This window comes from Equus caballus, chromosome 19 (genome assembly GCF_041296265.1).
Source record: "Equus caballus isolate H_3958 breed thoroughbred chromosome 19, TB-T2T, whole genome shotgun sequence".
Lineage (NCBI taxonomy): Eukaryota > Metazoa > Chordata > Mammalia > Perissodactyla > Equidae > Equus > Equus caballus.
Window position 1 is genome coordinate 18,024,606 of NC_091702.1, and position 50,787 is coordinate 18,075,392.

Below are 50,787 nucleotides of genomic sequence, written 5' to 3' on the forward strand. Positions count from 1 at the left end.
GTCCGCCGTCCTCATCGCCATAGGCAAGGACACAACCGTATCTAGAAGACACAGGAGGACGTCGCATGGACTGGACTGTGGATCAGGCCTGCGTGAGAAGCCTAGCGGCGCTGTCTCACTCCCAAGGAGAATGGAGCCCTGGAGGGCATGGCTGTCGCCTGCTCTGCGCACGGGATTCTGGTCAGTGCCTAGAAAACTTTCTGCACCTAGTGGGGACCTCTGTGTGTGCGTAATGAAGGAAGGAGCTCCAACCGGCCCCTCACTCCTGCTTGAGTGGGTCGGGGGCCTCGGCTCAGCCCAGGGATCGCTGCTCTGGCTTCACCCAGGTCAGAGACCTAGAAGAGCTCTGCCATCTCCTTTTCCAAAGGGAAGACAACAACTCAGTGAAGGCCACGGGCACGCTGAGGGACGAGGCGGAGGCTTCGCCTTAGGCAAGAGGAATATCCTCAATGAGCACAACCACAGCCCCTCCGCTCCAGTCGACCCTCCCAGAGGGTTAGGCTTCTCGAGAAGCCTTTGCAGGCAGCACCTGCCTGAGTCCCTACAATCTCCCCTGGAGGCTGATCCTCTCTTCAGCCCGCCTTGCAAGGAGCAAACCGAGGCTCGGGGAGGTGCCGTGACATCCCCAGCCTCACAGCTAGTAGGTGGCTGAATGCCCACAGTGCTGCGGAGGGGCACGGCACGCACCTTTGAAACAGAAGCTCCAGCACCTGTCGTGTGGTGGCAAAACCTCTATACGTGCACAGGAAGCTGTGGACGTAGGCGGTGTCGCCCTCCAGGAAGGCGGGCACCAGGTGCTCCACTCGCTTCTGCCGCCTTCCAGCCTGGACGGTCCACACCAGGCGGGACGCTTTGCTCTTCGCTGGGGATGGATTTTCAGCCTGGGGTCAGACAGAGGGGCCGCTTGCCATCAGAGGCCGCACCGCGGGCCCCAGGAGTGCCGGGGACTGGAGGTCGCACCGAATGCCCAAGCCCGCGGTGACTTGTGGCCGGAAGTGGGCATCATTGCCCAGGGCAGGGAAGAATTCTCGGGATTCCAAGTAGGATGTGAGGTGGAGAAGGATTAAACCTCTTGGTCTCCTAGGTCTTTGTGCTGGCAGAGGAGTGACAGCCCCTCCCTGGATGAAGAGCATCAACCCTGGGGTGGCTGACCAACTGCCCATTCGAGACAGGAGAACACAGAGGCTTTTCGTGGGCTGGGAGGGATGAGGACGGGAGGACAGGCAGGGTGATCAGGGCGGTGCTGTGGAAATGGCAACAGAAGGTGCGGGTTCAGTGAAGGGCTGAGTCACTGGGCTAATGGGTCTCCCTTCTGGAAAGTTGGGCAGCCTGCTGAGGCCCGACGCCCTGACCTCGAGAGGCCACGTGGACGTGTTCCTCTGGACAGCAAAGGCAGAGGACCAGAAAGAACCCTGTGAGCCCCATGTCCTGTTGGGCAAAAAGCATGCCTATCCATCAGGATGCTGCGTCCGACTGGGAGAAGGTGGGGAAGGATTGCCAGGCCACATGGACACGTGAGGATGGGAGTTCAAACAGGAAAATCTCTACAGAACGCAAAAGGACTCTTGAACGCCCGTGAGCTGATGGGCTAGAAATGTCTCTGCTCTGCTACACCTCTGTGGACAGGGCCGTCTCCTCTGGCCAAGACGGGGGCTGGGCCCGCAGGGCAAGGTCGGGGGAAGAGATGGGGATTCAGATTCCTTTGGGAGCAGGGCTCCAGGCAGGAGCCCCGGGGCTGTCTCAGGGCCTTCGAAGACCTGGGGTCCTCAGTGCTGTCTTGGGGCCCTGGGGCTTGGGTCTCCCCAGCACCTGCACTCACCCTGAGCCGGCCCTGGCCTCGCTTGGCAGCGTGGGGCACCTTCCCTTCCTGCAGGGTGGTGGAGTCGAGGGCGTCGTGGCTCAGCTGCTGGCCCGTCTCCTGAGTGACGCTCTGGAAAGACAGTGCCCGGCAGCCAGGCGGCAAGCCTCAGAGACCCGACTGGCTGTCTTTGCTGGCTCTCACACCTCTGTGACTCTCTCCACTCTGGACACACATGCCCCGCCCCACGGTCCACACAGACCTCCACCGAGGAGGGAAACACACGGCAGCCTGAGGGCCTGGAATGAGGAGGCAGCTTAGGGGTCCCCTTTCAGTCCTGCCAGCCCTGTCCTGGCTTGGGAACGTGACGGGAAAAGCAGGTTATTGCCAGCCCACCAACCTTCTGCGGCCAAGGGCAGATCCTGCCCACACGTCCCTCTGGCCCCCACACTCACGAGGACGGGATGAGGGCTGCCCTGGGAGGGCTCGGGGAGCTGGTCTGGCCTCGATTGGGCTCCTCTAGGCTTCCTCATGTTACCTGAGAGGACCTCCTGCCAAAGGTCCAGCGGTGGGGGGCGTGGGAGCTGAGCCAGCGTCCACAACGTCTCCAAAGGTTCTCCCTGCGGGCTTTCTGGGAACCAGAGCCCTGGTCAGGCGGGAGAAAGCAGGAGAACATGTTTCTCTATCAAGAGTCTCCAGCCAAGTGAGCTGGCTTTGCGCACGTGGCTGCCTAGTTGCGGGGGTTCCAAGTCTGTTGGGGTCTGTTGTCAAGGAAGTGACCTCATTTCCTGCAGTGCCCTTACCTGAGTGCCCCCCTCAGATACCACCCATGCAAACAGTCCTCTGGCCATGGCCTTGCTCACCCCCCTTCTCCATGCGACGTCGTAGGCGTACCCAGGAACACCAACACACCCGTCTCACAGGCTCCCTAGAGGGTCTGGGTGCGGCCGAGGTCCCAGCTTTGAGACTGACGCAGAAACAAGTCCTCTTCCTTACCTCTTCTGGATCCTGCATAAGCCGTTGTGTCTCTCAGGGCCTGTCGGCCTCCTGTCTGCACACTGGGGAGGACCGGAGCGTGGACTTGCTAGACATGTCCTCTGGCGTGTGTCCTACCTTAGAGGACGATACCTCTCAAACTGCAGGCGGGTGTCACTTGCAGGCAATGCCTCCCACCTCGTGTTTCTTCCTCTTGCCACTTGCCCTGTGTCTGCTTCTCTTCGGATCCCAGCCTAGAGTCCATCCTTGCATCCAAGGTCAATGTGTGTGTGTGTGTGTGTGTGTTTGTGTGTGTGTGCATGCGCGTGTGTGTGTGTGTTTGTGTGCGTCCGCGTGTTGTGTGCTCAGGTTGTGGAGGCCAAGAAGAAAACAGCTCCCACAAAAGGGAGGGATTGGCAAGAGCTTCTCAAGGTCTCATGGTTCCTAATTTCAGAAGCCAAGCCTCCGCGTGGGGTCCCAGTCTTGCCCTAGAAGGTCAGAACACACACTTACCCATTGGACTCACCCTGTCGAGGGCCATTCCCTACCCCTCTAGGGGCCTCAGTTTCCCAATGTTCCAGTGAGAGATTCAATTCAGGACTGCATAGGCCTGAGCTCAGCAGAAAAGTGGCCGCCACTGCCTCCACCGTGGGTGTGATGTGGGCAGGGCTACAATCCAGGGTGCCCCGGACCTGGGCTCCTCCTCAAACAAGAACTGACCAAATGCCCGTGTACACTGCCGAATACTCCCCCTCACCCCCATGCCATCTCCAGATCTGTATGCACTTCCACCAACACAGCCTTCTCCAGAGGCCCCTGGGAATGCCTGTGTGCAGCCAGAGCCCCAGCCTTGAGGACGCAGAGCTGGCTTCCTCCCTGGCTCCGCCTTCTTCCTCATCTGGGATTCTGGGCAAGGCATTGAAGTTCTGGGGTCTTCTCCTTCTCCCGTCACTGGCCACCTGGGATCAGGACTTCCTGGTCTAGACCTCCTGCTGTAATCCCCTCCTCTTGAGTGTGGACTGACTGGAGCGATTCCACAGAGGACGGCAAAGCGATGCCGTGTCACTACTGAGATTTGGATGTGGTCAGTGGTCCCTGAGAACGCGCAAGGGGATAGGTGTGACTACTCACAGCCCACTGTGGGGCATCAGGTACCAGGAAGGAACAGCCCCAGGCTCCTTCCCGCACCACACCCTCACACACCCACACACCCACACCGCCCTCACACACAAACACACACACACACACGCCCCCGCACCAGAGCTCAATGAAGAGCTCTGAAAAGCTGGCCACCCCTTGCTCTGGGCAGTTGTTTCTTGGTAGAACGAGGGCATCGTTTCTTATGACTCATCTTTAAGTCATTCTTTTACCAAATTAACATTAATTATCTATCTCAAACGTTAAAACTTTGGGGAATATATTTTACTCCACGATACGCTTCTTATAAACGCCAGTGTTTCATATGCGATGAGAATATTTTTGAAATTTGCACATTTTGAAAACGTTACCAGGGCCCATCCAGGAAAGCGAAAGATTTGAAAGGGGTCTCCCTGGCCCCGACATTTCCCTCGCTGTTTCCAGCTCTGGTGTCACACCTCCAATGGGTCCCCATCCCCAGGAAGTGAAAAGAGGGAATAGCGGGGCATCCTCTTTGAGACAGAATCTTTGATCTCCGGGGGATTTTTCTTCTTAATGAAAACCGCTATCTCAATTTCAAACATCCGGAGTCACTCACCTCAGACCAGACCCAGCCAGGCACAGGAGGCCACCTCTGGAAGGCTGGCACTTCCATGCAAACTCCGGAGGAGGGAAACGCACGGAGTCCGACAGAAGGAAACTCAGTGGCTACCAAGGACTTGCGGTGGGAGGAAGGGAGACTGACTGCTTCCCAGGGACAGGGTTTCTCTTGGACAAAAATGGGCGGGTACTAGATGCGGATGCCGTTGGTGTGACGTTGTGAGTCTGCTTCACGCCACTTCAGCAAACAATTGAAAAGAACCCAAGAACTAAACTTTATTGAACTGACGAGATAAAATACAGGGAAAGGTTAAGTAAAGAAAAACCAAAAACAAAACTTTAAAACCCACGCCATGGCTAGGGGAAGGCGAGGATTCTCTGGGGCTGCAGCTCAGGAGCTGAGGGTAGTGGCTGGGATGCTGCCAGTGCTTGCTGAAGGTCTTGAGCCGGCTGTGGCTCGCAAGATGCCTGTGCGGCTCTGAGCTGGGCTGGGCCCGAGAGGGAGAGACGGTGCCGGATCTTCAGGGTCTTCCGCGTCTTTCGGTGGAGCTGCAGCTGGAGATGGAAGAAGAGAAAACGCCACCAACATGACTGCCCGCCCAAGTCATTCCAAAGAAAGGGACCCTCTGCCGCCAATCCAGCAGTCTCAGTCCAAGCACCACGCCCCCGAAAGTCTTCCCAGACTCGAGTCCCTGGCAAGAGTGATCTGAGCCCGCCCCTTGCTCCCAGCCGAACCCCAGCCTCTGGACACTCTGCTCCGGGGGGCGCAGCGCCATCCCCTCTGCACACGCCCACGTCACACACCCGAGTCCTCCTCACCCTCAGTCTTGGCATCAGTGTGCTCAGGCTGCTCCAGCCGGGAAAGAAGAACGCGGGCGCGGTGCTCCAGCTCCGAGCCGGGCATATTGAGACCGATGTAGGCCAAGAGCAGTTCCAGGCTGGGAACATCTGGGGGCTGGATAAAATCCTCAGGGTACCATCGGAGCCAGGCGCCCAGAATGAAGGAGATGGCCCTGAGGACGGACAGGTGGGCAGCAGAGTCAGAGAAGGGTCCTTTCCTTGCACGCTGGCCTCCCGGGCATCCCTGTGCGGGCCTGGGCTCCTGGGCCTCCCGCTCCTGGCTGTCCAGGGGCCAGTCCTACTTGGCGGCCACCTCCAATCTGGCAGTCTTGGCAGAGCTAGGCCAGGGCACCAAGGAGGGGCTAGGAAAACGCCTTTGGAAGGGGGAGCCCTGTGCCGTGGTGGCGTCACCTCTCCTAGGCCTCAGGGAAGCCTGACACACTGCTTGGAGCATCTCTCCGCCCACTGCCCACTGGAACGTCAGCTGCGTGAGGGCAGCGAGCGGTGCAGTCTCCTCTTTTCATTGCCCTCCCTGGCACACAGGAGGTGCTCCCAGAACATCTGACCAGTGAGGGAACAACGGACATTGTCTCCCGCCCATGCTTCCCAGGGCCCTCCTCTTGCCTCCAACTTTCCCTCCTGGGCCAAGTGCTGCCTGATTCACCAGGTGTCCCATGAGGGTCATGCTCCCCTGCCCCGTATCTCGACCAGGGAGGGGCTTATGTGGCCCCGGAGCACTCCCTGAGCCCCCTGAGCAGGAGCTGAGCACCCGCTGGGGAGCTTCTAGCAGATGAGTGAGCGGGACGCTGCAGGCAACTGCCCTCCAAGTGTGGACGCTGGGCGCCCTCCTAGGGATTCCAAAGCCCACTCACTTTTTGAGTTGGTCTAGGGGTCCGCCGTCCTCATCGCCATAGGCAAGGACACAACCGTATCTAGAAGACACAGGAGGACGTCGCATGGACTGGACTGTGGATCAGGCCTGCGTGAGAAGCCTAGCGGCGCTGTCTCACTCCCAAGGAGAATGGAGCCCTGGAGGGCATGGCTGTCGCCTGCTCTGCGCACGGGATTCTGGTCAGTGCCTAGAAAACTTTCTGCACCTAGTGGGGACCTCTGTGTGTGCGTGATGAAGGAAGGAGCTCCAACCGGCCCCTCACTCCTGCTTGAGTGGGTCGGGGGCCTCGGCTCAGCCCAGGGATCGCTGCTCTGGCTTCACCCAGGTCAGAGACCTAGAAGAGCTCTGCCATCTCCTTTTCCAAAGGGAAGACAACAACTCAGTGAAGGCCACGGGCACGCTGAGGGACGAGGCGGAGGCTTCGCCTTAGGCAAGAGGAATATCCTCAATGAGCACAACCACAGCCCCTCCGCTCCAGTCGACCCTCCCAGAGGGTTAGGCTTCTCGAGAAGCCTTTGCAGGCAGCACCTGCCTGAGTCCCTACAATCTCCCCTGGAGGCTGATCCTCTCTTCAGCCCGCCTTGCAAGGAGCAAACCGAGGCTCGGGGAGGTGCCGTGACATCCCCAGCCTCACAGCTAGTAGGTGGCTGAATGCCCACAGTGCTGCGGAGGGGCACGGCACGCACCTTTGAAACAGAAGCTCCAGCACCTGTCGTGTGGTGGCAAAACCTCTATACGTGCACAGGAAGCTGTGGACGTAGGCGGTGTCGCCCTCCAGGAAGGCGGGCACCAGGTGCTCCACTCGCTTCTGCCGCGTTCCAGCCTGGACGGTCCACACCAGGCGGGACGCTTTGCTCTTCGCTGGGGATGGATTTTCAGCCTGGGGTCAGACAGAGGGGCCGCTTGCCATCAGAGGCCGCACCGCGGGCCCCAGGAGTGCCGGGGACTGGAGGTCGCACCGAATGCCCAAGCCCGCGGTGACTTGTGGCCGGAAGTGGGCATCATTGCCCAGGGCAGGGAAGAATTCTCGGGATTCCAAGTAGGATGTGAGGTGGAGAAGGATTAAACCTCTTGGTCTCCTAGGTCTTTGTGCTGGCAGAGGAGTGACAGCCCCTCCCTGGATGAAGAGCATCAACCCTGGGGTGGCTGACCAACTGCCCATTCGAGACAGGAGAACACAGAGGCTTTTCGTGGGCTGGGAGGGATGAGGACGGGAGGACAGGCAGGGTGATCAGGGCGGTGCTGTGGAAATGGCAACAGAAGGTGCGGGTTCAGTGAAGGGCTGAGTCACTGGGCTAATGGGTCTCCCTTCTGGAAAGTTGGGCAGCCTGCTGAGGCCCGACGCCCTGACCTCGAGAGGCCACGTGGACGTGTTCCTCTGGACAGCAAAGGCAGAGGACCAGAAAGAACCCTGTGAGCCCCATGTCCTGTTGGGCAAAAAGCATGCCTATCCATCAGGATGCTGCGTCCGACTGGGAGAAGGTGGGGAAGGATTGCCAGGCCACATGGACACGTGAGGATGGGAGTTCAAACAGGAAAATCTCTACAGAACGCAAAAGGACTCTTGAACGCCCGTGAGCTGATGGGCTAGAAATGTCTCTGCTCTGCTACACCTCTGTGGACAGGGCCGTCTCCTCTGGCCAAGACGGGGGCTGGGCCCGCAGGGCAAGGTCGGGGGAAGAGATGGGGATTCAGATTCCTTTGGGAGCAGGGCTCCAGGCAGGAGCCCCGGGGCTGTCTCAGGGCCTTCGAAGACCTGGGGTCCTCAGTGCTGTCTTGGGGCCCTGGGGCTTGGGTCTCCCCAGCACCTGCACTCACCCTGAGCCGGCCCTGGCCTCGCTTGGCAGCGTGGGGCACCTTCCCTTCCTGCAGGGTGGTGGAGTCGAGGGCGTCGTGGCTCAGCTGCTGGCCCGTCTCCTGAGTGACGCTCTGGAAAGACAGTGCCCGGCAGCCAGGCGGCAAGCCTCAGAGACCCGACTGGCTGTCTTTGCTGGCTCTCACACCTCTGTGACTCTCTCCACTCTGGACACACATGCCCCGCCCCACGGTCCACACAGACCTCCACCGAGGAGGGAAACACACGGCAGCCTGAGGGCCTGGAATGAGGAGGCAGCTTAGGGGTCCCCTTTCAGTCCTGCCAGCCCTGTCCTGGCTTGGGAACGTGACGGGAAAAGCAGGTTATTGCCAGCCCACCAACCTTCTGCGGCCAAGGGCAGATCCTGCCCACACGTCCCTCTGGCCCCCACACTCACGAGGACGGGATGAGGGCTGCCCTGGGAGGGCTCGGGGAGCTGGTCTGGCCTCGATTGGGCTGCTCTAGGCTTCCTCATGTTACCTGAGAGGACCTCCTGCCAAAGGTCCAGCGGTGGGGGGCGTGGGAGCTGAGCCAGCGTCCACAACGTCTCCAAAGGTTCTCCCTGCGGGCTTTCTGGGAACCAGAGCCCTGGTCAGGCGGGAGAAAGCAGGAGAACATGTTTCTCTATCAAGAGTCTCCAGCCAAGTGAGCTGGCTTTGCGCACGTGGCTGCCTAGTTGCGGGGGTTCCAAGTCTGTTGGGGTCTGTTGTCAAGGAAGTGACCTCATTTCCTGCAGTGCCCTTACCTGAGTGCCCCCCTCAGATACCACCCATGCAAACAGTCCTCTGGCCATGGCCTTGCTCACCCCCCTTCTCCATGCGACGTCGTAGGCGTACCCAGGAACACCAACACACCCGTCTCACAGGCTCCCTAGAGGGTCTGGGTGCGGCCGAGGTCCCAGCTTTGAGACTGACGCAGAAACAAGTCCTCTTCCTTACCTCTTCTGGATCCTGCATAAGCCGTTGTGTCTCTCAGGGCCTGTCGGCCTCCTGTCTGCACACTGGGGAGGACCGGAGCGTGGACTTGCTAGACATGTCCTCTGGCGTGTGTCCTACCTTAGAGGACGATACCTCTCAAACTGCAGGCGGGTGTCACTTGCAGGCAATGCCTCCCACCTCGTGTTTCTTCCTCTTGCCACTTGCCCTGTGTCTGCTTCTCTTCGGATCCCAGCCTAGAGTCCATCCTTGCATCCAAGGTCAATGTGTGTGTGTGTGTGTGTGTGTTTGTGTGTGTGTGCATGCGCGTGTGTGTGTGTGTTTGTGTGCGTCCGCGTGTTGTGTGCTCAGGTTGTGGAGGCCAAGAAGAAAACAGCTCCCACAAAAGGGAGGGATTGGCAAGAGCTTCTCAAGGTCTCAGGGTTCCTAATTTCAGAAGCCAAGCCTCCGCGTGGGGTCCCAGTCTTGCCCTAGAAGGTCAGAACACACACTTACCCATTGGACTCACCCTGTCGAGGGCCATTCCCTACCCCTCTAGGGGCCTCAGTTTCCCAATGTTCCAGTGAGAGATTCAATTCAGGACTGCATAGGCCTGAGCTCAGCAGAAAAGTGGCCGCCACTGCCTCCACCGTGGGTGTGATGTGGGCAGGGCTACAATCCAGGGTGCCCCGGACCTGGGCTCCTCCTCAAACAAGAACTGACCAAATGCCCGTGTACACTGCCGAATACTCCCCCTCACCCCCATGCCATCTCCAGATCTGTATGCACTTCCACCAACACAGCCTTCTCCAGAGGCCCCTGGGAATGCCTGTGTGCAGCCAGAGCCCCAGCCTTGAGGACGCAGAGCTGGCTTCCTCCCTGGCTCCGCCTTCTTCCTCATCTGGGATTCTGGGCAAGGCATTGAAGTTCTGGGGTCTTCTCCTTCTCCCGTCACTGGCCACCTGGGATCAGGACTTCCTGGTCTAGACCTCCTGCTGTAATCCCCTCCTCTTGAGTGTGGACTGACTGGAGCGATTCCACAGAGGACGGCAAAGCGATGCCGTGTCACTACTGAGATTTGGATGTGGTCAGTGGTCCCTGAGAACGCGCAAGGGGATAGGTGTGACTACTCACAGCCCACTGTGGGGCATCAGGTACCAGGAAGGAACAGCCCCAGGCTCCTTCCCGCACCACACCCTCACACACCCACACACCCACACCGCCCTCACACACAAACACACACACACTCACACACACACACACACGCCCCCGCACCAGAGCTCAATGAAGAGCTCTGAAAAGCTGGCCACCCCTTGTTCTGGGCAGTTGTTTCTTGGTAGAACGAGGGCATCGTTTCTTATGACTCACCTTTAAGTCCTTCTTTTACCAAATTAACATTAATTATCTATCTCAAACGTTAAAACTTTGGGGAATATATTTTACTCCACGATACGCTTCTTATAAACGCCAGTGTTTCATATGCGATGAGAATATTTTTGAAATTTGCACATTTTGAAAACGTTACCAGGGCCCATCCAGGAAAGCGAAAGATTTGAAAGGGGTCTCCCTGGCCCCGACATTTCCCTCGCTGTTTCCAGCTCTGGTGTCACACCTCCAATGGGTCCCCATCCCCAGGAAGTGAAAAGAGGGAATAGCGGGGCATCCTCTTTGAGACAGAATCTTTGATCTCCGGGGGATTTTTCTTCTTAATGAAAACCGCTATCTCAATTTCAAACATCCGGAGTCACTCACCTCAGACCAGACCCAGCCAGGCACAGGAGGCCACCTCTGGAAGGCTGGCACTTCCATGCAAACTCCGGAGGAGGGAAACGCACGGAGTCCGACAGAAGGAAACTCAGTGGCTACCAAGGACTTGCGGTGGGAGGAAGGGAGACTGACTGCTTCCCAGGGACAGGGTTTCTCTTGGACAAAAATGGGCGGGTACTAGATGCAGATGACGTTGGTGTGACGTTGTGAGTCTGCTTCACGCCACTTCAGCGAACAATTGAAAAGAACCCAAGAACTAAACTTTATTGAACTGACGAGATAAAATACAGGGAAAGGTTAAGTAAAGAAAAACCAACAACAAAACTTTAAAACCCACGCCATGGCTAGGGGAAGGCGAGGATTCTCTGGGGCTGCAGCTCAGGAGCTGAGGGTAGTGGCTGGGATGCTGCCAGTGCTTGCTGAAGGTCTTGAGCCGGCTGTGGCTCGCAAGATGCCTGTGCGGCTCTGAGCTGGGCTGGGCCCGAGAGGGAGAGACGGTGCCGGATCTTCAGGGTCTTCCGCGTCTTTCGGTGGAGCTGCAGCTGGAGATGGAAGAAGAGAAAACGCCACCAACATGACTGCCCGCCCAAGTCATTCCAAAGAAAGGGACCCTCTGCCGCCAATCCAGCAGTCTCAGTCCAAGCACCACGCCCCCGAAAGTCTTCCCAGACTCGAGTCCCTGGCAAGAGTGATCTGAGCCCGCCCCTTGCTCCCAGCCGAACCCCAGCCTCTGGACACTCTGCTCCGGGGGGCGCAGCGCCATCCCCTCTGCACACGCCCACGTCACACACCCGAGTCCTCCTCACCCTCAGTCTTGGCATCAGTGTGCTCAGGCTGCTCCAGCCGGGAAAGAAGAACGCGGGCGCGGTGCTCCAGCTCCGAGCCGGGCATATTGAGACCGATGTAGGCCAAGAGCAGTTCCAGGCTGGGAACATCTGGGGGCTGGATAAAATCCTCAGGGTACCATCGGAGCCAGGCGCCCAGAATGAAGGAGATGGCCCTGAGGACGGACAGGTGGGCAGCAGAGTCAGAGAAGGGTCCTTTCCTTGCACGCTGGCCTCCCGGGCATCCCTGTGCGGGCCTGGGCTCCTGGGCCTCCCGCTCCTGGCTGTCCAGGGGCCAGTCCTACTTGGCGGCCACCTCCAATCTGGCAGTCTTGGCAGAGCTAGGCCAGGGCACCAAGGAGGGGCTAGGAAAACGCCTTTGGAAGGGGGAGCCCTGTGCCGTGGTGGCGTCACCTCTCCTAGGCCTCAGGGAAGCCTGACACACTGCTTGGAGCATCTCTCCGCCCACTGCCCACTGGAACGTCAGCTGCGTGAGGGCAGCGAGCGGTGCAGTCTCCTCTTTTCATTGCCCTCCCTGGCACACAGGAGGTGCTCCCAGAACATCTGACCAGTGAGGGAACAACGGACATTGTCTCCCGCCCATGCTTCCCAGGGCCCTCCTCTTGCCTCCAACTTTCCCTCCTGGGCCAAGTGCTGCCTGATTCACCAGGTGTCCCATGAGGGTCATGCTCCCCTGCCCCGTATCTCGACCAGGGAGGGGCTTATGTGGCCCCGGAGCACTCCCTGAGCCCCCTGAGCAGGAGCTGAGCACCCGCTGGGGAGCTTCTAGCAGATGAGTGAGCGGGACGCTGCAGGCAACTGCCCTCCAAGTGTGGACGCTGGGCGCCCTCCTAGGGATTCCAAAGCCCACTCACTTTTTGAGTTGGTCTAGGGGTCCGCCGTCCTCATCGCCATAGGCAAGGACACAACCGTATCTAGAAGACACAGGAGGACGTCGCATGGACTGGACTGTGGATCAGGCCTGCGTGAGAAGCCTAGCGGCGCTGTCTCACTCCCAAGGAGAATGGAGCCCTGGAGGGCATGGCTGTCGCCTGCTCTGCGCACGGGATTCTGGTCAGTGCCTAGAAAACTTTCTGCACCTAGTGGGGACCTCTGTGTGTGCGTGATGAAGGAAGGAGCTCCAACCGGCCCCTCACTCCTGCTTGAGTGGGTCGGGGGCCTCGGCTCAGCCCAGGGATCGCTGCTCTGGCTTCACCCAGGTCAGAGACCTAGAAGAGCTCTGCCATCTCCTTTTCCAAAGGGAAGACAACAACTCAGTGAAGGCCACGGGCACGCTGAGGGACGAGGCGGAGGCTTCGCCTTAGGCAAGAGGAATATCCTCAATGAGCACAACCACAGCCCCTCCGCTCCAGTCGACCCTCCCAGAGGGTTAGGCTTCTCGAGAAGCCTTTGCAGGCAGCACCTGCCTGAGTCCCTACAATCTCCCCTGGAGGCTGATCCTCTCTTCAGCCCGCCTTGCAAGGAGCAAACCGAGGCTCGGGGAGGTGCCGTGACATCCCCAGCCTCACAGCTAGTAGGTGGCTGAATGCCCACAGTGCTGCGGAGGGGCACGGCACGCACCTTTGAAACAGAAGCTCCAGCACCTGTCGTGTGGTGGCAAAACCTCTATACGTGCACAGGAAGCTGTGGACGTAGGCGGTGTCGCCCTCCAGGAAGGCGGGCACCAGGTGCTCCACTCGCTTCTGCCGCGTTCCAGCCTGGACGGTCCACACCAGGCGGGACGCTTTGCTCTTCGCTGGGGATGGATTTTCAGCCTGGGGTCAGACAGAGGGGCCGCTTGCCATCAGAGGCCGCACCGCGGGCCCCAGGAGTGCCGGGGACTGGAGGTCGCACCGAATGCCCAAGCCCGCGGTGACTTGTGGCCGGAAGTGGGCATCATTGCCCAGGGCAGGGAAGAATTCTCGGGATTCCAAGTAGGATGTGAGGTGGAGAAGGATTAAACCTCTTGGTCTCCTAGGTCTTTGTGCTGGCAGAGGAGTGACAGCCCCTCCCTGGATGAAGAGCATCAACCCTGGGGTGGCTGACCAACTGCCCATTCGAGACAGGAGAACACAGAGGCTTTTCGTGGGCTGGGAGGGATGAGGACGGGAGGACAGGCAGGGTGATCAGGGCGGTGCTGTGGAAATGGCAACAGAAGGTGCGGGTTCAGTGAAGGGCTGAGTCACTGGGCTAATGGGTCTCCCTTCTGGAAAGTTGGGCAGCCTGCTGAGGCCCGACGCCCTGACCTCGAGAGGCCACGTGGACGTGTTCCTCTGGACAGCAAAGGCAGAGGACCAGAAAGAACCCTGTGAGCCCCATGTCCTGTTGGGCAAAAAGCATGCCTATCCATCAGGATGCTGCGTCCGACTGGGAGAAGGTGGGGAAGGATTGCCAGGCCACATGGACACGTGAGGATGGGAGTTCAAACAGGAAAATCTCTACAGAACGCAAAAGGACTCTTGAACGCCCGTGAGCTGATGGGCTAGAAATGTCTCTGCTCTGCTACACCTCTGTGGACAGGGCCGTCTCCTCTGGCCAAGACGGGGGCTGGGCCCGCAGGGCAAGGTCGGGGGAAGAGATGGGGATTCAGATTCCTTTGGGAGCAGGGCTCCAGGCAGGAGCCCCGGGGCTGTCTCAGGGCCTTCGAAGACCTGGGGGTCCTCAGTGCTGTCTTGGGGCCCTGGGGCTTGGGTCTCCCCAGCACCTGCACTCACCCTGAGCCGGCCCTGGCCTCGCTTGGCAGCGTGGGGCACCTTCCCTTCCTGCAGGGTGGTGGAGTCGAGGGCGTCGTGGCTCAGCTGCTGGCCCGTCTCCTGAGTGACGCTCTGGAAAGACAGTGCCCGGCAGCCAGGCGGCAAGCCTCAGAGACCCGACTGGCTGTCTTTGCTGGCTCTCACACCTCTGTGACTCTCTCCACTCTGGACACACATACCCCGCCCCACGGTCCACACAGACCTCCACCGAGGAGGGAAACACACGGCAGCCTGAGGGCCTGGAATGAGGAGGCAGCTTAGGGGTCCCCTTTCAGTCCTGCCAGCCCTGTCCTGGCTTGGGAACGTGACGGGAAAAGCAGGTTATTGCCAGCCCACCAACCTTCTGCGGCCAAGGGCAGATCCTGCCCACACGTCCCTCTGGCCCCCACACTCACGAGGACGGGATGAGGGCTGCCCTGGGAGGGCTCGGGGAGCTGGTCTGGCCTCGATTGGGCTGCTCTAGGCTTCCTCATGTTACCTGAGAGGACCTCCTGCCAAAGGTCCAGCGGTGGGGGGCGTGGGAGCTGAGCCAGCGTCCACAACGTCTCCAAAGGTTCTCCCTGCGGGCTTTCTGGGAACCAGAGCCCCGGTCAGGCGGGAGAAAGCAGGAGAACATGTTTCTCTATCAAGAGTCTCCAGCCAAGTGAGCTGGCTTTGCGCACGTGGCTGCCTAGTTGCGGGGGTTCCAAGTCTGTTGGGGTCTGTTGTCAAGGAAGTGACCTCATTTCCTGCAGTGCCCTTACCTGAGTGCCCCCCTCAGATACCACCCATGCAAACAGTCCTCTGGCCATGGCCTTGCTCACCCCCCTTCTCCATGCGACGTCGTAGGCGTACCCAGGAACACCAACACACCCGTCTCACAGGCTCCCTAGAGGGTCTGGGTGCGGCCGAGGTCCCAGCTTTGAGACTGACGCAGAAACAAGTCCTCTTCCTTACCTCTTCTGGATCCTGCATAAGCCGTTGTGTCTCTCAGGGCCTGTCGGCCTCCTGTCTGCACACTGGGGAGGACCGGAGCGTGGACTTGCTAGACATGTCCTCTGGCGTGTGTCCTAACTTAGAGGACGATACCTCTCAAACTGCAGGCGGGTGTCACTTGCAGGCAATGCCTCCCACCTCGTGTTTCTTCCTCTTGCCACTTGCCCTGTGTCTGCTTCTCTTCGGATCCCACCCTAGAGTCCATCCTTGCATCCAAGGTCAATGTGTGTGTGTGTGTGTGTGTGTGTTTGTGTGTGTGTGCATGCGCGTGTGTGTGTGTGTTTGTGTGCGTCCGCGTGTTGTGTGCTCAGGTTGTGGAGGCCAAGAAGAAAACAGCTCCCACAAAAGGGAGGGATTGGCAAGAGCTTCTCAAGGTCTCATGGTTCCTAATTTCAGAAGCCAAGCCTCCGCGTGGGGTCCCAGTCTTGCCCTAGAAGGTCAGAACACACACTTACCCATTGGACTCACCCTGTCGAGGGCCATTCCCTACCCCTCTAGGGGCCTCAGTTTCCCAATGTTCCAGTGAGAGATTCAATTCAGGACTGCATAGGCCTGAGCTCAGCAGAAAAGTGGCCGCCACTGCCTCCACCGTGGGTGTGATGTGGGCAGGGCTACAATCCAGGGTGCCCCGGACCTGGGCTCCTCCTCAAACAAGAACTGACCAAATGCCCGTGTACACTGCCGAATACTCCCCCTCACCCCCATGCCATCTCCAGATCTGTATGCACTTCCACCAACACAGCCTTCTCCAGAGGCCCCTGGGAATGCCTGTGTGCAGCCAGAGCCCCAGCCTTGAGGACGCAGAGCTGGCTTCCTCCCTGGCTCCGCCTTCTTCCTCATCTGGGATTCTGGGCAAGGCATTGAAGTTCTGGGGTCTTCTCCTTCTCCCGTCACTGGCCACCTGGGATCAGGACTTCCTGGTCTAGACCTCCTGCTGTAATCCCCTCCTCTTGAGTGTGGACTGACTGGAGCGATTCCACAGAGGACGGCAAAGCGATGCCGTGTCACTACTGAGATTTGGATGTGGTCAGTGGTCCCTGAGAACGCGCAAGGGGATAGGTGTGACTACTCACAGCCCACTGTGGGGCATCAGGTACCAGGAAGGAACAGCCCCAGGCTCCTTCCCGCACCACACCCTCACACACCCACACACCCACACCGCCCTCACACACAAACACACACACACTCACACACACACACACACGCCCCCGCACCAGAGCTCAATGAAGAGCTCTGAAAAGCTGGCCACCCCTTGTTCTGGGCAGTTGTTTCTTGGTAGAACGAGGGCATCGTTTCTTATGACTCACCTTTAAGTCCTTCTTTTACCAAATTAACATTAATTATCTATCTCAAACGTTAAAACTTTGGGGAATATATTTTACTCCACGATACGCTTCTTATAAACGCCAGTGTTTCATATGCGATGAGAATATTTTTGAAATTTGCACATTTTGAAAACGTTACCAGGGCCCATCCAGGAAAGCGAAAGATTTGAAAGGGGTCTCCCTGGCCCCGACATTTCCCTCGCTGTTTCCAGCTCTGGTGTCACACCTCCAATGGGTCCCCATCCCCAGGAAGTGAAAAGAGGGAATAGCGGGGCATCCTCTTTGAGACAGAATCTTTGATCTCCGGGGGATTTTTCTTCTTAATGAAAACCGCTATCTCAATTTCAAACATCCGGAGTCACTCACCTCAGACCAGACCCAGCCAGGCACAGGAGGCCACCTCTGGAAGGCTGGCACTTCCATGCAAACTCCGGAGGAGGGAAACGCACGGAGTCCGACAGAAGGAAACTCAGTGGCTACCAAGGACTTGCGGTGGGAGGAAGGGAGACTGACTGCTTCCCAGGGACAGGGTTTCTCTTGGACAAAAATGGGCGGGTACTAGATGCGGATGACGTTGGTGTGACGTTGTGAGTCTGCTTCACGCCACTTCAGCGAACAATTGAAAAGAACCCAAGAACTAAACTTTATTGAACTGACGAGATAAAATACAGGGAAAGGTTAAGTAAAGAAAAACCAACAACAAAACTTTAAAACCCACGCCATGGCTAGGGGAAGGCGAGGATTCTCTGGGGCTGCAGCTCAGGAGCTGAGGGTAGTGGCTGGGATGCTGCCAGTGCTTGCTGAAGGTCTTGAGCCGGCTGTGGCTCGCAAGATGCCTGTGCGGCTCTGAGCTGGGCTGGGCCCGAGAGGGAGAGACGGTGCCGGATCTTCAGGGTCTTCCGCGTCTTTCGGTGGAGCTGCAGCTGGAGATGGAAGAAGAGAAAACGCCACCAACATGACTGCCCGCCCAAGTCATTCCAAAGAAAGGGACCCTCTGCCGCCAATCCAGCAGTCTCAGTCCAAGCACCACGCCCCCGAAAGTCTTCCCAGACTCGAGTCCCTGGCAAGAGTGATCTGAGCCCGCCCCTTGCTCCCAGCCGAACCCCAGCCTCTGGACACTCTGCTCCGGGGGGCGCAGCGCCATCCCCTCTGCACACGCCCACGTCACACACCCGAGTCCTCCTCACCCTCAGTCTTGGCATCAGTGTGCTCAGGCTGCTCCAGCCGGGAAAGAAGAACGCGGGCGCGGTGCTCCAGCTCCGAGCCGGGCATATTGAGACCGATGTAGGCCAAGAGCAGTTCCAGGCTGGGAACATCTGGGGGCTGGATAAAATCCTCAGGGTACCATCGGAGCCAGGCGCCCAGAATGAAGGAGATGGCCCTGAGGACGGACAGGTGGGCAGCAGAGTCAGAGAAGGGTCCTTTCCTTGCACGCTGGCCTCCCGGGCATCCCTGTGCGGGCCTGGGCTCCTGGGCCTCCCGCTCCTGGCTGTCCAGGGGCCAGTCCTACTTGGCGGCCACCTCCAATCTGGCAGTCTTGGCAGAGCTAGGCCAGGGCACCAAGGAGGGGCTAGGAAAACGCCTTTGGAAGGGGGAGCCCTGTGCCGTGGTGGCGTCACCTCTCCTAGGCCTCAGGGAAGCCTGACACACTGCTTGGAGCATCTCTCCGCCCACTGCCCACTGGAACGTCAGCTGCGTGAGGGCAGCGAGCGGTGCAGTCTCCTCTTTTCATTGCCCTCCCTGGCACACAGGAGGTGCTCCCAGAACATCTGACCAGTGAGGGAACAACGGACATTGTCTCCCGCCCATGCTTCCCAGGGCCCTCCTCTTGCCTCCAACTTTCCCTCCTGGGCCAAGTGCTGCCTGATTCACCAGGTGTCCCATGAGGGTCATGCTCCCCTGCCCCGTATCTCGACCAGGGAGGGGCTTATGTGGCCCCGGAGCACTCCCTGAGCCCCCTGAGCAGGAGCTGAGCACCCGCTGGGGAGCTTCTAGCAGATGAGTGAGCGGGACGCTGCAGGCAACTGCCCTCCAAGTGTGGACGCTGGGCGCCCTCCTAGGGATTCCAAAGCCCACTCACTTTTTGAGTTGGTCTAGGGGTCCGCCGTCCTCATCGCCATAGGCAAGGACACAACCGTATCTAGAAGACACAGGAGGACGTCGCATGGACTGGACTGTGGATCAGGCCTGCGTGAGAAGCCTAGCGGCGCTGTCTCACTCCCAAGGAGAATGGAGCCCTGGAGGGCATGGCTGTCGCCTGCTCTGCGCACGGGATTCTGGTCAGTGCCTAGAAAACTTTCTGCACCTAGTGGGGACCTCTGTGTGTGCGTAATGAAGGAAGGAGCTCCAACCGGCCCCTCACTCCTGCTTGAGTGGGTCGGGGGCCTCGGCTCAGCCCAGGGATCGCTGCTCTGGCTTCACCCAGGTCAGAGACCTAGAAGAGCTCTGCCATCTCCTTTTCCAAAGGGAAGACAACAACTCAGTGAAGGCCACGGGCACGCTGAGGGACGAGGCGGAGGCTTCGCCTTAGGCAAGAGGAATATCCTCAATGAGCACAACCACAGCCCCTCCGCTCCAGTCGACCCTCCCAGAGGGTTAGGCTTCTCGAGAAGCCTTTGCAGGCAGCACCTGCCTGAGTCCCTACAATCTCCCCTGGAGGCTGATCCTCTCTTCAGCCCGCCTTGCAAGGAGCAAACCGAGGCTCGGGGAGGTGCCGTGACATCCCCAGCCTCACAGCTAGTAGGTGGCTGAATGCCCACAGTGCTGCGGAGGGGCACGGCACGCACCTTTGAAACAGAAGCTCCAGCACCTGTCGTGTGGTGGCAAAACCTCTATACGTGCACAGGAAGCTGTGGACGTAGGCGGTGTCGCCCTCCAGGAAGGCGGGCACCAGGTGCTCCACTCGCTTCTGCCGCGTTCCAGCCTGGACGGTCCACACCAGGCGGGACGCTTTGCTCTTCGCTGGGGATGGATTTTCAGCCTGGGGTCAGACAGAGGGGCCGCTTGCCATCAGAGGCCGCACCGCGGGCCCCAGGAGTGCCGGGGACTGGAGGTCGCACCGAATGCCCAAGCCCGCGGTGACTTGTGGCCGGAAGTGGGCATCATTGCCCAGGGCAGGGAAGAATTCTCGGGATTCCAAGTAGGATGTGAGGTGGAGAAGGATTAAACCTCTTGGTCTCCTAGGTCTTTGTGCTGGCAGAGGAGTGACAGCCCCTCCCTGGATGAAGAGCATCAACCCTGGGGTGGCTGACCAACTGCCCATTCGAGACAGGAGAACACAGAGGCTTTTCGTGGGCTGGGAGGGATGAGGACGGGAGGACAGGCAGGGTGATCAGGGCGGTGCTGTGGAAATGGCAACAGAAGGTGCGGGTTCAGTGAAGGGCTGAGTCACTGGGCTAATGGGTCTCCCTTCTGGAAAGTTGGGCAGCCTGCTGAGGCCCGACGCCCTGACCTCGAGAGGCCACGTGGACGTGTTCCTCTGGACAGCAAAGGCAGAGGACCAGAAAGAACCCTGTGAGCCCCATGTCCTGTTGGGCAAAAAGCATGCCTATCCATCAGGATGCTGCGTCCGACTGGGAGAAGGTGGGGAAGGATTGCCAGGCCACATGGACACGTGAGGATGGGAGTTCAAACAGGAAAATCTCTACAGAACGCAAAAGGACTCTTGAACGCCCGTGAGCTGATGGGCTAGAAATGTCTCTGCTCTGCTACACCTCTGTGGACAGGGCCGTCTCCTCTGGCCAAGACGGGGGCTGGGCCCGCAGGGCAAGGTCGGGGGAAGAGATGGGGATTCAGATTCCTTTGGGAGCAGGGCTCCAGGCAGGAGCCCCGGGGCTGTCTCAGGGCCTTCGAAGACCTGGGGGTCCTCAGTGCTGTCTTGGGGCCCTGGGGCTTGGGTCTCCCCAGCACCTGCACTCACCCTGAGCCGGCCCTGGCCTCGCTTGGCAGCGTGGGGCACCTTCCCTTCCTGCAGGGTGGTGGAGTCGAGGGCGTCGTGGCTCAGCTGCTGGCCCGTCTCCTGAGTGACGCTCTGGAAAGACAGTGCCCGGCAGCCAGGCGGCAAGCCTCAGAGACCCGACTGGCTGTCTTTGCTGGCTCTCACACCTCTGTGACTCTCTCCACTCTGGACACACATACCCCGCCCCACGGTCCACACAGACCTCCACCGAGGAGGGAAACACACGGCAGCCTGAGGGCCTGGAATGAGGAGGCAGCTTAGGGGTCCCCTTTCAGTCCTGCCAGCCCTGTCCTGGCTTGGGAACGTGACGGGAAAAGCAGGTTATTGCCAGCCCACCAACCTTCTGCGGCCAAGGGCAGATCCTGCCCACACGTCCCTCTGGCCCCCACACTCACGAGGACGGGATGAGGGCTGCCCTGGGAGGGCTCGGGGAGCTGGTCTGGCCTCGATTGGGCTGCTCTAGGCTTCCTCATGTTACCTGAGAGGACCTCCTGCCAAAGGTCCAGCGGTGGGGGGCGTGGGAGCTGAGCCAGCGTCCACAACGTCTCCAAAGGTTCTCCCTGCGGGCTTTCTGGGAACCAGAGCCCCGGTCAGGCGGGAGAAAGCAGGAGAACATGTTTCTCTATCAAGAGTCTCCAGCCAAGTGAGCTGGCTTTGCGCACGTGGCTGCCTAGTTGCGGGGGTTCCAAGTCTGTTGGGGTCTGTTGTCAAGGAAGTGACCTCATTTCCTGCAGTGCCCTTACCTGAGTGCCCCCCTCAGATACCACCCATGCAAACAGTCCTCTGGCCATGGCCTTGCTCACCCCCCTTCTCCATGCGACGTCGTAGGCGTACCCAGGAACACCAACACACCCGTCTCACAGGCTCCCTAGAGGGTCTGGGTGCGGCCGAGGTCCCAGCTTTGAGACTGACGCAGAAACAAGTCCTCTTCCTTACCTCTTCTGGATCCTGCATAAGCCGTTGTGTCTCTCAGGGCCTGTCGGCCTCCTGTCTGCACACTGGGGAGGACCGGAGCGTGGACTTGCTAGACATGTCCTCTGGCGTGTGTCCTAACTTAGAGGACGATACCTCTCAAACTGCAGGCGGGTGTCACTTGCAGGCAATGCCTCCCACCTCGTGTTTCTTCCTCTTGCCACTTGCCCTGTGTCTGCTTCTCTTCGGATCCCACCCTAGAGTCCATCCTTGCATCCAAGGTCAATGTGTGTGTGTGTGTGTGTGTGTGTTTGTGTGTGTGTGCATGCGCGTGTGTGTGTGTGTTTGTGTGCGTCCGCGTGTTGTGTGCTCAGGTTGTGGAGGCCAAGAAGAAAACAGCTCCCACAAAAGGGAGGGATTGGCAAGAGCTTCTCAAGGTCTCATGGTTCCTAATTTCAGAAGCCAAGCCTCCGCGTGGGGTCCCAGTCTTGCCCTAGAAGGTCAGAACACACACTTACCCATTGGACTCACCCTGTCGAGGGCCATTCCCTACCCCTCTAGGGGCCTCAGTTTCCCAATGTTCCAGTGAGAGATTCAATTCAGGACTGCATAGGCCTGAGCTCAGCAGAAAAGTGGCCGCCACTGCCTCCACCGTGGGTGTGATGTGGGCAGGGCTACAATCCAGGGTGCCCCGGACCTGGGCTCCTCCTCAAACAAGAACTGACCAAATGCCCGTGTACACTGCCGAATACTCCCCCTCACCCCCATGCCATCTCCAGATCTGTATGCACTTCCACCAACACAGCCTTCTCCAGAGGCCCCTGGGAATGCCTGTGTGCAGCCAGAGCCCCAGCCTTGAGGACGCAGAGCTGGCTTCCTCCCTGGCTCCGCCTTCTTCCTCATCTGGGATTCTGGGCAAGGCATTGAAGTTCTGGGGTCTTCTCCTTCTCCCGTCACTGGCCACCTGGGATCAGGACTTCCTGGTCTAGACCTCCTGCTGTAATCCCCTCCTCTTGAGTGTGGACTGACTGGAGCGATTCCACAGAGGACGGCAAAGCGATGCCGTGTCACTACTGAGATTTGGATGTGGTCAGTGGTCCCTGAGAACGCGCAAGGGGATAGGTGTGACTACTCACAGCCCACTGTGGGGCATCAGGTACCAGGAAGGAACAGCCCCAGGCTCCTTCCCGCACCACACCCTCACACACCCACACACCCACACCGCCCTCACACACAAACACACACACACTCACACACACACACACACGCCCCCGCACCAGAGCTCAATGAAGAGCTCTGAAAAGCTGGCCACCCCTTGTTCTGGGCAGTTGTTTCTTGGTAGAACGAGGGCATCGTTTCTTATGACTCATCTTTAAGTCATTCTTTTACCAAATTAACATTAATTATCTATCTCAAACGTTAAAACTTTGGGGAATATATTTTACTCCACGATACGCTTCTTATAAACGCCAGGGTTTCATCTGCGATGAGAATATTTTTGAAATTTGCACATTTTGAAAACTTTACCATGGCCCATCCAGGAAAGCGAAAGATTTGAAAGGGGTCTCCCTGGCCCCGACATTTCCCTCGCTGTTTCCAGCTCTGGTGTCACACCTCCAGTGGGTCCCCATCCCCAGGAAGTGAAAAGAGGGAATAGCGGGGCATCCTCTTTGAGACAGAATCTTTGATCTCCGGGGGATTTTTCTTCTTAATGAAAACCGCTATCTCAATTTCAAAAATCCGGAGTCACTCACCTCAGACCAGACCCAGCCAGGCACAGGAGGCCACCTCTGGAAGGCTGGCACTTCCATGCAAACTCCGGAGGAGGGAAACGCACGGAGTCCGACAGAAGGAAACTCAGTGGCTACCAAGGACTTGCGGTGGGAGGAAGGGAGACTGACTGCTTCCCAGGGACAGGGTTTCTCTTGGACAAAAATGGGCGGGTACTAGATGCGGATGACGTTGGTGTGACGTTGTGAGTCTGCTTCACGCCACTTCAGCGAACAATTGAAAAGAACCCAAGAACTAAACTTTATTGAACTGACGAGATAAAATACAGGGAAAGGTTAAGTAAAGAAAAACCAAAAACAAAACTTTAAAACCCACGCCATGGCTAGGGGAAGGCGAGGATTCTGTGGGGCTGCAGCTCAGGAGCTGAGGGTAGTGGCTGGGATGCTGCCAGTGCTTGCTGAAGGTCTTGAGCCGGCTGTGGCTCGCAAGATGCCTGTGTGGCTCTGAGCTGGGCTGGGCCCGAGAGGGAGAGACGGTGCCGGATCTTCAGGGTCTTCCGCGTCTTTCGGTGGAGCTGCAGCTGGAGATGGAAGAAGAGAAAACGCCACCAACATGACTGCCCGCCCAAGTCATTCCAAAGAAAGGGACCCTCTGCCGCCAATCCAGCAGTCTCAGTCCAAGCACCACGCCCCCGAAAGTCTTCCCAGACTCGAGTCCCTGGCAAGAGTGATCTGAGCCCGCCCCTTGCTCCCAGCCGAACCCCAGCCTCTGGACACTCTGCTCCGGGGGGCGCAGCGCCATCCCCTCTGCACACGCCCACGTCACACACCCGAGTCCTCCTCACCCTCAGTCTTGGCATCAGTGTGCTCAGGCTGCTCCAGCCGGGAAAGAAGAACGCGGGCGCGGTGCTCCAGCTCCGAGCCGGGCATATTGAGACCGATGTAGGCCAAGAGCAGTTCCAGGCTGGGAACATCTGGGGGCTGGATAAAATCCTCAGGGTACCATCGGAGCCAGGCGCCCAGAATGAAGGAGATGGCCCTGAGGACGGACAGGTGGGCAGCAGAGTCAGAGAAGGGTCCTTTCCTTGCACGCTGGCCTCCCGGGCATCCCTGTGCGGGCCTGGGCTCCTGGGCCTCCCGCTCCTGGCTGTCCAGGGGCCAGTCCTACTTGGCGGCCACCTCCAATCTGGCAGTCTTGGCAGAGCTAGGCCAGGGCACCAAGGAGGGGCTAGGAAAACGCCTTTGGAAGGGGGAGCCCTGTGCCGTGGTGGCGTCACCTCTCCTAGGCCTCAGGGAAGCCTGACACACTGCTTGGAGCATCTCTCCGCCCACTGCCCACTGGAACGTCAGCTGCGTGAGGGCAGCGAGCGGTGCAGTCTCCTCTTTTCATTGCCCTCCCTGGCACACAGGAGGTGCTCCCAGAACATCTGACCAGTGAGGGAACAACGGACATTGTCTCCCGCCCATGCTTCCCAGGGCCCTCCTCTTGCCTCCAACTTTCCCTCCTGGGCCAAGTGCTGCCTGATTCACCAGGTGTCCCATGAGGGTCATGCTCCCCTGCCCCGTATCTCGACCAGGGAGGGGCTTATGTGGCCCCGGAGCACTCCCTGAGCCCCCTGAGCAGGAGCTGAGCACCCGCTGGGGAGCTTCTAGCAGATGAGTGAGCGGGACGCTGCAGGCAACTGCCCTCCAAGTGTGGACGCTGGGCGCCCTCCTAGGGATTCCAAAGCCCACTCACTTTTTGAGTTGGTCTAGGGGTCCGCCGTCCTCATCGCCATAGGCAAGGACACAACCGTATCTAGAAGACACAGGAGGACGTCGCATGGACTGGACTGTGGATCAGGCCTGCGTGAGAAGCCTAGCGGCGCTGTCTCACTCCCAAGGAGAATGGAGCCCTGGAGGGCATGGCTGTCGCCTGCTCTGCGCACGGGATTCTGGTCAGTGCCTAGAAAACTTTCTGCACCTAGTGGGGACCTCTGTGTGTGCGTGATGAAGGAAGGAGCTCCAACCGGCCCCTCACTCCTGCTTGAGTGGGTCGGGGGCCTCGGCTCAGCCCAGGGATCGCTGCTCTGGCTTCACCCAGGTCAGAGACCTAGAAGAGCTCTGCCATCTCCTTTTCCAAAGGGAAGACAACAACTCAGTGAAGGCCACGGGCACGCTGAGGGACGAGGCGGAGGCTTCGCCTTAGGCAAGAGGAATATCCTCAATGAGCACAACCACAGCCCCTCCGCTCCAGTCGACCCTCCCAGAGGGTTAGGCTTCTCGAGAAGCCTTTGCAGGCAGCACCTGCCTGAGTCCCTACAATCTCCCCTGGAGGCTGATCCTCTCTTCAGCCCGCCTTGCAAGGAGCAAACCGAGGCTCGGGGAGGTGCCGTGACATCCCCAGCCTCACAGCTAGTAGGTGGCTGAATGCCCACAGTGCTGCGGAGGGGCACGGCACGCACCTTTGAAACAGAAGCTCCAGCACCTGTCGTGTGGTGGCAAAACCTCTATACGTGCACAGGAAGCTGTGGACGTAGGCGGTGTCGCCCTCCAGGAAGGCGGGCACCAGGTGCTCCACTCGCTTCTGCCGCGTTCCAGCCTGGACGGTCCACACCAGGCGGGACGCTTTGCTCTTCGCTGGGGATGGATTTTCAGCCTGGGGTCAGACAGAGGGGCCGCTTGCCATCAGAGGCCGCACCGCGGGCCCCAGGAGTGCCGGGGACTGGAGGTCGCACCGAATGCCCAAGCCCGCGGTGACTTGTGGCCGGAAGTGGGCATCATTGCCCAGGGCAGGGAAGAATTCTCGGGATTCCAAGTAGGATGTGAGGTGGAGAAGGATTAAACCTCTTGGTCTCCTAGGTCTTTGTGCTGGCAGAGGAGTGACAGCCCCTCCCTGGATGAAGAGCATCAACCCTGGGGTGGCTGACCAACTGCCCATTCGAGACAGGAGAACACAGAGGCTTTTCGTGGGCTGGGAGGGATGAGGACGGGAGGACAGGCAGGGTGATCAGGGCGGTGCTGTGGAAATGGCAACAGAAGGTGCGGGTTCAGTGAAGGGCTGAGTCACTGGGCTAATGGGTCTCCCTTCTGGAAAGTTGGGCAGCCTGCTGAGGCCCGACGCCCTGACCTCGAGAGGCCACGTGGACGTGTTCCTCTGGACAGCAAAGGCAGAGGACCAGAAAGAACCCTGTGAGCCCCATGTCCTGTTGGGCAAAAAGCATGCCTATCCATCAGGATGCTGCGTCCGACTGGGAGAAGGTGGGGAAGGATTGCCAGGCCACATGGACACGTGAGGATGGGAGTTCAAACAGGAAAATCTCTACAGAACGCAAAAGGACTCTTGAACGCCCGTGAGCTGATGGGCTAGAAATGTCTCTGCTCTGCTACACCTCTGTGGACAGGGCCGTCTCCTGTGGCCAAGACGGGGGCTGGGCCCGCAGGGCAAGGTCGGGGGAAGAGATGGGGATTCAGATTCCTTTGGGAGCAGGGCTCCAGGCAGGAGCCCCGGGGCTGTCTCAGGGCCTTCGAAGACCTGGGGTCCTCAGTGCTGTCTTGGGGCCCTGGGGCTTGGGTCTCCCCAGCACCTGCACTCACCCTGAGCCGGCCCTGGCCTCGCTTGGCAGCGTGGGGCACCTTCCCTTCCTGCAGGGTGGTGGAGTCGAGGGCGTCGTGGCTCAGCTGCTGGCCCATCTCCTGAGTGACGCTCTGGAAAGACAGTGCCCGGCAGCCAGGCGGCAAGCCTCAGAGACCCGACTGGCTGTCTTTGCTGGCTCTCACACCTCTGTGACTCTCTCCACTCTGGACACACATACCCCGCCCCACGGTCCACACAGACCTCCACCGAGGAGGGAAACACACGGCAGCCTGAGGGCCTGGAATGAGGAGGCAGCTTAGGGGTCCCCTTTCAGTCCTGCCAGCCCTGTCCTGGCTTGGGAACGTGACGGGAAAAGCAGGTTATTGCCAGCCCACCAACCTTCTGCGGCCAAGGGCAGATCCTGCCCACACGTCCCTCTGGCCCCCACACTCACGAGGACGGGATGAGGGCTGCCCTGGGAGGGCTCGGGGAGCTGGTCTGGCCTCGATTGGGCTGCTCTAGGCTTCCTCATGTTACCTGAGAGGACCTCCTGCCAAAGGTCCAGCGGTGGGGGGCGTGGGAGCTGAGCCAGCGTCCACAACGTCTCCAAAGGTTCTCCCTGCGGGCTTTCTGGGAACCAGAGCCCTGGTCAGGCGGGAGAAAGCAGGAGAACATGTTTCTCTATCAAGAGTCTCCAGCCAAGTGAGCTGGCTTTGCGCACGTGGCTGCCTAGTTGCGGGGGTTCCAAGTCTGTTGGGGTCTGTTGTCAAGGAAGTGACCTCATTTCCTGCAGTGCCCTTACCTGAGTGCCCCCCTCAGATACCACCCATGCAAACAGTCCTCTGGCCATGGCCTTGCTCACCCCCCTTCTCCATGCGACGTCGTAGGCGTACCCAGGAACACCAACACACCCGTCTCACAGGCTCCCTAGAGGGTCTGGGTGCGGCCGAGGTCCCAGCTTTGAGACTGACGCAGAAACAAGTCCTCTTCCTTACCTCTTCTGGATCCTGCATAAGCCGTTGTGTCTCTCAGGGCCTGTCGGCCTCCTGTCTGCACACTGGGGAGGACCGGAGCGTGGACTTGCTAGACATGTCCTCTGGCGTGTGTCCTACCTTAGAGGACGATACCTCTCAAACTGCAGGCGGGTGTCACTTGCAGGCAATGCCTCCCACCTCGTGTTTCTTCCTCTTGCCACTTGCCCTGTGTCTGCTTCTCTTCGGATCCCAGCCTAGAGTCCATCCTTGCATCCAAGGTCAATGTGTGTGTGTGTGTGTGTGTGTTTGTGTGTGTGTGCATGCGCGTGTGTGTGTGTGTTTGTGTGCGTCCGCGTGTTGTGTGCTCAGGTTGTGGAGGCCAAGAAGAAAACAGCTCCCACAAAAGGGAGGGATTGGCAAGAGCTTCTCAAGGTCTCAGGGTTCCTAATTTCAGAAGCCAAGCCTCCGCGTGGGGTCCCAGTCTTGCCCTAGAAGGTCAGAACACACACTTACCCATTGGACTCACCCTGTCGAGGGCCATTCCCTACCCCTCTAGGGGCCTCAGTTTCCCAATGTTCCAGTGAGAGATTCAATTCAGGACTGCATAGGCCTGAGCTCAGCAGAAAAGTGGCCGCCACTGCCTCCACCGTGGGTGTGATGTGGGCAGGGCTACAATCCAGGGTGCCCCGGACCTGGGCTCCTCCTCAAACAAGAACTGACCAAATGCCCGTGTACACTGCCGAATACTCCCCCTCACCCCCATGCCATCTCCAGATCTGTATGCACTTCCACCAACACAGCCTTCTCCAGAGGCCCCTGGGAATGCCTGTGTGCAGCCAGAGCCCCAGCCTTGAGGACGCAGAGCTGGCTTCCTCCCTGGCTCCGCCTTCTTCCTCATCTGGGATTCTGGGCAAGGCATTGAAGTTCTGGGGTCTTCTCCTTCTCCCGTCACTGGCCACCTGGGATCAGGACTTCCTGGTCTAGACCTCCTGCTGTAATCCCCTCCTCTTGAGTGTGGACTGACTGGAGCGATTCCACAGAGGACGGCAAAGCGATGCCGTGTCACTACTGAGATTTGGATGTGGTCAGTGGTCCCTGAGAACGCGCAAGGGGATAGGTGTGACTACTCACAGCCCACTGTGGGGCATCAGGTACCAGGAAGGAACAGCCCCAGGCTCCTTCCCGCACCACACCCTCACACACCCACACACCCACACCGCCCTCACACACAAACACACACACACACACGCCCCCGCACCAGAGCTCAATGAAGAGCTCTGAAAAGCTGGCCACCCCTTGTTCTGGGCAGTTGTTTCTTGGTAGAACGAGGGCATCGTTTCTTATGACTCATCTTTAAGTCATTCTTTTACCAAATTAACATTAATTATCTATCTCAAACGTTAAAACTTTGGGGAATATATTTTACTCCACGATACGCTTCTTATAAACGCCAGTGTTTCATATGCGATGAGAATATTTTTGAAATTTGCACATTTTGAAAACGTTACCAGGGCCCATCCAGGAAAGCGAAAGATTTGAAAGGGGTCTCCCTGGCCCCGACATTTCCCTCGCTGTTTCCAGCTCTGGTGTCACACCTCCAATGGGTCCCCATCCCCAGGAAGTGAAAAGAGGGAATAGCGGGGCATCCTCTTTGAGACAGAATCTTTGATCTGCGGGGGATTTTTCTTCTTAATGAAAACCGCTATCTCAATTTCAAACATCCGGAGTCACTCACCTCAGACCAGACCCAGCCAGGCACAGGAGGCCACCTCTGGAAGGCTGGCACTTCCATGCAAACTCCGGAGGAGGGAAACGCACGGAGTCCGACAGAAGGAAACTCAGTGGCTACCAGGGACTTGCGGTGGGAGGAAGGGAGACTGACTGCTTCCCAGGGACAGGGTTTCTCTTGGACAAAAATGGGCGGGTACTAGATGCGGATGACGTTGGTGTGACGTTGTGAGTCTGCTTCACGCCACTTCAGCGAACAATTGAAAAGAACCCAAGAACTAAACTTTATTGAACTGACGAGATAAAATACAGGGAAAGGTTAAGTAAAGAAAAACCAACAACAAAACTTTAAAACCCACGCCATGGCTAGGGGAAGGCGAGGATTCTCTGGGGCTGCAGCTCAGGAGCTGAGGGTAGTGGCTGGGATGCTGCCAGTGCTTGCTGAAGGTCTTGAGCCGGCTGTGGCTCGCAAGATGCCTGTGCGGCTCTGAGCTGGGCTGGGCCCGAGAGGGAGAGACGGTGCCGGATCTTCAGGGTCTTCCGCGTCTTTCGGTGGAGCTGCAGCTGGAGATGGAAGAAGAGAAAACGCCACCAACATGACTGCCCGCCCAAGTCATTCCAAAGAAAGGGACCCTCTGCCGCCAATCCAGCAGTGTCAGTCCAAGCACCACGCCCCCGAAAGTCTTCCCAGAGTCGAGTCCCTGGCAAGAGTGATCTGAGCCCGCCCCTTGCTCCCAGCCGAACCCCAGCCTCTGGACACTCTGCTCCGGGGGGCGCAGCGCCATCCCCTCTGCACACGCCCACGTCACACACCCGAGTCCTCCTCACCCTCAGTCTTGGCATCAGTGTGCTCAGGCTGCTCCAGCCGGGAAAGAAGAACGCGGGCGCGGTGCTCCAGCTCCGAGCCGGGCATATTGAGACCGATGTAGGCCAAGAGCAGTTCCAGGCTGGGAACATCTGGGGGCTGGATAAAATCCTCAGGGTACCATCGGAGCCAGGCGCCCAGAATGAAGGAGATGGCCCTGAGGACGGACAGGTGGGCAGCAGAGTCAGAGAAGGGTCCTTTCCTTGCACGCTGGCCTCCCGGGCATCCCTGTGCGGGCCTGGGCTCCTGGGCCTCCCGCTCCTGGCTGTCCAGGGGCCAGTCCTACTTGGCGGCCACCTCCAATCTGGCAGTCTTGGCAGAGCTAGGCCAGGGCACCAAGGAGGGGCTAGGAAAACGCCTTTGGAAGGGGGAGCCCTGTGCCGTGGTGGCGTCACCTCTCCTAGGCCTCAGGGAAGCCTGACACACTGCTTGGAGCATCTCTCCGCCCACTGCCCACTGGAACGTCAGCTGCGTGAGGGCAGCGAGCGGTGCAGTCTCCTCTTTTCATTGCCCTCCCTGGCACACAGGAGGTGCTCCCAGAACATCTGACCAGTGAGGGAACAACGGACATTGTCTCCCGCCCATGCTTCCCAGGGCCCTCCTCTTGCCTCCAACTTTCCCTCCTGGGCCAAGTGCTGCCTGATTCACCAGGTGTCCCATGAGGGTCATGCTCCCCTGCCCCGTATCTCGACCAGGGAGGGGCTTATGTGGCCCCGGAGCACTCCCTGAGCCCCCTGAGCAGGAGCTGAGCACCCGCTGGGGAGCTTCTAGCAGATGAGTGAGCGGGACGCTGCAGGCAACTGCCCTCCAAGTGTGGACGCTGGGCGCCCTCCTAGGGATTCCAAAGCCCACTCACTTTTTGAGTTGGTCTAGGGGTCCGCCGTCCTCATCGCCATAGGCAAGGACACAACCGTATCTAGAAGACACAGGAGGACGTCGCATGGACTGGACTGTGGATCAGGCCTGCGTGAGAAGCCTAGCGGCGCTGTCTCACTCCCAAGGAGAATGGAGCCCTGGAGGGCATGGCTGTCGCCTGCTCTGCGCACGGGAATCTGGTCAGTGCCTAGAAAACTTTCTGCACCTAGTGGGGACCTCTGTGTGTGCGTGATGAAGGAAGGAGCTCCAACCGGCCCCTCACTCCTGCTTGAGTGGGTCGGGGGCCTCGGCTCAGCCCAGGGATCGCTGCTCTGGCTTCACCCAGGTCAGAGACCTAGAAGAGCTCTGCCATCTCCTTTTCCAAAGGGAAGACAACAACTCAGTGAAGGCCACGGGCACGCTGAGGGACGAGGCGGAGGCTTCGCCTTAGGCAAGAGGAATATCCTCAATGAGCACAACCACAGCCCCTCCGCTCCAGTCGACCCTCCCAGAGGGTTAGGCTTCTCGAGAAGCCTTTGCAGGCAGCACCTGCCTGAGTCCCTACAATCTCCCCTGGAGGCTGATCCTCTCTTCAGCCCGCCTTGCAAGGAGCAAACCGAGGCTCGGGGAGGTGCCGTGACATCCCCAGCCTCACAGCTAGTAGGTGGCTGAATGCCCACAGTGCTGCGGAGGGGCACGGCACGCACCTTTGAAACAGAAGCTCCAGCACCTGTCGTGTGGTGGCAAAACCTCTATACGTGCACAGGAAGCTGTGGACGTAGGCGGTGTCGCCCTCCAGGAAGGCGGGCACCAGGTGCTCCACTCGCTTCTGCCGCGTTCCAGCCTGGACGGTCCACCCCAGGCGGGACGCTTTGCTCTTCGCTGGGGATGGATTTTCAGCCTGGGGTCAGACAGAGGGGCCGCTTGCCATCAGAGGCCGCACCGCGGGCCCCAGGAGTGCCGGGGACTGGAGGTCGCACCGAATGCCCAAGCCCGCGGTGACTTGTGGCCGGAAGTGGGCATCATTGCCCAGGGCAGGGAAGAATTCTCGGGATTCCAAGTAGGATGTGAGGTGGAGAAGGATTAAACCTCTTGGTCTCCTAGGTCTTTGTGCTGGCAGAGGAGTGACAGCCCCTCCCTGGATGAAGAGCATCAACCCTGGGGTGGCTGACCAACTGCCCATTCGAGACAGGAGAACACAGAGGCTTTTCGTGGGCTGGGAGGGATGAGGACGGGAGGACAGGCAGGGTGATCAGGGCGGTGCTGTGGAAATGGCAACAGAAGGTGCGGGTTCAGTGAAGGGCTGAGTCACTGGGCTAATGGGTCTCCCTTCTGGAAAGTTGGGCAGCCTGCTGAGGCCCGACGCCCTGACCTCGAGAGGCCACGTGGACGTGTTCCTCTGGACAGCAAAGGCAGAGGACCAGAAAGAACCCTGTGAGCCCCATGTCCTGTTGGGCAAAAAGCATGCCTATCCATCAGGATGCTGCGTCCGACTGGGAGAAGGTGGGGAAGGATTGCCAGGCCACATGGACACGTGAGGATGGGAGTTCAAACAGGAAAATCTCTACAGAACGCAAAAGGACTCTTGAACGCCCGTGAGCTGATGGGCTAGAAATGTCTCTGCTCTGCTACACCTCTGTGGACAGGGCCGTCTCCTGTGGCCAAGACGGGGGCTGGGCCCGCAGGGCAAGGTCGGGGGAAGAGATGGGGATTCAGATTCCTTTGGGAGCAGGGCTCCAGGCAGGAGCCCCGGGGCTGTCTCAGGGCCTTCGAAGACCTGGGGTCCTCAGTGCTGTCTTGGGGCCCTGGGGCTTGGGTCTCCCCAGCACCTGCACTCACCCTGAGCCGGCCCTGGCCTCGCTTGGCAGCGTGGGGCACCTTCCCTTCCTGCAGGGTGGTGGAGTCGAGGGCGTCGTGGCTCAGCTGCTGGCCCATCTCCTGAGTGACGCTCTGGAAAGACAGTGCCCGGCAGCCAGGCGGCAAGCCTCAGAGACCCGACTGGCTGTCTTTGCTGGCTCTCACACCTCTGTGACTCTCTCCACTCTGGACACACATACCCCGCCCCACGGTCCACACAGACCTCCACCGAGGAGGGAAACACACGGCAGCCTGAGGGCCTGGAATGAGGAGGCAGCTTAGGGGTCAGCTTTCAGTCCTGCCAGCCCTGTCCTGGCTTGGGAACGTGACGGGAAAAGCAGGTTATTGCCAGCCCACCAACCTTCTGCGGCCAAGGGCAGATCCTGCCCACACGTCCCTCTGGCCCCCACACTCACGAGGACGGGATGAGGGCTGCCCTGGGAGGGCTCGGGGAGCTGGTCTGGCCTCGATTGGGCTGCTCTAGGCTTCCTCATGTTACCTGAGAGGACCTCCTGCCAAAGGTCCAGCGGTGGGGGGCGTGGGAGCTGAGCCAGCGTCCACAACGTCTCCAAAGGTTCTCCCTGCGGGCTTTCTGGGAACCAGAGCCCTGGTCAGGCGGGAGAAAGCAGGAGAACATGTTTCTCTATCAAGAGTCTCCAGCCAAGTGAGCTGGCTTTGCGCACGTGGCTGCCTAGTTGCGGGGGTTCCAAGTCTGTTGGGGTCTGTTGTCAAGGAAGTGACCTCATTTCCTGCAGTGCCCTTACCTGAGTGCCCCCCTCAGATACCACCCATGCAAACAGTCCTCTGGCCATGGCCTTGCTCACCCCCCTTCTCCATGCGACGTCGTAGGCGTACCCAGGAACACCAACACACCCGTCTCACAGGCTCCCTAGAGGGTCTGGGTGCGGCCGAGGTCCCAGCTTTGAGACTGACGCAGAAACAAGTCCTCTTCCTTACCTCTTCTGGATCCTGCATAAGCCGTTGTGTCTCTCAGGGCCTGTCGGCCTCCTGTCTGCACACTGGGGAGGACCGGAGCGTGGACTTGCTAGACATGTCCTCTGGCGTGTGTCCTACCTTAGAGGACGATACCTCTCAAACTGCAGGCGGGTGTCACTTGCAGGCAATGCCTCCCACCTCGTGTTTCTTCCTCTTGCCACTTGCCCTGTGTCTGCTTCTCTTCGGATCCCAGCCTAGAGTCCATCCTTGCATCCAAGGTCAATGTGTGTGTGTGTGTGTGTGTGTTTGTGTGTGTGTGCATGCGCGTGTGTGTGTGTGTTTGTGTGCGTCCGCGTGTTGTGTGCTCAGGTTGTGGAGGCCAAGAAGAAAACAGCTCCCACAAAAGGGAGGGATTGGCAAGAGCTTCTCAAGGTCTCATGGTTCCTAATTTCAGAAGCCAAGCCTCCGCGTGGGGTCCCAGTCTTGCCCTAGAAGGTCAGAACACACACTTACCCATTGGACTCACCCTGTCGAGGGCCATTCCCTACCCCTCTAGGGGCCTCAGTTTCCCAATGTTCCAGTGAGAGATTCAATTCAGGACTGCATAGGCCTGAGCTCAGCAGAAAAGTGGCCGCCACTGCCTCCACCGTGGGTGTGATGTGGGCAGGGCTACAATCCAGGGTGCCCCGGACCTGGGCTCCTCCTCAAACAAGAACTGACCAAATGCCCGTGTACACTGCCGAATACTCCCCCTCACCCCCATGCCATCTCCAGATCTGTATGCACTTCCACCAACACAGCCTTCTCCAGAGGCCCCTGGGAATGCCTGTGTGCAGCCAGAGCCCCAGCCTTGAGGACGCAGAGCTGGCTTCCTCCCTGGCTCCGCCTTCTTCCTCATCTGGGATTCTGGGCAAGGCATTGAAGTTCTGGGGTCTTCTCCTTCTCCCGTCACTGGCCACCTGGGATCAGGACTTCCTGGTCTAGACCTCCTGCTGTAATCCCCTCCTCTTGAGTGTGGACTGACTGGAGCGATTCCACAGAGGACGGCAAAGCGATGCCGTGTCACTACTGAGATTTGGATGTGGTCAGTGGTCCCTGAGAACGCGCAAGGGGATAGGTGTGACTACTCACAGCCCACTGTGGGGCATCAGGTACCAGGAAGGAACAGCCCCAGGCTCCTTCCCGCACCACACCCTCACACACCCACACACCCACACCGCCCTCACACACAAACACACACACACACACGCCCCCGCACCAGAGCTCAATGAAGAGCTCTGAAAAGCTGGCCACCCCTTGTTCTGGGCAGTTGTTTCTTGGTAGAACGAGGGCATCGTTTCTTATGACTCATCTTTAAGTCATTCTTTTACCAAATTAACATTAATTATCTATCTCAAACGTTAAAACTTTGGGGAATATATTTTACTCCACGATACGCTTCTTATAAACGCCAGTGTTTCATATGCGATGAGAATATTTTTGAAATTTGCACATTTTGAAAACGTTACCAGGGCCCATCCAGGAAAGCGAAAGATTTGAAAGGGGTCTCCCTGGCCCCGACATTTCCCTCGCTGTTTCCAGCTCTGGTGTCACACCTCCAATGGGTCCCCATCCCCAGGAAGTGAAAAGAGGGAATAGCGGGGCATCCTCTTTGAGACAGAATCTTTGATCTGCGGGGGATTTTTCTTCTTAATGAAAACCGCTATCTCAATTTCAAACATCCGGAGTCACTCACCTCAGACCAGACCCAGCCAGGCACAGGAGGCCACCTCTGGAAGGCTGGCACTTCCATGCAAACTCCGGAGGAGGGAAACGCACGGAGTCCGACAGAAGGAAACTCAGTGGCTACCAGGGACTTGCGGTGGGAGGAAGGGAGACTGACTGCTTCCCAGGGACAGGGTTTCTCTTGGACAAAAATGGGCGGGTACTAGATGCGGATGACGTTGGTGTGACGTTGTGAGTCTGCTTCACGCCACTTCAGCGAACAATTGAAAAGAACCCAAGAACTAAACTTTATTGAACTGACGAGATAAAATACAGGGAAAGGTTAAGTAAAGAAAAACCAACAACAAAACTTTAAAACCCACGCCATGGCTAGGGGAAGGCGAGGATTCTCTGGGGCTGCAGCTCAGGAGCTGAGGGTAGTGGCTGGGATGCTGCCAGTGCTTGCTGAAGGTCTTGAGCCGGCTGTGGCTCGCAAGATGCCTGTGCGGCTCTGAGCTGGGCTGGGCCCGAGAGGGAGAGACGGTGCCGGATCTTCAGGGTCTTCCGCGTCTTTCGGTGGAGCTGCAGCTGGAGATGGAAGAAGAGAAAACGCCACCAACATGACTGCCCGCCCAAGTCATTCCAAAGAAAGGGACCCTCTGCCGCCAATCCAGCAGTCTCAGTCCAAGCACCACGCCCCCGAAAGTCTTCCCAGACTCCAGTCCCTGGCAAGAGTGATCTGAGCCCGCCCCTTGCTCCCAGCCGAACCCCAGCCTCTGGACACTCTGCTCCGGGGGGCGCAGCGCCATCCCCTCTGCACACGCCCACGTCACACACCCGAGTCCTCCTCACCCTCAGTCTTGGCATCAGTGTGCTCAGGCTGCTCCAGCCGGGAAAGAAGAACGCGGGCGCGGTGCTCCAGCTCCGAGCCGGGCATATTGAGACCGATGTAGGCCAAGAGCAGTTCCAGGCTGGGAACATCTGGGGGCTGGATAAAATCCTCAGGGTACCATCGGAGCCAGGCGCCCAGAATGAAGGAGATGGCCCTGAGGACGGACAGGTGGGCAGCAGAGTCAGAGAAGGGTCCTTTCCTTGCACGCTGGCCTCCCGGGCATCCCTGTGCGGGCCTGGGCTCCTGGGCCTCCCGCTCCTGGCTGTCCAGGGGCCAGTCCTACTTGGCGGCCACCTCCAATCTGGCAGTCTTGGCAGAGCTAGGCCAGGGCACCAAGGAGGGGCTAGGAAAACGCCTTTGGAAGGGGGAGCCCTGTGCCGTGGTGGCGTCACCTCTCCTAGGCCTCAGGGAAGCCTGACACACTGCTTGGAGCATCTCTCCGCCCACTGCCCACTGGAACGTCAGCTGCGTGAGGGCAGCGAGCGGTGCAGTCTCCTCTTTTCATTGCCCTCCCTGGCACACAGGAGGTGCTCCCAGAACATCTGACCAGTGAGGGAACAACGGACATTGTCTCCCGCCCATGCTTCCCAGGGCCCTCCTCTTGCCTCCAACTTTCCCTCCTGGGCCTACGTGCTGCCTGATTCACCAGGTGTCCCATGAGGGTCATGCTCCCCTGCCCCGTATCTCGACCAGGGAGGGGCTTATGTGGCCCCGGAGCACTCCCTGAGCCCCCTGAGCAGGAGCTGAGCACCCGCTGGGGAGCTTCTAGCAGATGAGTGAGCGGGACGCTGCAGGCAACTGCCCTCCAAGTGTGGACGCTGGGCGCCCTCCTAGGGATTCCAAAGCCCACTCACTTTTTGAGTTGGTCTAGGGGTCCGCCGTCCTCATCGCCATAGGCAAGGACGCAACCGTATCTAGAAGACACAGGAGGACGTCGCATGGACTGGACTGTGGATCAGGCCTGCGTGAGAAGCCTAGCGGCGCTGTCTCACTCCCAAGGAGAATGGAGCCCTGGAAGGCATGGCTGTCGCCTGCTCTGCGCACGGGATTCTGGTCAGTGCCTAGAAAACTTTCTGCACCTAGTGGGGACCTCTGTGTGTGCGTAATGAAGGAAGGAGCTCCAACCGGCCCCTCACTCCTGCTTGAGTGGGTCGGGGGCCTCGGCTCAGCCCAGGGATCGCTGCTCTGGCTTCACCCAGGTCAGAGACCTAGAAGAGCTCTGCCATCTCCTTTTCCAAAGGGAAGACAACAACTCAGTGAAGGCCACGGGCACGCTGAGGGACGAGGCGGAGGCTTCGCCTTAGGCAAGAGGAATATCCTCAATGAGCACAACCACAGCCCCTCCGCTCCAGTCGACCCTCCCAGAGGGTTAGGCTTCTCGAGAAGCCTTTGCAGGCAGCACCTGCCTGAGTCCCTACAATCTCCCCTGGAGGCTGATCCTCTCTTCAGCCCGCCTTGCAAGGAGCAAACCGAGGCTCGGGGAGGTGCCGTGACATCCCCAGCCTCACAGCTAGTAGGTGGCTGAATGCCCACAGTGCTGCGGAGGGGCACGGCACGCACCTTTGAAACAGAAGCTCCAGCACCTGTCGTGTGGTGGCAAAACCTCTATATGTGCACAGGAACCTGTGGACGTAGGCGGTGTCGCCCTCCAGGAAGGCGGGCACCAGGTGCTCCACTCGCTTCTGCCGCGTTCCAGCCTGGACTGTCCACACCAGGCGGGACGCTTTGCTCTTCGCTGGGGATGGATTTTCAGCCTGGGGTCAGACAGAGGGGCCGCTTGCCATCAGAGGCCGCACCGCGGGCCCCAGTAGTGCCGGGGACTGGAGGTCACTCCGAATGCCCAAGCCCGCGGTGACTTGTGGCCCCAAGTGGGCATCATTGCCCAGGGCAGGGAAGAATTCTCGGGATTCCAAGTAGGATGTGAGGTGGAGAAGGATTAAACCTCTTGGTCTCCTAGGTCTTTGTGCTGGCAGAGGAGTGACAGCCCCTCCCTGGATGAAGAGCATCAACCCTGGGGTGGCTGACCAACTGCCCATTCGAGACAGGAGAACACAGAGGCTTTTCGTGGGCTGGGAGGGATGAGGACGGGAGGACAGGCAGGGTGATCAGGGCGGTGCTGTGGAAATGGCAACAGAAGGTGCGGGTTCAGTGAAGGGCTGAGTCACTGGGCTAATGGGTCTCCCTTCTGGAAAGTTGGGCAGCCTGCTGAGGCCCGACGCCCTGACCTCGAGAGGCCACGTGGACGTGTTCCTCTGGACAGCAAAGGCAGAGGACCAGAAAGAACCCTGTGAGCCCCATGTCCTGTTGGGCAAAAAGCATGCCTATCCATCAGGATGCTGCGTCTGACTGGGAGAAGGTGGGGAAGGATTGCCAGGCCACATGGACACGTGAGGATGGGAGTTCAAACAGGAAAATCTCTACAGAACGCAAAAGGACTCTTGAACGCCCGTGAGCTGATGGGCTAGAAATGTCTCTGCTCTGCTACACCTCTGTGGACAGGGCCGTCTCCTCTGGCCAAGACGGGGGCTGGGCCCGCAGGGCAAGGTCGGGGGAAGAGATGGGGATTCAGATTCCTTTGGGAGCAGGGCTCCAGGCAGGAGCCCCGGGGCTGTCTCAGGGCCTTCGAAGACCTGGGGGTCCTCAGTGCTGTCTTGGGGCCCTGGGGCTTGGGTCTCCCCAGCACCTGCACTCACCCTGAGCCGGCCCTGGCCTCGCTTGGCAGCGTGGGGCACCTTCCCTTCCTGCAGGGTGGTGGAGTCGAGGGCGTCGTGGCTCAGCTGCTGGCCCGTCTCCTGAGTGACGCTCTGGAAAGACAGTGCCCGGCAGCCAGGCGGCAAGCCTCAGAGACCCGACTGGCTGTCTTTGCTGGCTCTCACACCTCTGTGACTCTCTCCACTCTGGACACACATGCCCCGCCCCACGGTCCACACAGACCTCCACCGAGGAGGGAAACACACGGCAGCCTGAGGGCCTGGAATGAGGAGGCAGCTTAGGGGTCCCCTTTCAGTCCTGCCAGCCCTGTCCTGGCTTGGGAACGTGACGGGAAAAGCAGGTTATTGCCAGCCCACCAACCTTCTGCGGCCAAGGGCAGATCCTGCCCACACGTCCCTCTGGCCCCCACACTCACGAGGACGGGATGAGGGCTGCCCTGGGAGGGCTCGGGGAGCTGGTCTGGCCTCGATTGGGCTGCTCTAGGCTTCCTCATGTTACCTGAGAGGACCTCCTGCCAAAGGTCCAGCCGTGGGGGGCGTTGGAGCTGAGCCAGCGTCCACAACGTCTCCAAAGGTTCTCCCTGCGGGCTTTCTGGGAACCAGAGCCCTGGTCAGGCGGGAGAAAGCAGGAGAACATGTTTCTCTATCAAGAGTCTCCAGCCAAGTGAGCTGTCTTTGCGCACGTGGCTGCCTAGTTGCGGGGGTTCCAAGTCTGTTGGGGTCTGTTGTCAAGGAAGTGACCTCATTTCCTGCAGTGCCCTTACCTGAGTGCCCCCCTCAGATACCACCCATGCAAACAGTCCTCTGGCCATGGCCTTGCTCACCCCCCTTCTCCATGCGACGTCGTAGGCGTACCCAGGAACACCAACACACCCGTCTCACAGGCTCCCTAGAGGGTCTGGGTGCGGCCGAGGTCCCAGCTTTGAGACTGACGCAGAAACAAGTCCTCTTCCTTACCTCTTCTGGATCCTGCATAAGCCGTTGTGTCTCTCAGGGCCTGTCGGCCTCCTGTCTGCACACTGGGGAGGACCGGAGCGTGGACTTGCTAGACATGTCCTCTGGCGTGTGTCCTACCTTAGAGGACGATACCTCTCAAACTGCAGGCGGGTGTCACTTGCAGGCAATGCCCCCCACCTCGTGTTTCTTCCTCTTGCCACTTGCCCTGTGTCTGCTTCTCTTCGGATCCCACCCTAGAGTCCATCCTTGCATCCAAGGTCAATGTGTGTGTGTGTGTGTGTGTGTGTGTTTGTGTGTGTGTGCATGCGCGTGTGTGTGTGTGTTTGTGTGCGTCCGCGTGTTGTGTGCTCAGGTTGTGGAGGCCAAGAAGAAAACAGCTCCCACAAAAGGGAGGGATTGGCAAGAGCTTCTCAAGGTCTCATGGTTCCTAATTTCAGAAGCCAAGCCTCCGCGTGGGGTCCCAGTCTTGCCCTAGAAGGTCAGAACACACACTTACCCATTGGACTCACCCTGTCGAGGGCCATTCCCTACCCCTCTAGGGGCCTCAGTTTCCCAATGTTCCAGTGAGAGATTCAATTCAGGACTGCATAGGCCTGAGCTCAGCAGAAAAGTGGCCGCCACTGCCTCCACCGTGGGTGTGATGTGGGCAGGGCTACAATCCAGGGTGCCCCGGACCTGGGCTCCTCCTCAAACAAGAACTGACCAAATGCCCGTGTACACTGCCGAATACTCCCCCTCACCCCCATGCCATCTCCAGATCTGTATGCACTTCCACCAACACAGCCTTCTCCAGAGGCCCCTGGGAATGCCTGTGTGCAGCCAGAGCCCCAGCCTTGAGGACGCAGAGCTGGCTTCCTCCCTGGCTCCGCCTTCTTCCTCATCTGGGATTCTGGGCAAGGCATTGAAGTTCTGGGGTCTTCTCCTTCTCCCGTCACTGGCCACCTGGGATCAGGACTTCCTGGTCTAGACCTCCTGCTGTAATCCCCTCCTCTTGAGTGTGGACTGACTGGAGCGATTCCACAGAGGACGGCAAAGCGATGCCGTGTCACTACTGAGATTTGGATGTGGTCAGTGGTCCCTGAGAACGCGCAAGGGGATAGGTGTGACTACTCACAGCCCACTGTGGGGCATCAGGTACCAGGAAGGAACAGCCCCAGGCTCCTTCCCGCACCACACCCTCACACACCCACACACCCACACCGCCCTCACACACACACACACGCACACACACACTCTCACGCAACACACACACACGCCCCCGCACCAGAGCTCAATGAAGAGCTCTGAAAAGCTGGCCACCCCTTGTTCTGGGCAGTTGTTTCTTGGTAGAACGAGGGCATCGTTTCTTATGACTCATCTTTAAGTCATTCTTTTACCAAATTAACATTAATTATCTATCTCAAACGTTAAAACTTTGGGGAATATATTTTACTCCACGATACGCTTCTTATAAACGCCAGTGTTTCATATGCGATGAGAATATTTTTGAAATTTGCACATTTTGAAAACGTTACCAGGGCCCATCCAGGAAAGCGAAAGATTTGAAAGGGGTCTCCCTGGCCCCGACATTTCCCTCGCTGTTTCCAGCTCTGGTGTCACACCTCCAATGGGTCCCCATCCCCAGGAAGTGAAAAGAGGGAATAGCGGGGCATCCTCTTTGAGACAGAATCTTTGATCTGCGGGGGATTTTTCTTCTTAATGAAAACCGCTATCTCAATTTCAAACATCCGGAGTCACTCACCTCAGACCAGACCCAGCCAGGCACAGGAGGCCACCTCTGGAAGGCTGGCACTTCCATGCAAACTCCGGAGGAGGGAAACGCACGGAGTCCGACAGAAGGAAACTCAGTGGCTACCAGGGACTTGCGGTGGGAGGAAGGGAGACTGACTGCTTCCCAGGGACAGGGTTTCTCTTGGACAAAAATGGGCGGGTACTAGATGCGGATGACGTTGGTGTGACGTTGTGAGTCTGCTTCACGCCACTTCAGCGAACAATTGAAAAGAACCCAAGAACTAAACTTTATTGAACTGACGAGATAAAATACAGGGAAAGGTTAAGTAAAGAAAAAACAAAAACAAAACTTTAAAACCCACGCCATGGCTAGGGGAAGGCGAGGATTCTCTGGGGCTGCAGCTCAGGAGCTGAGGGTAGTGGCTGGGATGCTGCCAGTGCTTGCTGAAGGTCTTGAGCCGGCTGTGGCTCGCAAGATGCCTGTGCGGCTCTGAGCTGGGCTGGGCCCGAGAGGGAGAGACGGTGCCGGATCTTCAGGGTCTTCCGCGTCTTTCGGTGGAGCTGCAGCTGGAGATGGAAGAAGAGAAAACGCCACCAACATGACTGCCCGCCCAAGTCATTCCAAAGAAAGGGACCCTCTGCCGCCAATCCAGCAGTCTCAGTCCAAGCACCACGCCCCCGAAAGTCTTCCCAGACTCCAGTCCCTGGCAAGAGTGATCTGAGCTCGCCCCTTGCTCCCAGCCGAACCCCAGCCTCTGGACACTCTGCTCCGGGGGGCGCAGCGCCATCCCCTCTGCACACGCCCACGTCACACACCCGAGTCCTCCTCACCCTCAGTCTTGGCATCAGTGTGCTCAGGCTGCTCCAGCCGGGAAAGAAGAACGCGGGCGCGGTGCTCCAGCTCCGAGCCGGGCATATTGAGACCGATGTAGGCCAAGAGCAGTTCCAGGCTGGGAACATCTGGGGGCTGGATAAAATCCTCAGGGTACCATCGGAGCCAGGCGCCCAGAATGAAGGAGATGGCCCTGAGGACGGACAGGTGGGCAGCAGAGTCAGAGAAGGGTCCTTTCCTTGCACGCTGGCCTCCCGGGCATCCCTGTGCGGGCCTGGGCTCCTGGGCCTCCCGCTCCTGGCTGTCCAGGGGCCAGTCCTACTTGGCGGCCACCTCCAATCTGGCAGTCTTGGCAGAGCTAGGCCAGGGCACCAAGGAGGGGCTAGGAAAATGCCTTTGGAAGGGGGAGCCCTGTGCCGTGGTGGCGTCACCTCTCCTAGGCCTCAGGGAAGCCTGACACACTGCTTGGAGCATCTCTCCGCCCACTGCCCACTGGAACGTCAGCTGCGTGAGGGCAGCGAGCGGTGCAGTCTCCTCTTTTCATTGCCCTCCCTGGCACACAGGAGGTGCTCCCAGAACATCTGACCAGTGAGGGAACAACGGACATTGTCTCCCGCCCATGCTTCCCAGGGCCCTCCTCTTGCCTCCAACTTTCCCTCCTGGGCCTACGTGCTGCCTGATTCACCAGGTGTCCCATGAGGGTCATGCTCCCCTGCCCCGTATCTCGACCAGGGAGGGGCTTATGTGGCCCCGGAGCACTCCCTGAGCCCCCTGAGCAGGAGCTGAGCACCCGCTGGGGAGCTTCTAGCAGATGAGTGAGCGGGACGCTGCAGGCAACTGCCCTCCAAGTGTGGACGCTGGGCGCCCTCCTAGGGATTCCAAAGCCCACTCACTTTTTGAGTTGGTCTAGGGGTCCGCCGTCCTCATCGCCATAGGCAAGGACACAACCGTATCTAGAAGACACAGGAGGACGTCGCATGGACTGGACTGTGGATCAGGCCTGCGTGAGAAGCCTAGCGGCGCTGTCTCACTCCCAAGGAGAATGGAGCCCTGGAGGGCATGGCTGTCGCCTGCTCTGCGCACGGGATTCTGGTCAGTGCCTAGAAAACTTTCTGCACCTAGTGGGGACCTCTGTGTGTGCGTAATGAAGGAAGGAGCTCCAACCGGCCCCTCACTCCTGCTTGAGTGGGTCGGGGGCCTCGGCTCAGCCCAGGGATCGCTGCTCTGGCTTCACCCAGGTCAGAGACCTAGAAGAGCTCTGCCATCTCCTTTTCCAAAGGGAAGACAACAACTCAGTGAAGGCCACGGGCACGCTGAGGGACGAGGCGGAGGCTTCGCCTTAGGCAAGAGGAATATCCTCAATGAGCACAACCACAGCCCCTCCGCTCCAGTCGACCCTCCCAGAGGGTTAGGCTTCTCGAGAAGCCTTTGCAGGCAGCACCTGCCTGAGTCCCTACAATCTCCCCTGGAGGCTGATCCTCTCTTCAGCCCGCCTTGCAAGGAGCAAACCGAGGCTCGGGGAGGTGCCGTGACATCCCCAGCCTCACAGCTAGTAGGTGGCTGAATGCCCACAGTGCTGCGGAGGGGCACGGCACGCACCTTTGAAACAGAAGCTCCAGCACCTGTCGTGTGGTGGCAAAACCTCTATATGTGCACAGGAACCTGTGGACGTAGGCGGTGTCGCCCTCCAGGAAGGCGGGCACCAGGTGCTCCACTCGCTTCTGCCGCGTTCCAGCCTGGACTGTCCACACCAGGCGGGACGCTTTGCTCTTCGCTGGGGATGGATTTTCAGCCTGGGGTCAGACAGAGGGGCCGCTTGCCATCAGAGGCCGCACCGCGGGCCCCAGGAGTGCCGGGGACTGGAGGTCACTCCGAATGCCCAAGCCCGCGGTGACTTGTGGCCCCAAGTGGGCATCATTGCCCAGGGCAGGGAAGAATTCTCGGGATTCCAAGTAGGATGTGAGGTGGAGAAGGATTAAACCTCTTGGTCTCCTAGGTCTTTGTGCTGGCAGAGGAGTGACAGCCCCTCCCTGGATGAAGAGCATCAACCCTGGGGTGGCTGACCAACTGCCCATTCGAGACAGGAGAACACAGAGGCTTTTCGTGGGCTGGGAGGGATGAGGACGGGAGGACAGGCAGGGTGATCAGGGCGGTGCTGTGGAAATGGCAACAGAAGGTGCGGGTTCAGTGAAGGGCTGAGTCACTGGGCTAATGGGTCTCCCTTCTGGAAAGTTGGGCAGCCTGCTGAGGCCCGACGCCCTGACCTCGAGAGGCCACGTGGACGTGTTCCTCTGGACAGCAAAGGCAGAGGACCAGAAAGAACCCTGTGAGCCCCATGTCCTGTTGGGCAAAAAGCATGCCTATCCATCAGGATGCTGCGTCCGACTGGGAGAAGGTGGGGAAGGATTGCCAGGCCACATGGACACGTGAGGATGGGAGTTCAAACAGGAAAATCTCTACAGAACGCAAAAGGACTCTTGAACGCCCGTGAGCTGATGGGCTAGAAATGTCTCTGCTCTGCTACACCTCTGTGGACAGGGCCGTCTCCTGTGGCCAAGACGGGGGCTGGGCCCGCAGGGCAAGGTCGGGGGAAGAGATGGGGATTCAGATTCCTTTGGGAGCAGGGCTCCAGGCAGGAGCCCCGGGGCTGTCTCAGGGCCTTCGAAGACCTGGGGGTCCTCAGTGCTGTCTTGGGGCCCTGGGGCTTGGGTCTCCCCAGCACCTGCACTCACCCTGAGCCGGCCCTGGCCTCGCTTGGCAGCGTGGGGCACCTTCCCTTCCTGCAGGGTGGTGGAGTCGAGGGCGTCGTGGCTCAGCTGCTGGCCCGTCTCCTGAGTGACGCTCTGGAAAGACAGTGCCCGGCAGCCAGGCGGCAAGCCTCAGAGACCCGACTGGCTGTCTTTGCTGGCTCTCACACCTCTGTGACTCTCTCCACTCTGGACACACATGCCCCGCCCCACGGTCCACACAGACCTCCACCGAGGAGGGAAACACACGGCAGCCTGAGGGCCTGGAATGAGGAGGCAGCTTAGGGGTCCCCTTTCAGTCCTGCCAGCCCTGTCCTGGCTTGGGAACGTGACGGGAAAAGCAGGTTATTGCCAGCCCACCAACCTTCTGCGGCCAAGGGCAGATCCTGCCCACACGTCCCTCTGGCCCCCACACTCACGAGGACGGGATGAGGGCTGCCCTGGGAGGGCTCGGGGAGCTGGTCTGGCCTCGATTGGGCTGCTCTAGGCTTCCTCATGTTACCTGAGAGGACCTCCTGCCAAAGGTCCAGCCGTGGGGGGCGTTGGAGCTGAGCCAGCGTCCACAACGTCTCCAAAGGTTCTCCCTGCGGGCTTTCTGGGAACCAGAGCCCTGGTCAGGCGGGAGAAAGCAGGAGAACATGTTTCTCTATCAAGAGTCTCCAGCCAAGTGAGCTGTCTTTGCGCACGTGGCTGCCTAGTTGCGGGGGTTCCAAGTCTGTTGGGGTCTGTTGTCAAGGAAGTGACCTCATTTCCTGCAGTGCCCTTACCTGAGTGCCCCCCTCAGATACCACCCATGCAAACAGTCCTCTGGCCATGGCCTTGCTCACCCCCCTTCTCCATGCGACGTCGTAGGCGTACCCAGGAACACCAACACACCCGTCTCACAGGCTCCCTAGAGGGTCTGGGTGCGGCCGAGGTCCCAGCTTTGAGACTGACGCAGAAACAAGTCCTCTTCCTTACCTCTTCTGGATCCTGCATAAGCCGTTGTGTCTCTCAGGGCCTGTCGGCCTCCTGTCTGCACACTGGGGAGGACCGGAGCGTGGACTTGCTAGACATGTCCTCTGGCGTGTGTCCTACCTTAGAGGACGATACCTCTCAAACTGCAGGCGGGTGTCACTTGCAGGCAATGCCCCCCACCTCGTGTTTCTTCCTCTTGCCACTTGCCCTGTGTCTGCTTCTCTTCGGATCCCAGCCTAGAGTCCATCCTTGCATCCAAGGTCAATGTGTGTGTGTGTGTGTGTGTGTGTGTGTTTGTGTGTGTGTGCATGCGCGTGTGTGTGTGTGTTTGTGTGCGTCCGCGTGTTGTGTGCTCAGGTTGTGGAGGCCAAGAAGAAAACAGCTCCCACAAAAGGGAGGGATTGGCAAGAGCTTCTCAAGGTCTCATGGTTCCTAATTTCAGAAGCCAAGCCTCCGCGTGGGGTCCCAGTCTTGCCCTAGAAGGTCAGAACACACACTTACCCATTGGACTCACCCTGTCGAGGGCCATTCCCTACCCCTCTAGGGGCCTCAGTTTCCCAATGTTCCAGTGAGAGATTCAATTCAGGACTGCATAGGCCTGAGCTCAGCAGAAAAGTGGCCGCCACTGCCTCCACCGTGGGTGTGATGTGGGCAGGGCTACAATCCAGGGTGCCCCGGACCTGGGCTCCTCCTCAAACAAGAACTGACCAAATGCCCGTGTACACTGCCGAATACTCCCCCTCACCCCCATGCCATCTCCAGATCTGTATGCACTTCCACCAACACAGCCTTCTCCAGAGGCCCCTGGGAATGCCTGTGTGCAGCCAGAGCCCCAGCCTTGAGGACGCAGAGCTGGCTTCCTCCCTGGCTCCGCCTTCTTCCTCATCTGGGATTCTGGGCAAGGCATTGAAGTTCTGGGGTCTTCTCCTTCTCCCGTCACTGGCCACCTGGGATCAGGACTTCCTGGTCTAGACCTCCTGCTGTAATCCCCTCCTCTTGAGTGTGGACTGACTGGAGCGATTCCACAGAGGACGGCAAAGCGATGCCGTGTCACTACTGAGATTTGGATGTGGTCAGTGGTCCCTGAGAACGCGCAAGGGGATAGGTGTGACTACTCACAGCCCACTGTGGGGCATCAGGTACCAGGAAGGAACAGCCCCAGGCTCCTTCCCGCACCACACCCTCACACACCCACACACCCACACCGCCCTCACACACACACACACGCACACACACACTCTCACGCAACACACACACACGCCCCCGCACCAGAGCTCAATGAAGAGCTCTGAAAAGCTGGCCACCCCTTGTTCTGGGCAGTTGTTTCTTGGTAGAACGAGGGCATCGTTTCTTATGACTCATCTTTAAGTCATTCTTTTACCAAATTAACATTAATTATCTATCTCAAACGTTAAAACTTTGGGGAATATATTTTACTCCACGATACGCTTCTTATAAACGCCAGTGTTTCATATGCGATGAGAATATTTTTGAAATTTGCACATTTTGAAAACGTTACCAGGGCCCATCCAGGAAAGCGAAAGATTTGAAAGGGGTCTCCCTGGCCCCGACATTTCCCTCGCTGTTTCCAGCTCTGGTGTCACACCTCCAATGGGTCCCCATCCCCAGGAAGTGAAAAGAGGGAATAGCGGGGCATCCTCTTTGAGACAGAATCTTTGATCTCCGGGGGATTTTTCTTCTTAATGAAAACCGCTATCTCAATTTCAAACATCCGGAGTCACTCACCTCAGACCAGACCCAGCCAGGCACAGGAGGCCACCTCTGGAAGGCTGGCACTTCCATGCAAACTCCGGAGGAGGGAAACGCACGGAGTCCGACAGAAGGAAACTCAGTGGCTACCAGGGACTTGCGGTGGGAGGAAGGGAGACTGACTGCTTCCCAGGGACAGGGTTTCTCTTGGACAAAAATGGGCGGGTACTAGATGCGGATGACGTTGGTGTGACGTTGTGAGTCTGCTTCACGCCACTTCAGCGAACAATTGAAAAGAACCCAAGAACTAAACTTTATTGAACTGACGAGATAAAATACAGGGAAAGGTTAAGTAAAGAAAAAACAAAAACAAAACTTTAAAACCCACGCCATGGCTAGGGGAAGGCGAGGATTCTCTGGGGCTGCAGCTCAGGAGCTGAGGGTAGTGGCTGGGATGCTGCCAGTGCTTGCTGAAGGTCTTGAGCCGGCTGTGGCTCGCAAGATGCCTGTGCGGCTCTGAGCTGGGCTGGGCCCGAGAGGGAGAGACGGTGCCGGATCTTCAGGGTCTTCCGCGTCTTTCGGTGGAGCTGCAGCTGGAGATGGAAGAAGAGAAAACGCCACCAACATGACTGCCCGCCCAAGTCATTCCAAAGAAAGGGACCCTCTGCCGCCAATCCAGCAGTCTCAGTCCAAGCACCACGCCCCCGAAAGTCTTCCCAGACTCCAGTCCCTGGCAAGAGTGATCTGAGCTCGCCCCTTGCTCCCAGCCGAACCCCAGCCTCTGGACACTCTGCTCCGGGGGGCGCAGCGCCATCCCCTCTGCACACGCCCACGTCACACACCCGAGTCCTCCTCACCCTCAGTCTTGGCATCAGTGTGCTCAGGCTGCTCCAGCCGGGAAAGAAGAACGCGGGCGCGGTGCTCCAGCTCCGAGCCGGGCATATTGAGACCGATGTAGGCCAAGAGCAGTTCCAGGCTGGGAACATCTGGGGGCTGGATAAAATCCTCAGGGTACCATCGGAGCCAGGCGCCCAGAATGAAGGAGATGGCCCTGAGGACGGACAGGTGGGCAGCAGAGTCAGAGAAGGGTCCTTTCCTTGCACGCTGGCCTCCCGGGCATCCCTGTGCGGGCCTGGGCTCCTGGGCCTCCCGCTCCTGGCTGTCCAGGGGCCAGTCCTACTTGGCGGCCACCTCCAATCTGGCAGTCTTGGCAGAGCTAGGCCAGGGCACCAAGGAGGGGCTAGGAAAACGCCTTTGGAAGGGGGAGCCCTGTGCCGTGGTGGCGTCACCTCTCCTAGGCCTCAGGGAAGCCTGACACACTGCTTGGAGCATCTCTCCGCCCACTGCCCACTGGAACGTCAGCTGCGTGAGGGCAGCGAGCGGTGCAGTCTCCTCTTTTCATTGCCCTCCCTGGCACACAGGAGGTGCTCCCAGAACATCTGACCAGTGAGGGAACAACGGACATTGTCTCCCGCCCATGCTTCCCAGGGCCCTCCTCTTGCCTCCAACTTTCCCTCCTGGGCCTACGTGCTGCCTGATTCACCAGGTGTCCCATGAGGGTCATGCTCCCCTGCCCCGTATCTCGACCAGGGAGGGGCTTATGTGGCCCCGGAGCACTCCCTGAGCCCCCTGAGCAGGAGCTGAGCACCCGCTGGGGAGCTTCTAGCAGATGAGTGAGCGGGACGCTGCAGGCAACTGCCCTCCAAGTGTGGACGCTGGGCGCCCTCCTAGGGATTCCAAAGCCCACTCACTTTTTGAGTTGGTCTAGGGGTCCGCCGTCCTCATCGCCATAGGCAAGGACACAACCGTATCTAGAAGACACAGGAGGACGTCGCATGGACTGGACTGTGGATCAGGCCTGCATGAGAAGCCTAGCGGCGCTGTCTCACTCCCAAGGAGAATGGAGCCCTGGAGGGCATGGCTGTCGCCTGCTCTGCGCACGGGATTCTGGTCAGTGCCTAGAAAACTTTCTGCACCTAGTGGGGACCACTGTGTGTGCGTGATGAAGGAAGGAGCTCCAACCGGCCCCTCACTCCTGCTAGAGTGGGTCGGGGGCCTCGGCTCAGCCCAGGGATCGCTGCTCTGGCTTCACCCAGGTCAGAGACCTAGAAGAGCTCTGCCATCTCCTTTTCCAAAGGGAAGACAACAACTCAGTGAAGGCCACGGGCACGCTGAGGGACGAGGCGGAGGCTTCGCCTTAGGCAAGAGGAATATCCTCAATGAGCACAACCACAGCCACTCCGCTCCAGTCGACCCTCCCAGAGGGTTAGGCTTCTCGAGAAGCCTTTGCAGGCAGCACCTGCCTGAGTCCCTACAATCTCCCCTGGAGGCTGATCCTCTCTTCAGCCCGCCTTGCAAGGAGCAAACCGAGGCTCGGGGAGGTGCCGTGACATCCCCAGCCTCACAGCTAGTAGGTGGCTGAATGCCCACAGTGCTGCGGAGGGGCACGGCACGCACCTTTGAAACAGAAGCTCCAGCACCTGTCGTGTGGTGGCAAAACCTCTATACGTGCACAGGAAG

General features: G+C 58.9%; 6 protein-coding genes across 10 annotated transcripts in view; all 6 read right to left on the minus strand.

The window, feature by feature from the left end:
* Positions 1–4,761: 4,761 nt before the first annotated feature.
* Positions 4,762–8,795, minus strand: LOC138918878 (ral guanine nucleotide dissociation stimulator-like). Of its 2 annotated transcripts, XM_070242450.1 has the most exons (6): positions 8,578–8,744; positions 8,061–8,171; positions 6,929–7,122; positions 6,223–6,282; positions 5,330–5,523; positions 4,762–5,065 (listed from the first exon to the last, which is right to left on the minus strand). In XM_070242450.1, the coding sequence occupies exons 1-6, from the start codon at positions 8,713–8,715 to the stop codon at positions 4,902–4,904; spliced, it is 861 nt and encodes a 286-aa protein (XP_070098551.1). In that variant the 5' UTR covers positions 8,716–8,744; the 3' UTR covers positions 4,762–4,901. The 2 variants fall into 2 exon arrangements, with proteins under 2 accessions (XP_070098551.1, XP_070098552.1); XM_070242451.1 differs by lacking the exon at positions 6,223–6,282 and having other exon boundaries at positions 8,578–8,795.
* A 2,221-nt stretch (positions 8,796–11,016) lies between these two features.
* On the minus strand, positions 11,017–15,031 carry LOC138918879 (ral guanine nucleotide dissociation stimulator-like). The gene is made up of 6 exons (XM_070242452.1): positions 14,834–15,031; positions 14,317–14,427; positions 13,184–13,377; positions 12,478–12,537; positions 11,585–11,778; positions 11,017–11,320 (listed from the first exon to the last, which is right to left on the minus strand). Exons 1-6 carry the CDS (start codon positions 14,969–14,971, stop codon positions 11,157–11,159), a joined length of 861 nt encoding a protein of 286 aa, XP_070098553.1. The 5' UTR covers positions 14,972–15,031; the 3' UTR covers positions 11,017–11,156.
* A 2,243-nt stretch (positions 15,032–17,274) lies between these two features.
* On the minus strand, positions 17,275–21,289 carry LOC138918880 (ral guanine nucleotide dissociation stimulator-like). Its single transcript, XM_070242453.1, has 6 exons — positions 21,092–21,289; positions 20,575–20,685; positions 19,442–19,635; positions 18,736–18,795; positions 17,843–18,036; positions 17,275–17,578 (listed from the first exon to the last, which is right to left on the minus strand). Exons 1-6 carry the CDS (start codon positions 21,227–21,229, stop codon positions 17,415–17,417), a joined length of 861 nt encoding a protein of 286 aa, XP_070098554.1. The 5' UTR covers positions 21,230–21,289; the 3' UTR covers positions 17,275–17,414.
* An 8,489-nt stretch (positions 21,290–29,778) lies between these two features.
* Positions 29,779–33,756, minus strand: LOC138918881 (ral guanine nucleotide dissociation stimulator-like). The gene is made up of 6 exons (XM_070242454.1): positions 33,590–33,756; positions 33,073–33,183; positions 31,941–32,134; positions 31,235–31,294; positions 30,342–30,535; positions 29,779–30,077 (listed from the first exon to the last, which is right to left on the minus strand). Exons 1-6 carry the CDS (start codon positions 33,725–33,727, stop codon positions 29,914–29,916), a joined length of 861 nt encoding a protein of 286 aa, XP_070098555.1. The 5' UTR covers positions 33,728–33,756; the 3' UTR covers positions 29,779–29,913.
* Positions 33,757–36,014: 2,258 nt separating this feature from the next.
* On the minus strand, positions 36,015–40,060 carry LOC138918932 (ral guanine nucleotide dissociation stimulator-like). Of its 3 annotated transcripts, XM_070242501.1 has the most exons (5): positions 39,833–40,060; positions 39,316–39,426; positions 37,477–38,376; positions 36,583–36,776; positions 36,015–36,318 (listed from the first exon to the last, which is right to left on the minus strand). In XM_070242501.1, the coding sequence occupies exons 3-5, from the start codon at positions 37,560–37,562 to the stop codon at positions 36,155–36,157; spliced, it is 444 nt and encodes a 147-aa protein (XP_070098602.1). In that variant the 5' UTR covers positions 37,563–38,376; positions 39,316–39,426; positions 39,833–40,060; the 3' UTR covers positions 36,015–36,154. The 3 variants fall into 3 exon arrangements, 2 of the variants coding, with proteins under 2 accessions (XP_070098602.1, XP_070098601.1); XR_011428698.1 differs by having other exon boundaries at positions 36,583–38,376; positions 39,833–40,041; XM_070242500.1 differs by having other exon boundaries at positions 39,316–39,999.
* An 8,496-nt stretch (positions 40,061–48,556) lies between these two features.
* LOC138918882 (ral guanine nucleotide dissociation stimulator-like) overlaps positions 48,557–50,787 on the minus strand; it is a 4,016-nt gene continuing 1,785 nt past the window's right edge. The window contains exons 1-4 of one of the 2 annotated variants that reach the window (XR_011428688.1): positions 50,725–50,787; positions 50,019–50,078; positions 49,125–49,318; positions 48,557–48,860 (exon numbers count right to left, since the gene is read on the minus strand). The exon at positions 50,725–50,787 is cut by the window's right edge and continues 1,785 nt beyond it. Coding sequence is in view for 1 of the 2 variants with exons in the window: in XM_070242455.1 (XP_070098556.1) it covers positions 48,697–48,860; positions 49,125–49,318; positions 50,019–50,104 (444 nt within the window). In the remaining variant the exon portion in view is untranslated. Of the gene's footprint in view, positions 48,861–49,124; positions 49,319–50,018 lie in introns of both variants that reach the window. The other variant, XM_070242455.1, reaches the window with a different exon arrangement.

What these genes read in the sequence shown, in the direction of transcription:
- LOC138918878 (XM_070242450.1), bottom strand. Translation starts at nt 8,715, where the DNA reads ATGTTCTCCTGCTTTCTCCCGCCTGACCAGGGCTCTGGTTCCCAGAAA. An exon ending in TTGGCAGGAGGTCCTCTCAG is followed by an intron (nt 8,172 to 8,577) that starts GTAACATGAGGA and finishes CTGTCTTTCCAG; the next exon opens with AGCGTCACTCAGGAGACGGG. An exon ending in CCCCTAGACCAACTCAAAAA is followed by an intron (nt 5,524 to 6,222) that starts GTGAGTGGGCTT and finishes GTCCGTCCTCAG; the next exon opens with GGCCATCTCCTTCATTCTGG.
- LOC138918879 (XM_070242452.1), bottom strand. Translation starts at nt 14,971, where the DNA reads ATGTTCTCCTGCTTTCTCCCGCCTGACCGGGGCTCTGGTTCCCAGAAA. An exon ending in TTGGCAGGAGGTCCTCTCAG is followed by an intron (nt 14,428 to 14,833) that starts GTAACATGAGGA and finishes CTGTCTTTCCAG; the next exon opens with AGCGTCACTCAGGAGACGGG. An exon ending in GAGGCCAGGGCCGGCTCAGG is followed by an intron (nt 13,378 to 14,316) that starts GTGAGTGCAGGT and finishes GTCTGACCCCAG; the next exon opens with GCTGAAAATCCATCCCCAGC.
- LOC138918880 (XM_070242453.1), bottom strand. Translation starts at nt 21,229, where the DNA reads ATGTTCTCCTGCTTTCTCCCGCCTGACCGGGGCTCTGGTTCCCAGAAA. An exon ending in TTGGCAGGAGGTCCTCTCAG is followed by an intron (nt 20,686 to 21,091) that starts GTAACATGAGGA and finishes CTGTCTTTCCAG; the next exon opens with AGCGTCACTCAGGAGACGGG. An exon ending in CACTGATGCCAAGACTGAGG is followed by an intron (nt 17,579 to 17,842) that starts GTGAGGAGGACT and finishes TTCCATCTCCAG; the next exon opens with CTGCAGCTCCACCGAAAGAC.
- LOC138918881 (XM_070242454.1), bottom strand. Translation starts at nt 33,727, where the DNA reads ATGTTCTCCTGCTTTCTCCCGCCTGACCAGGGCTCTGGTTCCCAGAAA. An exon ending in TTGGCAGGAGGTCCTCTCAG is followed by an intron (nt 33,184 to 33,589) that starts GTAACATGAGGA and finishes CTGTCTTTCCAG; the next exon opens with AGCGTCACTCAGGAGATGGG. An exon ending in CTGGAGCTTCTGTTTCAAAG is followed by an intron (nt 31,295 to 31,940) that starts GTGCGTGCCGTG and finishes TGTGTCTTCTAG; the next exon opens with ATACGGTTGTGTCCTTGCCT.
- LOC138918932 (XM_070242501.1), bottom strand. Translation starts at nt 37,562, where the DNA reads ATGCGACGTCCTCCTGTGTCTTCTAGATACGGTTGCGTCCTTGCCTAT. An exon ending in CCCCTAGACCAACTCAAAAA is followed by an intron (nt 36,777 to 37,476) that starts GTGAGTGGGCTT and finishes GTCCGTCCTCAG; the next exon opens with GGCCATCTCCTTCATTCTGG. An exon ending in CACTGATGCCAAGACTGAGG is followed by an intron (nt 36,319 to 36,582) that starts GTGAGGAGGACT and finishes TTCCATCTCCAG; the next exon opens with CTGCAGCTCCACCGAAAGAC.